General features: G+C 42.6%; 1 protein-coding gene across 2 annotated transcripts; it reads left to right on the forward strand.

Annotated features, from left to right (window-relative positions):
* The first annotated feature begins 1353 nt into the window (after positions 1–1353).
* LOC126302901 (ankyrin-1-like) lies at positions 1354–54372 on the forward strand. Of its 2 annotated transcripts, none has more exons than XM_049991755.1 (3): positions 1354–1453; positions 44559–45135; positions 53500–54372. In XM_049991755.1, exons 2-3 carry the CDS (start codon positions 44570–44572, stop codon positions 53978–53980), a joined length of 1047 nt encoding a protein of 348 aa, XP_049847712.1. In that variant the 5' UTR covers positions 1354–1453; positions 44559–44569; the 3' UTR covers positions 53981–54372. The 2 variants fall into 2 exon arrangements, with proteins under 2 accessions (XP_049847712.1, XP_049847713.1); XM_049991756.1 differs by lacking the exon at positions 1354–1453 and adding an exon at positions 20079–20158.
* Positions 54373–72089: the final 17717 nt, after the last annotated feature.

A 72089-nucleotide genomic window follows, 5' to 3' on the forward strand; every position in this document is an offset into this window, starting at 1 on the left:
CTTCCTCTCCCCCCCCTTCTCTCACACATTCTACCACTGTCTCCCTCTACTACCTATCTGTCTAATCATGCATCTGTCTCTTTTATACATACACACACAGGATTTCTCTTCTTGCTAGTGAGGACACCGCATGTTATTTTGGAAGGAGATGTATCAACAAATGTGGAAGTAGCTTCAGACACGCCTCAGGGATACGTGTTGGACGGACTGATGTTCAAGCCATTGGCTAGTGGCCCTGGAGGCAATGTTAACAGCAAGAGGTGATAGCATTACCTATAATTAAGCACTGCCCTAAATAAGCTGTGCCGGCCACTGTGGCCCAGCTGTTCTAGCCACTTCAGTCCAGAGCCGCACTGCTGCTATAGTCGCAAGTTCGAGTCCTGCCTTGGAGATGGATGTGTGTGGTGTCCTTAGGTTCGTTGCGTTTATATAGTTCTAAGTCTAGGAGACTGATGACCTCAGATGTTGTCCCATAGTGCTTTGAGCCATTTGAACCATTTTCAAAGAAGCTGCACAAATATTTACTCAGACCTTTATATGATTTCAAAGTGAAGCAGAGTTTAACAAATTCCTTTAAATCTGCAGATATCTAAAACAAATCGTCTATTTTACTGGAGGACCAGGAATTTATATGACTATATAATGGTTCGAATCCATTCGGATTTCAATGAATGACAACATATGTAGAGAAGCAGTTATTACTGACAACAGTCACACACAGAGAAAATATACACATTCGCCTTTCAGCATACAACTGCTAATCTCTCCATCGCCGTGATGAGTGTCCCTCTGTCACGCACTTGAGTCTTATTTGCACAATATTTACATAGAAAACTGTGCACCTAAAAAGACATAGAAACGTTATGTTCTAGGGTTATGGTATCATGAGTCACTTTTTGGAAACAGGGAACTCAGATAAAGATCTGGGTGTGGCAATATGTGGGGATATGAAATGGAAATATCACATAGACTCAGTTGTAGGTAAAGTAAGAGGCAGACTTTGGTCTGCAGGCGAGACATTGGAGCAATGCAGTCAGTCTACAAGGGAGACAGTTTACAAATCACTCGTGTGACCCATCCACATACATAGCTCGATTGGGTGGGACCCATTTCAAACAGATTAACAAGGAATATTGAATGTGTACACAGAAGGGCAGCGCAAACAGAAGAGGAGTGTTAGCCTGCTCACAGAAGTTCCTGCGCCAGTACTGAGTCAGCAGACCACACACAGCCCCCTGTGTGAGGCCCCCACATGCGGCTGCCGAGGCGGACTGCAGTTGGTACCTGTCGCCATCTCAGCTGTTGGCAGCACTGGCACCGCGGCCATTACCTGCGACTTCAGTTGTCTGTCGCATTTACAGTGAGCTGTTTCCAGTGTGAGGGTCTGTGTCTGGATTTCGTGCTGCAGCTTCCGCTCCGAAAATTCTTGTGCGACACGGATATCATTAATAAGGTAAGGATGACCATTTTCATTTTTCTCTGCTTTGTTGAGTTTTTTTTGTGATAGTAATTCTGTGGTCTCATTTATTTTTTATCGATTATTTCACTCGCAAATTGCTTTTTTTAAAGATCTTGGTATATTATAGTCATACCAAAATTCCCAGTAAGTCTGCTGTTCTAACGATTTTAGACCTGATTTCAAAGCATTTCAAACGCTCGGTCCCCTCAGAACGAGTTTCTTCTCTTATTCACGCTCTAATCTTTTTCCTTGTCGAATTATAGTGTTGTTTCGTATACATGTGATTTGTAAAAGGACTAACCTACTGTTACTGAGGAATGGTGAAAAATAGCTGCTGCAGTGGAACAAAACGTTTTCCTTCTGTTCTAAGGAGACACGATGTTAAGACAAAAATTAAATGACTGAGGAATGAAATAAGTTTCCATTGGCACATCGCTTAGACCTTGCTCAGTCTGTCCCCGTTATTTATCGCTCGACGTCAAAGCAAGTGGGACGAGTCTTAGCAATTTCTTAGTGGAGCACTGAATCACATGTTTTGGAATCTCTGAGCTCTATGAAAACTGCAGAGTACGAAACTTCGGCTACAAAAAGATTTATTCCAACTAATTTCTTGAGCTTGTTTCCACCACTACTGTATTAGCAGACCACGGCACATGGCGTCACATAAATATGTTGTAGTACATAACGCTTTTCCATGTAATTTCAGTATATCTTTTCTACAGTAACGTTTGTGGTGACAGACCAGTCTGTTGGGTAGGCAGTAACTTAGATGAGGTTATGCTGCATTTCATCTTTATTCTACCCCTGTAAATTCAGACATTAATAAACTGCTACATTGACATAAAACTGATAATTTTACTGCATACTTTTGAAGATGTCAAAATGTTCGCCGTTATACGTTTCGTCTTTGATCACTTCTGTTAATACGATCTCTATATATCCAGACAGTGACTGTAGCTTACACTGATCAAAAAACACTCGTTTTTTTCTCTAATAAGAAGGGTGTATGAATGAGGGAAACAGTACCGCACATAAAGGACCAGTACTGTAGAACTTGACAGTAAAACCAGTCGTCCTCAGTGTAATTTCTGATACGTCTTCATCAATGTTCAGAATGATGTCAAAATACACCGAATGACAATTACAGATCTTAGTGCAGAACACAACTACTACACATGTTCTTGATCGAACAGTCCACTATGAACCGGCATTCCACACTTGGGCTGTTCGATCAACAGATACGTTGGCAGAAACCGAAGATTGACATGCACATTTTTGTTAAACAAAACCACATAAGATTTTGAGTAACACTTTATCAGGATAAACAAAGGATTAATCAACTACTGCTGTGGTTTTGCTTAACAAGAAAGCACTCTTACAGCTGTACTTTCCCACAGCATAAAGTGTGTTGCTGTTGTATACAGAAAAAGCATACATAGTTTATATCACAGCAAGCGGATATCTTGATATTAGTACGCAAAAAGTAAATTCAGCGCTTTTTGTTGAAGTAAACGGAAAAATAGGAATGCTCATGGTTGAAGACGAACTTTCTAGAAGAAGGGTTGATACGATAGCGTCCTGCCCACCTCCCTGAAACCGTGTTTATGCAGACAGACTTATCTGTAGCATAGCACGAGTTCTAAGTTAGGTTGAAGTAAGGTGGTATCGGTGTGAGATGGGTAAGCCAATGAGTGTGAATGTGAAAGGAAGGGTGGGGCAGCGGATTCGTATGTAGCATAGTCTGATGTCCACATTTTCACTATGTTTAACGCATATATACATTACACCTTCTGAAGTACGACAAAACAAGTGTCCCACGAGTGTTTTACCGATGGCAGACAGGGGCTTTCACCTGTGTCGTAATTTGACAGAACATCCCGAGTGCATGGACAGAACACAACACTGACATTTATTTTCCTTCTACATTGTTTGCTTGCACGGCACGGTGTGGTGATACTTTTATGTAGCTTAGATTGAAAAGTGAGTTTGTGATTTGGCGAAGCGTACGAATATATAGTAATGGGAATAAATTAAATAGTTCTTTCTGCTAAAGGTATTTTACGTACATTTCATTTTGATGAGTGATTTATCCGGCATTTTCGTCAGCGGTCAAAGGAGATGTGTAGTAGTGTCAACAGGTGCCGCATTTTCGAACTGGTAGTGTGGGAACATCATGAAGGGCGCTGGTTTGTATTTTCATTCACAAAATCGGTACAGCAAGAATCGTCATGTGTGGCTATATGTGCATTTTTGCTTCAAGGTCGGGAAACAAGATCTTTACTGGACACTCCTCAAATCTTTCTGACTATATGATCTTCTGATGCAGATCTGTCAAGTGTTATATGGAGCCAAGAATTCAAATGACAGCCTTCAGTCACCAGTATGCAAATGAACGGACAGTAACAATTCGTGGAGATAGTTCCACCGATGCAACCAATTGAAGGCAGGAAAGTGCAAGTGATATATGCAATGTGTTGAATCAAATGTGCGTGAAAGAACACCGGAAATCGGCCAGCTGGAGTATGGAAATTAACGAATACATCTCCAGTACATGAGTAAACACCGCTGGAAATCGCCACTGAAGATGCTTTACAAATAAAAGAAGCGAAACGGATATGGTAATAAACAAAACTTCATTCAATTAGTTGCATAGACGGAACATACGTCCACGAATTTTAAAGCAACGAAAAACGGAAAACATAAAAATGAAGACAGTAGCATATTTGCCGTCAGGGCGGGAATTTCATTTTTAACTACATAATGCACAGGAAGGTGGACCCAGAATTTTCCCATAATTAACAAATGACGTGACGTCAGTGACGTTTCTCATGGCAACAGTTGCCTTCTGCTGTGATTGGTTGAAAGCAACACTCGGAGCAGAGGCTCAGTTTTCGCGAAAGTGGCACATTTTGGAGTGATTGTTTATTAAATTGCAAACTACGACACTGTTAAGTTCGTGGTAAATTTTATTGTACATAGATACTGAAGAACGAAATCAGCCTCGTATCCATGCAGTCCAGGCACACAGTAGGAGCAGTCGATAACGTTTCCAGTACCTGGAGCTGGAAAGACGATTCAGGACGCTTGGTCCGCTGTCTTGCTGTGAAGACAAAAACAATGGAGGAAGACATTATATGGGCCGTCAAGACTGGTTAGTAGAAGGCAAAAGTTAACTCTCACATTGTTGCTCTGTGAGTTCATGACGTATCTACGCGGCTAGTATATTTATGCATCACAAGAGAAATGTAGTTAAGTTTGTCACGATTACTACTTTTACTAAAACTTTTTTTTGTACAAATAAGCACACCAGTTGTCTTTAGATATTTTTTTATTTCTTCTACGTAACGTTTACACATATTTGACCATGAAAACATCTTTACACTATGGCGTCTACCCTTATTCTATGGGTGATATGCTGGATGCTAAAAACCGCAAAACCACTCTGTTCTTAGGTCAAAATCTGTATATGCACATTCATAAACACATTTTTGGCTATAAATGTGTTGTGGGGTGAAGGAAAATCTATGAAGTTTTAACAGTAGTTTTTTAATACATCATTTACGTATCTAAGAAGTTCACCAGTCTATGTAACTAATCTACTTGCTAAAAGTTGAAAACATTACAATTAATACATATTACGCATTTAACTTTAGTTAATACACTCTATAACCCATGGTGAAATATTAAATCAAAAACAAAGTAAAGATTTATAAACTTAGTTAATGTGATTTCTTTCTATTTTCTCGTCCACAGTCGACACAAAACGAATGAAAAAGTGTATAATCTTCATATAATCAAAAGTTACAATTTGCGCAATATAACCAATTATTTTGCAGATATAATTCTCCACACTTCTTACACGTACCTAGGAGTACTTTTCTTGATTTTTTTGTCATTATCCGTATCGTATGGATCTGATATGTTGTGCATGGTAAGCTATTTGAATAAAAATACAAACAAAACAGAAATGTTAGCAGTTATTAAAAACTGTTATTTTAACTGTGTGCGAGGTATCCCTAGAAAAAAAGTGTGGAGCATGTGTACCGGGTTTGTTGTAGTGTGTATCCCTCCCTGTCTATAGGGTAGAGACGCCATTCTGTACAAATTCAGGACCTTGATAGCCAAGATGGCCACACTAGAATCAAAACATGCCTAATAGAACGTACTGCTATACAATTACTGAAAGATTAGCAAATATTTGACCATTTTGTGTAACCAAGAACTAATCGTGACACTGAAAAATGTTTGGAAGTAATATTTATAGAGTTATCTCAGCCATTCTCCAGAGAGTTTGTGTAAAACTACCTCTAACGAAACGTAAACACTTCTATTATAGCCTGGGATGCACTGAGCAGCTGAAATGCCGATGCACACAACACTGCCGGCGTTTGCCGAAACTGCGAGGGTTGCGCAGTCCGTACCGCGTGCGGTGCCTCTGCCGGATTTACGCTGTCCGACAGTGAAGGCACTAAGCAACACCCAGTAACTTTACACACGTTCTTCCTTCAAACCTTCACGAAACTTTTTCTCGCTGAACCCCCTCCCTCCTCCCCACACACACAGACACTGTGAAGGAACAAAACCTTTTTGCTGTTCGATCAGTAAAACTTCAGCAGAAGGCATAATATAATTAATTTATTACTTGTTTACTACTGACGCTGTTCGCAACGCAGTTTGCAGGCAGCATCCAGATACACTACTGGACGTAGCTGCGAAATTACATCACTGTACCCTTATTGATCAGGAGATGCGATGTCAGAAACATTGAGATGCGTGAAAAACCCGCTGCCCCTTAAAGTAGAGCTCAAATTCCCTTGGATGTATCACCCGGTGTTTCGTAATGACAGAACGCAATGACCTCTGACAAACTTCGAGCTTAATTTCATATCTTTTCTAAACTTTTTGTTGTTTATATCTTTAACTCTGAATATTTAACGTATGAATTCACTTGTAACGTAATCAAGAGTTTGAAACTGTTGTACACATGGGAGCATAATTTCATATCTTTTCGGAACATTTTGTCGCTTACATTCTTAACGCAGAATATTTAACGTATTAATTCACTTATAATCAGGAGTTTGAAACTGTTTTACACATGGGAATTGCATTCCTTAAAGCAGTGTTTTTCAACCGTTTTGAATGCGCAACCCCTTTCCAAGTAAAAATATTCTGGTGCCCCCAGAACCACAATAAAAGTATGTCAGCGATTTCAAAGGCAACGTATTCAGTTTTCTTTCTGTTGATGCTATACTGATCGATAAATCTCTGCCCGCAGAGATATAATAAAATTCTTTTCCCGGTAGAGGCGGCGTGGGGGTGAGAAGGCATAGTCGCGCGCGTTTTCGGTCACTAGAATGAATTGTCCGGGTACGCCAGCAAGTACGGACATGGTTCCTGTCTTCGCACTTCGCTCTGAGGGGGCACAAAATGGACAAGTTCCTTTCCTCCTGCGACCGCGGCCCCCTGAGGAAGAAGGCTTTGCTACCCCCAAGGGGGTCGTGACCCGCAGGTTGAGAAACACTGCCTTAGAGAACCAACGGTTTGTTGGTTACACAAGAAATACTAAAAAAACTGGGATGAATTGGCTGATAACATACTTCTCTAACACGATCTCTCGGCTTTTCTCGGAGGGACTGATTAGTGGTGTGCTCCCGGTTGTTCTGTCGAGTTGTTTGCATTTTCAGCAACTGAGGACCATAGATGGCTCGATGGTTGCGGTTCTGTGTGTAAATTGTAAACAACTGGCCAGAACAACCGGAAGCAACAAGGACAGCAGAACGGAAACTGCAAACCCATATACTAAACACATATTTCATCAGTTCATCCAGTGTGATCAACACAATGGTAAACAATATGTTGACGGACGAAAGTTTTAACAAATGGTTCAAATGGCTCTGAGCACTATGGGACTTAACTGCTGAGGTCATCAGTCATCTAGAACTTGGAACTACTTAAACCCAACTAACCTAAGGACACCACACACATCCATGCCCGAGACAGGATTCGAACCTGCGACCGTAGCGGTTGCGTGGTTCCAGACTGTAGCGCCTAGAACCGTTCGGTCACAGTGGCCGGCAAACAACTACCGCGAGGATCGCCTTCGGAAACCAGAGCAGACCACATTTAAATTTGGTGAGACGTTTTGGACGTTGCTGTCGCAATCAATATGTGGCAGGAGATCGCAAAGAGAAAAATTCCATCTCTCAAAAGTTGTGACTGAATGAACAGCGTTGTCGTATGGCATTCTTACAATGATGATCGCATGGTGAATGGTCTGCCGGCTGCCAGTCGGTAATGCCACATTTTGTCCAAATTTCATGGGCCGGTTCTCTGAGCAATCAAAGCAAGATGTACTAATTTGTAGCTCACACAGGGATACTAGTAAGTAAAGCGTGATAGAAAGTAGCGGTGACGCCTCAAAATTTTGGTCACGTTTGGAGTGCTGTATTTCCGTGAATATTTCTGGTATATCTGTAAAACCTGGCATGATGGACTGTTCACACTGTGCACAACCTGTAACCTCGATTCACTGCTTTTGTTCGAAACGTACTTAAGATAAATTGCCGCTACCATATTTCCCCCGTGTAACTAGAATACTTAGTTCTCCTTTTCTGACCTTGGTATCTGCTGGCTTGGTTATAAACGGGGTTCACCGAGCTGACCGACTGGAAAACGCGTCCCCACCCCTCCAGCAGGGGGCGTGCGAAACCTGACTTCCTCAAGCGTGCTCACCATGTTCTGGAATGGCCTCCTGGCAGTGGCGACCAGAGCTGCTGTCCAGACGCCGGAGAGACCGACTGTCGGCCGTTCTCTCCTGGGCTGACGTCTGGGGTAGAGGGCCTGTGTGTCCGCAGAAGGCAGAACATCACACCCTGTATTATTTGTTTAGTCTGGTATTACGTATTTGAGGAAAAGTGTCATGATGATCATTGGTGAAAGATTCTGAACTAGTTCCCATTCGGATCCCTGGGAGGTGGCTACCAATGGCGAGGTAACATGAGAAAAAGATTCAATAACCAACGAAAGCATAGCATTCTACGTGTCGGGAAGTGGAATGTCAGAAGTTTGATCCTGGTACGGAAACTACAAAATACGAAAAGGGAACTAACAGGCTCAATCTGGATATAAGGAGGACAAGGATTTCTAGTCAGATGAGTACAGGATAATATCAACAACAGCAGAAAGTGGTATAATGGGAAAATTGGAAATTTTTGGTAAGGTCTTATGGGACCAGACTACTGAGGTCATCGGTACCTAAGCCTACACACTAGTTAAACTAAGTTTAACTTACGCTATGGACAACACACACACACCCATGCCCGAGGGAGGATTCGAACCTCCGACAGGGGGAGGGTATAATGGGAGTAGGATTTGTTATGAGTAGGAAGGTAGGGCAGTGGGTGAGGTAATGTGATGAGTTCCATGATAGGGTTCTTACCAGAATCGGAAGCACACGAAATCGACAACAATAGTTCAGATATACATGCCGACGCCGCAAGTTAAAGACCAAGAGACAGAGGATATTGAACAAGGAATTCAGTACATAAAGGAAGATGAAAATCTAATAGGGATTCGAATGCGGTTGTATGGAAAGGAGTAGAAAAAAAGGGGTACAGGACAATATGCCCTTGCTTCTAGGAGTGAGAGAAGGGAAAGACTCATCGAGTTCACCAAAAGACCATTCTTGAGAAACATTGCTCAACTCCGTGTTATATGAACCTGCCCAAAAAACGTGGTAAGCGTACAGTTTGTTTCTTGATGGTTTCTCTGCGCAGTATTCGTTCAGAACGTGATTACCCACGGCGAGCCATGACCTTCGCAGGCGATAATACGCCGCGATTAAGCACGCGGAGAGATTACGACGCTGTGGCCGTGTGCCAAGGCAGGATGACGTGGTTCGGCTGCAGCTGAGCTCAGGGCCAGCGGAGGCCGGGCTCTGGCGCCGTGGAGGGGAGGGAGAGGGAGGGAGGGGGGAGAGAGCAGCGTCCACCGCAAACACCTGCATGCCGTTAGGTTCACATTACTTGTCCGACTGGAACTCAGAAACTCCCTTTTCTTGTGAAGTGGATAAAAAGAAAACTGAGCGGTCTCTACGGCGTAGCAGGTACATGTAGAAGCGAAGAACACGTCGCGAATACGAGATGCCCTCAGAAGTTCCTGGTTCAGTATTCAGGGAAACCTTCCGGCTAAAACGCCGGTTCAGGGAGATTCAGTTGGTGAGGCATGAGAGGGGAACCAAGCAACGTGTCGGAGGCTGCAAAATTACACTTATACACTGAAGTGCAAAAGAAATACAGAGATATGCAAACAGACAGAATACGGCCCTTCAACACCGACAATCGACTGTTGACTGAAACATGTTGCCTGGTCGGACGAGTTGTAAGTAGGCTGTTTAGGTTTTTATGTTGGTAACGCCACGTAGCACTCTGTATAAAAATCACTGGCTGTGTTGTGTGCACTCTGTGGCTGGTTGGCATTGTTGGAATATTCGCTCCTGGAGTGTTGGGCAGTTGGATGGGAACAGCATGTAGCATTGCGCAGTTGGAAGTGAGCCTCCAGCAGTTGTGGATGTGGAGAGAGAGATGCCAGAGTTCTGAGAAGTTACTATAAGCAAACGATCTGGACGAGTGTCCACCAGAAAAAGGAAATTTGTAAAGATGGATGTCATGAATTGATATATAATCACTTGAACACTATTAAGGTAAATACATTGTTTGTTCTCTATCAAAATCTTTCATTTGCTAACTATGCCTATCAGTAGTTAGTGACTTCAGTAGTAAAAATCTTTTATTTAGCTGGCAGTATAGGCGCTCGCTACATTGTAGTAGTTCGAGTAACGAAGATTTTTGTGAGGTAAGTGATTCATGAAAGGTATAGGTTTTTCTTAGTCAGAGCCATTCTTTTGTAGGGATTATTGAAAGTCAGACTGCGTTGTGCCAAAAAATATTGTGTGTCAGAATAGGTAAAGAGAAAACTGTTTGAGTACGTTGAGGTTAGCTCAGCGGTTTGAAAAGCAAATAACGTAGAAGTTTACCAGTGCCGTCATTCATAATTTTTCAAAGGGGACGTTTCAGAGTCTCATTTCAAATTATATCGAGCGGATGGACATGTACGGGTATGGTGACAGCCTCATGGATCCATTGACCCTGACAGGCGACACGTACGTAAGCATCCTGTTTGATCACCTGCATCCATTCATCTCCACTGTGCATTCCGACAGACGTGGGCAAATCCAGAAGGGCAATGCGACAACCCACACGTCCAGAATTGCTACAGAGTGAATCCGGGAACACTCTTCTGAGTTTTTACACTTCCACTGGCCACCAAACTCCCCAGACATGAACATTATTGACCATATCTGGGATACCTTGCAACATGCTGTTCAGACGAGATCTGCACCCCCTTTTACTCATATATACAGCCCCGCAGGAGCCATGGTATCAATTCCCTCCAGAAATATTTCAGACATTACTCCAGTCCATGCCACGTTCTGTTGCGGCACTTCTACATGCCCGTGAGGGCCCTACACGATGTTAGGCAGGTATTAGGCAGGTGTACCAGTTTCTTTGTCTCTTCAGTATATGTTTTCAATTCTAGCACATATTTATAACATTGAGAGAAATTTTTCATTAATGGAGCTCAATGGACTGAGGACCGGAATAGTCTGGGTGTATCAACTGAGAGCAGCTGGCAGTGTACTTACAACTAAAGGCTGTCAGAATAGCCGAGAAGTACGAGTGGTCCATAAAATAACCCGTGTAAAAGTTGTGTACGTAACTCATGTTATACTTTGTTCTTTTCAAATATATGCAGCAGATATATGCATACAAGTATTATGGTCAGTGTTGACACGTACGTTACTTTTTCTAGGCTTATGAAATCTCTCCTCACTGTCATCTATAACTGGATTTCTGTAGATTTTGTCGCGATTTTAGGACCAACATTTATGGGAATCGAGGCTATGACGGCCTTTATGGCCACTGATGCTCACAAGTCGGTTCTGTTACCATCTGCTCAGAATATTTTTCGAATAAGACTTTCAGATCTCATACGTATACCTATCTCTAACAACAGCTTCAACGGCATGACTCTCCGTTCTGTACCTGGCAAACTGAAACCCTCCGCAGCTTAGTTTGGCCAAGAAACGTACGTGCGACGCTCTACTAGTTTTTTCTGAAGCGCTCTACCACTGTGGTTCCCACCCTTGGGTGCAACATATTTAATATGTCTTTTCAAAGGTCGTTTTATTTTTTTTCCCATGGTCGGTTGTGAAACGCAGAAACAAGTTTCCTGCAAAACCTAGATTTGTATGTAGCTGATAGGAGGACTGCTTAGTGTTCAGGAAAATGAGAGGAACGATTATTCGAAGCAAAAGTCCAAAATACATGGGCTCTAAAATGCACATCTTAGGCTGGTATTATACTATCAAATTTCTTTGTCAAAGCTGATATGTCAAATATTTATGTCAAAGAAGTTTGGTGGTGTAACAGGGCACTTTGTCGAATCAGGTCTGTCGTCAAATAAATTTGATCAAATCTTGCGCCTCGCTGTAGATTTGAACATAAAAGTCGCTTGTCTTCTGTTCAGTGCAATGTGATATGTTAGCACGTGGGGCGCTAGCATCACTGCAGTGTGTTCATAAACAACACCGGTAAATACAATTGGTGTGTACCGTCAACTACAAAATAAATAGAGATGTATGAAGCTGATGAGGCGCTTTACAACGTGAGGCACCGGGAATACAAAAATAGATTAAGAGGATTGTAGAGCTATAAAAATATTGCGAGATACGGACTGGTTGCACAGCAGCAGACATTAAGAAGAAAATTAATGTCCCCTGCACAAGCTACTCCCACGAGAAAGCAAAAGTACGTATCAACATACATATATTTCTTTTTATTTATGCAAGTAAAGTTGCCTCAGGATGCCTCACGTTGTAAAACCCCTCATTAGCTTCATACATTTCTATTAATTTCGTAGTTTTCGGACACAGAATGTAATTGATTTGTCTATAAAGAAAATAGTTCTTAATGCACATTAAGTGTGTTGAACATTTATTTACCTTCAGACATTGGTCCTTTAGTGCTTTATATATTGCTGCAAACGTTTCTGGTATTATTTCCGTTAATGTAAGCTAGAAGAGAAATTTGTTAACATCGAGTATAGATTTACGTGTCAGGAAGTCATTTCTGAAAGTATTTGTATGGAGTGTAGCCATGTAAGGAAGTGAATCGTGGACGATAAATAGTTTGTACAAGAAGAGAATAGAAGCTTTCGAAATGTGGTGCTACAGAAGAATGCTGAAAATTAGATGGGCAGATCACATAACTAATGAGGAAGTATTGAATCGGATTGGGGAGAAGAGAAGTTTGTTGCACAACTTGACCAGAAGAAGGGATCGGTTGGTAAGACATGTTCTGAGGCATCAAGGGATCACCAATTTAGTATTGGAGGGCAGCGTGAAGAGTAAAAATCGTGGAGGGAGACCAAGAGATGACTACACTAAGCAGATTCAGAAGGATGTAGGTTGCAGTAGGTACTGGGAGATGAAGAAGCTTGCACAGGATAGAGTAGCATGGAGAGCTGCATCAAACCAGTCTCAGGACTGAAGACCACAACAACAACAACAACAACAATGTAACCTAGAGTAACTCTCTCCAGTAACAAGGAATTGGAGTGTTAAAAGTGAGCCTGTCATCGGCAGATACAGCATTTCGTAAGTGAGTATTGTGCTCTGTGATATGAGGATACACTTCACTGAGCACATACTGAAATGTATGCTCATCCATTCTTAAGTAATTTATGCACGACTTGGCGCCCTCCACTACAAGCTCACGTAAGAAGTTTTGTTGAATGGCCGGCCGGGGTGACCGATCGGTTCTAGGCGCTACAGTCTGGAACTGCGCGACCGCCACGGTAGCAGGTTCGAATCCTACCTCGGGCATGGATGTGCGTGATGTCCTTAGGTTAGTTAGGTTTCAATAGTTCTAAGTTCTAGGGGACTGATGACCTCAGAAGTTAAGTCCCATAGTGCTCCGAGCCATTTGATTTTTTTTTTTTTTTTTTTTGTTGAATACTTAATCGTCCCGTCGTAAAACTCACAGCTTCACCCAGGTACGTTTCCTTTTTTCCCCCGCTGCTCTCCCACATGTGCACACAATGCAGTTGTGGTACATGCAATTGCTGCGGTTAATAACAGGTTGTTATTGTCAGCCATCTTCAACTTTGACGAAAACTATGATTACAATGTAATACCCCTTTTTAGCGCCACGTCAAAGATCTTTGGCAAATAAATTTGACGAATATTTGATCATATCTTTGATCAAATCTTTGACAAAGACATTTGATAGTGTAATACCGGCCTCAAGAGATATGAGATGTTTCGCAGTATGGCAGACGAAGCAGTGCACATAGCTGTTGTGGCGTGTATTTTAGAGCACATGATTACTCGACTTTTTTTGCTCGGAGTCACTGTTTGTCATGTGCCTGAATTCTGGCCATCCTCCTGGTACACCCAGTATTAACATCGCCACACTACTTCACACGCAGAGTAAGTGAGCCAGGCTGAACTTTCAGACGGAGGAGTAAATTGTGTCGGCAGTGCTCCAAAAGATACTCAAGAAGCTGTTTTACTTGCGACAATGTTCGGCCAAACGGCACGCAACGCCACGCATTACTTGTAAAGGGGAGAGTCCACATCTTACGTCAGCTGACTCGAATGACGATCCAAGTGACCGACGCTACGACCAAATACTGCCTCAGCATCTGCGGAGAACCCTCTGGAGGCCTTGAAAACATGCAATGTGTTTACCAGTACTTGTTCTCACACTATTAAATGTAATACACGACATCTAAGAAACGGAATCGTGCACTTTTTATAACTTCTTACCAAACTTTGTTACTGTATTTAACAATAGCTGTTCTCGATCGAAATATATTTTTTAATTTCTTAGCTACTTGGCCCTATTTGTTTTTCAAATTCCAGACAATTGCACAGACTTTTCAACAGAAGTTGCAGAGAATTTAATTTTAGAAAAATGATGATAATAACTTTAGCCGAAACTGTATAAATATCAGATAATCCGCTTTTATTAATACCATAGCACACGTGAATTCATGTTAAACCGGAAAAAAGCGCCTAAAAACACTGTTTACATTATGTTCTTTCATTGAAATACACAGAAAACTAACTCGTTTCAAGGTTCGGAAACGACTGAAACAAGTCACTCACGCTTGCCAACAATGACATAAACGTTACTAAATTCTTAATGGAAAATAAACATATTTAATTGTATAATAGTCTTTGCTTCTGTGGGTGTTCTGAAAAATTACTGCAGATACACATCTGGGACATGTTTTATTAGATTCGCCAGACCAATAACAACAAAGTAAATGGAAATCGTTCCTTACTTTAACCTCGTACAGTTTTGCGATGGCTTCGTATCACCGAATTTGCTAACTGTCAGATAAAATCTTTTATTAGCCGTAACTCCGTAACTAAACATATGCGCACCTTTGTTTATATGAACTTTTTTCTTTAGTCTTACTTGTAGAATAACATACTAAAATATCTGCTTACTTTCTTGAATCGTCCTGTATGTAGCCGTCCATAACTGCTAAGGCGTTGCCGATGCAGTGTTCTGTGTACAAACTGACTGCTCGATTATGTACCATAAATGTTCAATGGGAGTCGTATCAGGCGATCCATGCGGCCAAATCATTCGCTCAAATTGCCCAGAATGTTGATGAAACTAGTCACAAACATTTTGGGCGGAGTAACATTTTCACCCATAGGAATTCCATCATTGTTTGGGGACACGAAGTCCATGAATGGCTGCACATGGTATGCAAGTAGGCGAACATAAACATTCCCAGTCAATGATCGGTTCTGTGGCACCAGAGGACAGATTCCATTCCATGTAAACACAGCCCACACCATTGTGGAGCCACCACCAGCATGCTTAGTGCCTTGTTGCCAAGTTTGGTCCGTTGCTTTGTGGGGCCTGCACCACACTGGAACATTGGTGTCAGCTATTAGCGGCTTAAATCGCGACTCATCTGACCAGGCCGCGGTTTTCCAGCAAATAAGGCCACGAGCCCAGAAGAGACGCTGAGGGCGATTGCGTGCTGTCAGCAAAGGCATTCGTGCCGGTCCTCTGCTGCCATAGCCCACTGGCGCGACATTTCGCCACCCTGTAGTAGTGGAGACGTTGTTCGTACGTGCCAAATTGAAATCTGCGGTTAATCATTCCACGCAATGCTGTTCGTCTGTTAGCCCTTCTAACAATACCACCACTTGCCAAGTAGGTTAGAAATCAGATTAATAATGTTGCTCATGCAGCATAAGTTCGCTTTATCGGGCAACAACAAAGTTATTGATTGTGGATGGTATCGTCAGAATGGAAATAATGAAGTCACTGTATAAAAGTCATTAATTTTGGCACTTATCTTGAATGTATTCCCACGTAGACTTCGTCGAAGTTATTATGGCTCATCATGTTGATTCTATGGTGATTCCACTTTGACTGCTAGAAGGTCCAGATCTGTATTTTAGCAATATTTGAAGACCTAACAACTGCGTTTTTCAGGAAATTCTTAATGATCAAACAATCCCAGATCAGAACAATGGTACGGTACAAATAATTATTGACTTGGTGTTCACAATCCACATTTTTATTAAACTTCTTGTAAATTCACATATACTTCTTCTAAATTCCCACATCATTAAGAAAACAGTTTTGTATGAATCTTCATATATTTAATTTTCTATTTTAACGAAACACAAGACTTGACTGTTTTTTTACAAAGCGAAATAACAACTTAACTTCTGTCAAAGTGAAACTTCTGCCAGAACGGTTACAAGTAAGTCAAAGATTATGACAGTCTCACAGAAATGAATACACACAAGAACCATATCACTGTAATATATCGATACATCGGTGTACCTATACATTAATAAAACCAAATGTGAATATTGTCACAAAAATATGTCTATCACTTCGCGAAAAATTAGTGCAATATTACTGGTATCGAGAACTGAGGTTGGAGTGCCGTAATGGTCACGTAAATAAAGCACCACAACACGCTGGCAACTCTACGTAAACGCCGCTGCTCTCGGTAGTTACGTGAGGGCCGCCGGCCGCTGCGTTACTCCGCAGTGAGAGGTAACGGCTGACATGTCGTGTTCTGGGTACACTCTTCAGACTGTGGATCTCGCAGTGCTGAACTGCCAAGTGGTTTCCGAAACGGAATGTCTCACGCGTGTACTTTCGACTACCATTCCACGTTGAAAATTATCAATTCCCGTCGTGCGGACATAATCACTTCTGGACGCTTTTCACTCGAATCACTTGAGTACAAGTCACAGCTCTCAGAACGCACTGTCCTTTTTAGCTTGTATACGCGTTACTACCACGCGCAAACCGCTGTCCCGTCACCTTGGTCATGCCAGTGTAATCGCATCACATACTTACAACGTATCTGTTTCTCTGTAAGCTTTAAATCAAAATAGCACCGCAAAAATATAAGAGGGTGTGCCCTTCGATTTAAAAGTACTTGTAATGCAGAAACTCAACGTGAAATCCTTGACACATTGTAAAACCGCGATATTACCTAAGATGGACGACAGCCATTCTGCCTCTCTGTGTGTGATGTTGGATAGGTAAATTCTGTATATAATAAAAGCGGGAGGGCGATTTTACGAGACATCATTTTTGCGTCGTCGAAGATAATGCAGGACGCAATGATTCACTCGACGTGCAGCATTCAGTCGCAGGATGAGTCCGGACTTGCGGGAAAAGAAAGTGCTCTGATGTCAGAATTGCACTATCATATTTCTTTGCAAAAGTTGATACGTGAAATACTTATGTCAAAGAAATTTAATGGTGTAACAGGAAATACTCTCAAATCTCGCCTGCCGTCAAACAAATATGATCAAATCTAGTGTCTCGCTGTAGATTTGATCACACAAGTTATTTGCCTTCTGTTCACTGCAATGTGAAATGTAACCGCATAGGGCGCTGTCGTCGCTGCAGCTATTTGACGTATCTGCAGAGTGTCTGTAAACATGGCTTCACAGTTAGCGTTATGCTTCGACTCTTAATTATAAACTTGCTTAGACTATGGTGGGGGTTTGAGAAAGGGGCACAGTGCATGCTATTAATTGTGTGTTGATGGGCAGCTGGAATATGCTGCACGCGACTCCATGTCCACAATCATAGCTAGAGCCATCCACGACTACATCTGGAAACATCCAGGCCGCTTTTCAAGCCGGCATAGAGGATGTGGTCACACTATAAAATAAAAAAAAAAAATCTTTCTTAGTTTTGCGTTTCTACTTTGGACTCCGGATACCACAAGTTAAAAAACGCTTCATCTATTTAGTACGTTTTATTAATTTTGTAAATGTGACTCTTTTAAGGTTTTCTGGTGGATATGTAGTGAATAGTCTACCTGGGTTTGCCGCCTGATCACGTTGTGCAAATTCCACAGTATTTCCTCGAAGCAACTGTTTAACCTTGCTGGTGGCATGGTACGATTGGCGGTATACGGACGTCGGCGCCCCGTTTCTAGAACACGCGCGCGAAGAATGCGCAGGCGCGGAAATCACGCGCGCGCAATGCTTTGTAGGTGGATGGTGGCACACTGCAGAGCCCTCTGCCGACAATGCTTTGTAGGTGGATGGTGGCACACTGCAGAGCCCTCTGCCGACAATGCTTTGTAGGTGGATGGTGGCACACTGCAGAGCCCTCTGCCGACAATGCTTTGTAGGTGGATGGTGGCACACTGCAGAGCCCTCTGCCGACAATGCTTTGTAGGTGGATGGTGGCACACTGCAGAGCCCTCTGCCGACAATGCTTTGTAGGTGGATGGTGGCACACTGCAGAGCCCTCTGCCGACAATGCTTTGTAGGTGGATGGTGGCACACTGCAGAGCCCTCTGCCGACAATGCTTTGTAGGTGGATGGTGGCACACTGCAGAGCCCTCTGCCGACAATGCTTTGTAGGTGGATGGTGGCACACTGCAGAGCCCTCTGCCGACAATGCTTTGTAGGTGGATGGTGGCACACTGCAGAGCCCTCTGCCGACAATGCTTTGTAGGTGGATGGTGGCACACTGCAGAGCCCTCTGCCGACAATGCTTTGTAGGTGGATGGTGGCACACTGCAGAGCCCTCTGCCGACAATGCTTTGTAGGTGGATGGTGGCACACTGCAGAGCCCTCTGCCGACAATGCTTTGTAGGTGGATGGTGGCACACTGCAGAGCCCTCTGCCGACAATGCTTTGTAGGTGGATGGTGGCACACTGCAGAGCCCTCTGCCGACAATGCTTTGTAGGTGGATGGTGGCACACTGCAGAGCCCTCTGCCGACAATGCTTTGTAGGTGGATGGTGGCACACTGCAGAGCCCTCTGCCGACAATGCTTTGTAGGTGGATGGTGGCACACTGCAGAGCCCTCTGCCGACAATGCTTTGTAGGTGGATGGTGGCACACTGCAGAGCCCTCTGCCGACAATGCTTTGTAGGTGGATGGTGGCACACTGCAGAGCCCTCTGCCGACAATGCTTTGTAGGTGGATGGTGGCACACTGCAGAGCCCTCTGCCGACAATGCTTTGTAGGTGGATGGTGGCACACTGCAGAGCCCTCTGCCGACAATGCTTTGTAGGTGGATGGTGGCACACTGCAGAGCCCTCTGCCGACAATCGCGGAGCTTCTCTCCTTCGTGTGCGGCCAGGCGTTACTCACCAAATACCGTACTAGACCAATATGACCACGGGTCTGTTATTGAAAAATCTTGATTTTCGCGTAGTGATTTCGTACTTGTTCGAACACTAATTCCAGTAATTAAATTATTAAAAAATAAAAATAGCTCGTATTGCCCATATAGTGTATTAAACATTTATTTGCCTTCACATATTCTCCCACCAGTCCTTTATAAATCGCTTCATACGCTTCTGGAACTATTTTGTTTAATGTGCAATTTGATATTCCAGTGCGTTGTTGTAAACTAGAGTAGCTCTGTCCTTTATCGAGAAATTCCAGTGTCAGAGTTTGCCTGTCTTCTGCACATACAGCTTTTCTCAAGAGATTATTCTGTTTTGTAATATGAGAAGCCAATGTGCTGAACAAATACTGAAACACACTCTCATCCATTCGTAAGTAATTTATATAGTAGCAGAGTTGACATCCTCCACTAGCAGCTCTCGTAACTGATTTTGCTGAATGGTTTTACTGTCACTACGGAATACCTATGACTTCATCCTTTTTCTTCCGCCGCTTTTCTTCCTAATACGCACACAGTGAAATTGCGGTACTAGCAACTGCAGCGCCTAATAATAAATTGTTGCTAAGCGTTATCTTGAAATTTAATGAAAAATATGAGGAGAGTGCAATATCCTTTTTCCGCGCGTTGTCATAGATCTTTGTCAAAGCAATTTGGCGAATACGTGATAATATTTCGTTTTCAAAGTGTAGTACAAGCCTAAGCGAAGGTCGCGCTTCGGGCGTTCGACCTTCTGCGGCAGCACTCTCCGCGGTCCGCGGTATGTGTGTGGGTGTTTGGGGGGGGGGGGGGGGGGGCAGATGACGTCAGACCAGCTGCCCCAGCAGCTCTGGAACACTCTCTCGCGAAGCGTGGCAGCGAGCGGCGTTTAGTTCGTTTCCTACAGCAGGAAGGACGAGAGTGTGTGCGGAAACAGCAGGTAGGGAAACGAGCCTAGTATTGTCTTCGTGTCGCAAACGTTTGGCGAACAATAATGGTAACGAACCTTCCTCCGAAACAAAAGTACTACTCCGCTGATTTCATAGAAATCTTATCATTGCAGTTTCTTAGCTCTTGTCACCCAGTTTTTTTCAGAAGAGAAGAGACGCAATGGAAATGAAACAATGACTTATTTTAGGTTAAACATTTTCGAGGTAGGATTTATTTATTTACTCGCAATGATAAAGTTGCACAGCGACCTCGTTTCGGCGTCTTTTCATTATGAACTGTACCTGTGAAGATGGTTTAATACGTATAAAATTGTACCTTACGTCTGTTTTAGTCAACGTCTACATATGCCACCTTATGGTGACGTCTTAGTTGGTATCACGTGGCCCTTACGGCTTCTTGCAGCGTAAATGTCGGTTGCATTTTTATGATCTGATCATATCATTTATATGTTTTCTTTCATTTACTTCATCCTCCAGCGATGCTATTTGTTTGAAAACGAATTTATATTTCTCGAAAAGCCTGTGATCACATTTGATTTTTCAGAGATACTATTATGAGGTATTTGCACCTAGAAGTATTGTTATTTTGTCTTTACCGCGATAATTTACCCTTTTTCCTTTATAGCAGAAATAAAATTTTTGAAATATTTTTTATATTTTCATTCTGTGATAGTTGGGGATGTACTCTGGATATTTTTGTGTATGAGTGTAAATTTACATTTTCTCCAAAATGTTCATAGGTTGTCATTAAGCTACTTTATGCAGAATTTTAAGGGGACATATTTTCTGGCTTATGTTCTTCGCTTTTTAAATACAAGTAGAATATCGAAGTACTGTTTCTTATCGTCTTTTAGCCTTGAAGTTATTAGTAAGAAATGCTGATTTTGTTTTGTTTCCTTTTCTGATATTTGCCCTACATATGATGTTGTAACACAGGTAGCATTAGTTTGTGATTTTCTTTCTTCTCATTTTAATGTTATTTCTTTACTCTTGCCATCTGCTTTATGGTTTTGCATGTTGTTCATGTAACTTTAGAACTATTTTGGGATTGAAGTCATCTCGTTGTTTCAAGTATTGCAGAGGTTTTTCTTTTGTATCTAGTTATCACCGAGAGCTAACTTTAACAGAACTTTAATCATTGTTTTGAAAGTTGGGTATTTATGCGAATTTGGGTGTCGGGAGTTTTCGTTTATGATAGTGTCAATCGTAGTAGGTTAGCTTCACTATATATTTGAAACTGGTGGTGACTGTTATTTCTCATTTTTAGATCTAAAAAGTTTTATGATTGTTTTTGTTCTGTTGGCATTGTAAATTTGGCGTTATCGTGCAAGTTGTTTAGTTAGTATTCCCAATATTTTTCAAGATAGAAAACGGTAAATGTTTTGCACAGTTTTCTTGAATAACCAGAAAACCATGGCCTCTAGCCAAAACTTGTCGCAGTACAAATAAATTTTACCATGTGAAAGTTCCTATTAATTTTCTCTTGTAATAGTTGGCTCAGTGAGACAGAGAGAATATTGACAATCTCACGTGAAGTCCATGCGCTGTAGTCTAGGTACTTCTTGTAGGTCAGTTTCGACTATTTCCTGCTTAATAGAAATGTTCTCCATGTCCAACTGCGCGTCTCGAATTCCTCTGCACTATTTTGGTTCTTTCAGAACACTCGCAATGCACTGAATAACACACGAGGTAACCAACAATGACCATTAAACGTTTCTATCTCAGGAACCATTCACAATAGGGTGTATGACGATATGAAGTTTCTTGTTCAGCATAAGCAATACTATCACTCCTCGAACCACATACCTTCCCCCCTGAGGCACCGTGTAGGAAACCGCTTCCGATTTCGGTGAACCTGCAGCGTGAATGTTACGTTTTTATTGTGGGGATGTCTATAACATTTGTCGCGCACCTAACAGTTTCGTTACTGGGAATAGTTGTTTCAACATAAGTTGTGACTCTTTCACTTTCACATAAGTATATTTGGTGTGAAGCTCAAGTCCATACTTTTCACCGTAATGGGGATTAATCTTGAACTTGACAGTGTAGTTTATGCAATTGTAAATCTTCCAGACACTATACATTTTTGAAGCATACGATACGTGAACTCTCGACGTCTATATGTGTTTCGGGCTGTGTCATAAGCCTTTCCACAAATAGCTCAGGTGGTGAAAACAGAGGGTCAGCGTTGAAGCCTCGTTCAGGACACAGACATCTGATAAGCCCGAAGTTCCTTTGGTGGACGCTATAGCAAGCACTTGCTGTGGAAGCTGTGGGGAAATACGTTGCCGTTGCGAAGCAGCGCTTTATCGGCAGCAGGCAGTGAAGGTAACTGCATCCATTGCGAGCAACACAGGGTCACTGGAGGCTGGGGCTTCCCCGAGCAGGTGACGCAGTGTGGCCACACTGGAGGAAAAGTACTGAGGGCAGAAGGGTGGGAAATAGCAGCAGTGAGGCTGACACGACGGCGGAGCTAACGATGGCCTTAGTGTCACAAGTACCCTCCGTCACACACTGTAGCGTAGCTGGTATTAGCTGTTTCCATTTTTTTATTTTTTTTTAATTTTTGCAACATGTTTCAGGTCAACAATAATTTTGTGCTACTACATCTTTCGGTTTCATTTTCACACAATATAGATGATCAGCAAGACTTTGATTCACTCACTTGAATTGCGATTTTTTGAATCGAAATGCGAAAATATGCTTATTAGAGTGCATTTCATATGAGTCGTATTGTTTGAAAATCATGTTTCACAATAATTAAGAGGGGGTCAAAAAGAGTTTACCCAAACAAATAAACGACAGAAATTTCATAATACCAATTTATTTTTCAATATAATACCTGTGTACACTAATACACTTGGCAACCATGCTCAGATAACTTCTGGAAACCATTAAAATAAAAGGTCTTCGATTTAGAGTCTAACCAAGCGTTCATAATATCAATCACTGCATCATTATTGTGAAATCGTCGCCCTTTGAGATCATTTATCATGTTTGGGAAAAGAAAAAAATGTCATGGAGCCAAATCTGGAGAATACGGTGGATGACGTAGCACTTCGAGCTGGCAGTTACGTAGAGTGTCCAGTGTTGCGAGGGCTTTGTGCGCTTGTCCGTTGTTCTGATGCAAAATGACTCCGCTCGCCAATTTTCCGCGCCTTCTTTTTATCTTTATCTCTTCTCTCAAACGGCGCAGGAGGGTGCGATAGTATGATTCATTGATAGTTAACGCCCTTTTGCAAGCAATCCTCCATATGTAACCCCTTCTGCATCCCAGAAGAGCAATACCTTCACCTTAACGTCTGGTATTTGCGCCAGTAATTTTTTTGAGGGTAGAGGGACGAAGTCTGTTTCCATTGTTGTGAGTGTTGTTTTGTCTCAGGATCAAAGTGATGTACCCACGTTTCGTCCGTTGACACATGCCATGCAAGAAACCTCTCTTCATCCGCTTCAAATTGGCGGACGATTTCTTCACAACACTGCACACGCTCCTGTTTCTGATTTGCATTCGTCTTTCGGGACCCACCGAGATGGAGCTTCCCGCATTCCCAAAACATTCGCAACAATGTCATGGGCACGCCCGTGGGAGGTTCCAGATGTGGTTTCAGGGTGCTGCGATGCTGCTCGACGATCCTACAACATCGCATCGTGAACTGCAGCCACTGTTTCATCAGTGGCGACGCTAACACGCCTCCCGCTCCTCGGCGCGCCTTCCACACTCGTTCATCCACGTCTGAAGTCGGACACCCAGTTTTTCACTGTCGCATAAGACAGAGCTCTCTCCTTAAGTGTATTCCGCATGTCCTGCTCAATTTTCTTGTGCGTCATTCGCTTCAAATGAAGATATTCAAACACAGCACGTTTCTTGAGTGTCTCGTAATCTGCCACTTAGCTTACGATACGGTATACAGCGTATCCTAGCGGCAAAACTAACGAAGCCGGAGCCGCGAAATTTGACTTGCACATCCACAAAAGGTCACCATAAAAGAAGGTCATGTTGTTTGTGCGAGACATTACGGTAACCTTCTCGGGCTAGAAACTCTTCGGACCGTCCCTCGTAGGAAAATACTGTGGCATGGGTGGTAAGGATGTATGCTACATGCAATTATCAGGTAGAATAATGTTTTCCTCATCTTTGACAAACGGTTGCTTATATTTTGGAATAGTTTGACTAGATAATTTTGTGAATTCTTGTCCGTGTATACTTCCAGTAAAAGTCATGGACAGTCAGCTCTGTTGGCGGCGGGGGAAAGGGGAGGGGCGAAATCTCAACAGATGTTGGTGGGAAGTTAGTCTCGCCTGCGTATGATGAAAGTATGCCGTTTCAAGGCAACAGCACATCAAAGATTTGTAAAAAAAAAGTCATTTTTGGTACGATTTGTTATAAATAAACGAGTTGTAATGACGTGTGGGCAGGTAAAGTCTTCATTACATTTAAGTTACGGTACACAGGCTGCGCTTGCAGTAGTTCATTGTGATGTAGGGGTTATAAGCGTTGGGTTAAAGAGCAGAGGGTAAATGTGGAAATGATTCGCGACCTGCCATGTCCAAAATTTTGTACTCGTCCCCACCTTTGTGAAAAGGTTCTCGGACTTCTTCATTAGACTGATAGAAGTATATTCTGTAATGTTCGATGTTGTGTACGTCTATAAATGTTCTCTCTCTCTCGCTCTCTTTCTGTTTCAGGTGTGAGTCGTCAATACTTTACAAATTGCTCCTGAAACTTATTGCAAATGCGAATAAATATTCACTCGTTAATCCTCTGGTAAGCCAAATTACCATTCAATTTAAAAAAATTATAGAAACGTAAAGTGTATTAAAGACAATTTACGGGCTAGTTAATTTGGATCACTTTTCCCCGAAACAGACGTCTTCAATTAAAGAACATCTTTAACCTTCAGTATTAGGCTTTTCATCATTTTATTGCAATAAATTTTACCTCTATCGACCGTTTTCGAGACATCCTCAGTGTCTTATTGTTTGGAGACAACGTTTGCTCACTGGTCGTCTGGTACATGAGCTGTCGCTTTTCCTCGCCTGCTGGAATGGCTGCCCGCCCTGTATGACTCCAGACCAACTCTTGACACTAGTTCTCAGAATTTTTTAAAATAAGTATATTTTGTTGAGACTCTTTAGTGAACACTGTCGAATACACACATTAATGGATTCAGTGCGGGGCGGCTTCAACTTTCTTTTGCTCGTAAATCCGTAAGTCTTCTCATTTTCGGGGTTGACAAAGGCGTATAGAAAAAAATAGTACAACGTTTTTCAGTAAGTTCCGCGCTAATTCTTGACCACACTTTAACTCTCTCCTACCCACAGTCCAGTATACGTGGATGCATAATCTTACACATTTATGAACGAAGTAACTTCCAATTTAACATACCCTTCAGTAAAGAAAAAGCATAACTTCTAGGTAACATCAGTTGCGATGTTATATCGTTACTATTCCATCGCGTTCCACATAAAATTATTGATAACCTCTACGAACTCTTTCTTGAAGAGCTAAAGAAACTGGTACACCTGTCCAATATACTATAGGGCCCCCACGAGCACGCAATGTGCCGCAACACAACGTGGCATGGACTCCGACTAATGTCTGAAGTAGTGGTGGAGGCAAATGACACCATGAATCCTGCAGGGCTGTCCATAAATCCGTAAGAGTAGGAGGGTGTGGAGAACAGCGTTGCAAGACATCCCAGATATGCTCAATAATGTTCATGTCTAGGGAATTTGGTGGGCAGCGGAAGTGTTTAAACTCAGAAGAGTGTTCCCGGATTCACTTCGTAGCAGTTCTGGACGTGTGGCTTGTCGCATTGTCGTGCTGAAATTGCCCAAGTCCGTCGGAATGCTCAAAGGATGTAAATGGATGCAGTTGATCAGACAGGATGCTTATGCACACATGTCACAGTCGTATCTAGACGTATCAGGGGTCGCATATCACTCCAACTCCACATGCCTCACACCATCACAGAGCCTCCACCAGGTTGAACAGTCCCCTGCTGACATGCAGGAGCTATGGATCATTGTCTGCATACCCGTACACTTCCATCCGCTGGATACAATTTGAAACGAGACTCGTCGAAGCTGGCAACAACATGTTTCCAGTCGTCAACAGACCAATGTCAGTGTTGACGGGCCCAGGCGAGTCGCAAAGCTTTTTGTCCTGCAGTCATCTTCCTTAGTTTCTTTTCTTTATTATTCTTTGTTATTGTTTCGGGAGTTTTTTCAGCTTCAGCGACAAATTGCCTGTCCGTTCATTGAGTCGACTCACTATTTGATGCCTAGTCCATTCATGCTATTTAATCCGCTTGTTAGTTCATTATTAAAAAAAATTATAACATACATCAGACTATCATGAAGAGCAGACTAACCAAAAAAAAAATAGGAATGCATTCCCAAATTGCAGCTATTGAAGCTTTCATTCAGTTTCTGTGTTTTGCCATGTAAACATTTTTCCAGGAGTTTAGAATCTGAAAGATCTCTGTATTTTGGCATTAGTTCCACAGTAACAGTTTCTGGCATGAGGTTTGCATGTGCCTGTTTTTGTTCATTTTATTCCGACCTGTTGTACTTGCACTATGACGCGTTTCCATTTGGGCAGAGGACGTGCTTTGGATGCTCATCAGTGGATATTCCATGATACGGAGTTGTTCAAGTTGCTTTTCTCATCTCACTGACATTATCGCTGTTTCTCCTGATGAACAGGCCATAATACTGTGTAAGGTTTTCTATCTCCGATTTGTTGAGTCAGCCTAGTCCACCAACAGCTGTGCCAATAGAAAAGTTTTTTCTATCATGTTCCTCTCTTTTGCACATACACTACACATTCCATTTTTTAAATTTCAGTTTCGGCATATGGCTTAGCAGTCACAACAAAGTCACAGTTTCCACAGTAGTGAATGTATTGCACAATGCATCTAGCAACTGACTTACGAAAAATAGAGACTACCTCCCTACATTTCATACCATCACTGAAACCTTCAAAGTTTCTGTCACATTTGTGTTAGTTAGCCTTACTGACTGAATCTTGGCAATGTTTTGTCAGACATTCGTAGTTCAGCACGTTGCTCATATCTACAGAGATAAGTGTGATAACTTCAGTCAGCAATGTGTGGCGTCACTTCTGCCGCCGGCCGCGGCGGTCTCGCGGTTCTAGGCGCGCAGTCCGGAACCGTGCTACTGCTACGGTAGCAAGTTCGAATCCTGCCTCGGGCATGGATGTGTGTGATGTCCTTAGGTTAGTTAGGTTTAAGTAGTTCTAAGTTCTAGGGGTCTGATGACCACAGGAATTGAGTCCCATAGTGCTCAGAGGCATTTGAACCATCACTTCTGCCAGGAACCGTCCAGTATACTGACTAATACCAGCAGTTTATTTCGCTGTCGTCACACAGAAATTTCACTTTGTTAGGCTATTGTACAAACACTTGTAATACCTCTCGGACCTGACAGGTCGCAGTGGGAGATCCATCATAGCACACAATATCTGTGATGCTTTCTTTCCTTCCGAATATACCTCATGTCACGTGCAAAGCGAATATTTACTAATATTTACTTCACTACATTTAATGCGTGCTACAGGAGATGCCATTCTACAGGGTGATTATAATTAAAGTTAACTTTAATTATAAACTTAAACTTTCAAAACGCCGTAGAAGTAACACCACTGGTCAGAATGACGTCAAATTGCACCGGAATATTAACGGGGAGAGGGAAAACGTATGGCAGAATAAAAAAAAAAAAAAAAAAAACAGATGGTGCACGACCCACTGAAGTTGGTATAAACATGCCGGTTACACGGCTTTTCCTCCTTTCGCGTCTGCGACGTTCGCCATGACTGTCTCAAAGCAGAATCGCGCTCTGCTTGTAAACCTGTATTACAAGAATGATGACTGTGCACACGTCGCTCTGCAGGAGTTCCGGACACTTAAGGGTTTGAAAAATGGCGTTGCTGCGATGACTGCCGTGGGTCTGGAGAAAATAATTTTGAATTTCGCAAAAGTCGGGTTCTTTTGGTGTTCAACCCGGTAGAGGGAGGAAACGAATTGGCTCGACGTCAGTGCAAGCAGTGGCCACAGAAGTGCAGGAGGAGGCGAGTGGTGGTGTGCAGTCGTGTAGTGCACGGAGAATTGCCCGAACACTGGACATGCCCGTGATCACGGCGGGTAAAATCCTACCAAACATCCTTCTTTACTAGCCCTTCAAAATTATCCATGAGCAGTAGTTGTTTCCACACGCAAATTAACCAGTACCATTCATGCTTAAAGGGTCACTGTCTGGTGCGGGTTGTGGTTGTTGTTGTGGTTTTCAGTCCTGAGACTGGTTTGATGCAGCTCTCCATGCTACTCTATCCTGTGCAAGCTTCTTCATCTCCCAGTACTTACTGCAACCTACATCCTTCTGAATCTGCTTAGTGTATTCATCTCTTGGTCTCCCTCTACGATTTTTACTCTCCACGCTGCCCTCCAATACTAAATTGGTGAACCCTTGATGCCTCAGAACATGTCCTACCAACCAATCCCTTCTTCTGGTCAAGTTGTGCCACAAACTTCTCTTCTTCCCAATCCTATTCAATACCTCCTCATTAGTTATGCGATCTACCCATCTAATCTTCAGCATTCTTCTGTAGCACCACATTTCAAAAGCTTCTATTCTCTTCTTGTACAAACTATTTATCGTCCATGTTTCACTTCCATACATGGCTACACTCCATACAAATACTTTCAGAAAATACTTCCTGACACTTAAATCTATACTCGATGTTATTAAATATCTTTTCTTCAGATACGCTTTCCTTGCCATTGCCAGTCTACATTTTATATCTTCTCTACTTCGACCATCATCACTTATTTTGCTCCCCAAATAGCAAAACTCCTTTGCTACTTTAAGTGTCTCATTTCCTAATCTAATTCCCTCAGCATCACCCGACTTAATTCGACTACATTCCAATATCCTCGTTTTGCTTTTGTTGATGTTCGTGTTATATACTCCTCTCAGGACACTGTCCATTCCATTCAACTACTCTTCCAAGTGCTTTGCTGTCTCTGACAGAATTACAATGTCATCGGCGAACCTCAAAGTTTTTATTTCTTCTCCATGAATTTTAATACCTACTCCGAATTTTTCTTTTGTTTCCTTTACTGCTTGCTCAATATGCAGATTGAATAACATCGGTGAGTGGCTACAACCCTGTCTTACTCCCTTCCCAACCACTGTTTCCCTTTCATGTCCGTCGACTCTTATAACTGCCATCTGGTTTCTGTACAAATCGTAAATAGCCTTTCGCTCCCTGTATTTTACCCCTGCCGCCTTTAGACTTTGAAAGAGAGTATTCCAATCAGCATTGTCAAAAGCTTTCTCTAAGTCTACAAATTCTAGAAATGCAGGTTTGCCTTTCCTTAATCTTTCTTCTAAGATAATTTGTAAGGTCAGTATTGCCTCACGTGTTCCAGTATTTCTACGGAATCCAAACTGACCTTCCCCGAGGTCGGCTTCTACTAGTTTTTCCATTCGTCAGTAAAGAATTCGTGTTAGTTTTTCGCAGCTGTGGCTTATTAAACTGATAGTTCGGTAATTTTCGCATCTGTCGGGTTTTTGTCATCATTTATCGTAGGGCCATAATTTTTTCGAAGACACATGTGCTTTCGGCCCTGTTGCCCATACTTGGTAAGCGCTACGAGTATCTTTGGCGCAACAACGTCATTCCAACACTCCAACAGCCTGGATGTGTGGATGGGATCATTTTTATGCAAGATGGCGCTCCTCCGCGCATTGTAAATCCCACTACAGTTCTGCTGGGTAGACCTCGTGCTTACTTACGTCTTCATTAAATGTGAGGAATTTTTCACTGGTACAGTATTTTGATTAGCAACAGACAAATGCAACTGTGAATGCATGCACTTACTAATATAATAGTAACCGTTGCTTTCACTTTTGAAAACATCAACATCTTGTTTATTCTCTATAAGATGTTTCAACTTGTTTCTTGAAGTACCGCCTGCCGAACTTTTAGGCCTAAACTCACTTTGCCGTAGCGTAACAGTTCCTTCATTTTTACAGTGTCCATCAAAATGTTTGTACTGATTACAGTAAAACTTACGTCTGTAATTAAACGTATTCGTTTTTGGTTCTTTATGATGTCTAATCGTTGAAATATGCTGTCACAAGTACAACACGAACGCACAAGAAAAACGTAAGTAAGTCAAGTAATCTACTTGCATTAACAGAAAGATCGATTGCAATAAATCCCTGTTCATATTACTGTCGATATGTTCTTTAATGATATTAGACAAAGGACTTGCTATGGAAATAGCGGCGCCAAAATTAAGTAACAAGACACTTTAGGCAAGATATTGTGTTTGACGGTAGTGTGACAGGCATTCACGAGCTACATATGCTTTACAATGACATTTAAAGACCTCAATAATGAAGTAATATACGCAAAGCATAAATTTTGTAGAATAAGAAAGAATTGCATAATTTTATTAAATAAAAAATCAATTTTCTGGGCGCTCATGACACCAGCTCCCTTTACACTTAATTGATTTGTGGTCCGTAAGCTTCCTGACATCCCTCTGTAACATGCATTTTGGTAGGAGTAAATCTTGTGTCGCTTGCAAAAATGTGAAATTGGGCACTGATGGCTAACTTTATAGACGGTGTACTCTAGATGAAGCCACACATCTGGCAGAGCGGTTCTAGGCGCTTCAGTCCGGCACAGCGCGACTGCTACAGTCGCAGGTTTGAATCCTGCCTGGGGCATGTATATGTGTGATGTTCTTAGGTTAGTTAGGTTTAATTAGTTTTAAGTTCTAGGGGACTGGTGACCTCAGATGTTAAGTTCCATAGTGCTCAGAGCCATTTCAACCATTTGATTTGAAACCACACAACGTTGCGTCAGACATTTTTTTACCAGGAGAATAGATCAACTTGCTCGTATTATAAAGATTCCTTAGAATTCCTGGAGAGAAGGCGACGTTTCATTGGAGACAATATAGAGGTCGATGATGTAAATTATGTGTAAGTCCCATAAAGACAAGAGAAAATCTAGGGCTCATAAGTGACATACAACATAGACCCTCAATTTCTGAGTGTCATGACGTACCATCTACTATGCAGCACAAAGTGCCCTATGGAGTAGATGTGTTCTAGAAGGTTAGAAGAGTCGTAATGATCAGGATCAATAACGATACAGCGACCCAGGGCTCGGACCAGCATTAAAAGGAAAACGAAGACGTGTTCACGATTAGCAAACATTTGTCTGCTTCTCGGTTCAGTGTGATTGTTCTTCGCACATATGCATATGTAAACCCTGATCAGGTTTCCCATCTCTGCAGTAAAATAGACTTCCGTGATAGTCGCAAGAAATTTCTCACGAAAAGTTATACCTAACATCTGTTAACACAACCTGATAATGTTCGGATACTGATGATCAAGTTTCATATCGTGATGTCTCTTGTAATATTGTGGCATTAATTTAGTCTGAATGCTGTGCTGATAGACAATAAGAGCGGTTTAAAAGCTGCGAGCTATCTGAGGAAGTTAACCTTGCATTACTGCGCAACTGTCTCACCAGGTACCCTGTCTAGCTTACCAAATTCGCAACCAGACTGACTTTAATTATAATCTTTTACTAGTCATAAGAGAACCGGTGATATATATAAAAAAGAGAATTTAAATAAAAAGAAATAAATCAGTTTATATTTGGAAATTTATTTTAACATTGATCATTGAAATTTCAGCATATTAAACTTGAGTCATAACTAAGCTGTTGCCTTATTTAGGATTGTGAAAATGTGAGTTTGTAATCTTACGGAACACATCAAATATAGAGCCAAGATTGGGAGACTGCATACAACACTGCATTCATAAATTAACACACGAAGAACGTTGAAACGTATGCGAGAGGAAATTAACCACAACCAACCGATTCAATTTTCACCCAAAGAAGTTACGTTCGTAGCGCAATCCTGTCCGTCATGTAATTACCACACACTGGTATACTAAATTCATACTAACTCTCTGTGAAATCTTCCCGAAAAGTATAGCTCTGGGCTACTTTGATGATTACACCGCATGTTTCACGTGGTCAACTTGGTTTACACAAATAGTGTAACTCCACAATAATTTTGATAATTAAAATAAATTAGATCGAAAAGCAATTTACAAAAGAAAAACCTCGAACTGTTTACTATCGTCTTACTATTAACCTGATGGATCAAACAACTGTATAAGCATAAATACATATACATAAAGAAAAGCTGCTATATAGAAAAATATTGTTAAGACGAGACGTTATAATCTCACGCATATTCGCATTTAAGATTGATGATCTTAGTTAGAGTTACTGATCAACACGTGGTTCCACTTTACTCACAAAGTAGTGACAAAGCAACTACTGGAAAATATTCTGAAGTTCACACTCGAAATACACTGCGTTGCAATTTAAAATAACATTAGATATTGTAGAGCTAAACCTTAAATAAAGGTGATTAAATTTTCAGTTAGGCTGAACTTAAGAAATCCGTTGTTCTACGAACTTAGCAGACACGCGCTTAGCCAGAGATCTTACCACTTCAGACGCTCGCCACGGACAGACTGACCTGCGCTACTACAAAGGGTGCTTCCGTTTACAATACGGAAGTGACCAGAGGGGCAGCTTCCTATACCAACATGACAAGGTACGGACAGAACCATACTAAGGATAGAAACCTGTTTGCTTTTAGAAAGCGTAGCTACCTGTTCCGACGTTGGTCCTACTGTTCTCTAGCAGACAGCCTGCAACTAGAAATACATTTGCTCATTCATCCTCTCACACAGAAGGAAAGGCGGATGACAGTATCTTATCATATACAGTATATAAAAGAAAGCGGATGTAGGTTCCGTATGAGACTGTGTGACATGAATTACATATAAACTGTGTTTTAAAGTGTAGTAGTGTGACAGATCGTTCTTGTTTATGTGTAAAAGTTACACGTTCCACTGCTCAATCTCCTCCCAGATAGTCAGAAACACCACAGTTAATTTAGAAGAGCAATTTATGCCGTAAATGGCAACAGATTTAAGAAATTAACATGAAAGGAATCCGACAGAGACCTTTCACTCTTTCAGGTAACACACTAAGAAAAATCGAAATCATTTCCAGAAACATGTAATGCAAATAATAAACAATTATAGATCAGACCTATCATGACGTGTGTTGTGAGTATTTTACGACTGCATATTGATATTAGGATGTTGCTGTTGTTGTTGTTGCTGTGGTCTTCAGTCCTGAGACTGGTTTGATGCAGCTCCCCGTGCTACTCTATCCTGTGCAAGCTTCTTCATCTCCCAGTACCTACTGCAACCTACATCCTTTTGAATCTGTTTGGTGTATTCATCTCTTGGTCTCCCTCTACGATTTTTACCCTCCACGATTTTATCGTCCATGTTTCACATACATACATGACTGCACTCCATAGAAATACTTTCAGAAATGACTTCCTGACACTTAAATCTATACTCGATGTTAACAAATTTCTCTTCTTCAGAAACGCTTTCCTTGCCATTGCCCGTCTACATTTTATATCCTCTCTACTTCGACCATCATCAGTTATTTTGCTCCTCAAATAGCAAAACTCCTTCACTGCTTCAAGTGTCCCATTTCCTAATGTAATTTCCTCAGCATCACCCGACTTAATTCGACTACATTCCATTATCCTCGTTTTGCTTTTGTTGATGTTCATCTTATATCCTCCTTTCAAGACACTGCCCTGTCTGTTCAACTGCTCTTCCCAAGGCCTTTGCTGTCTCTGACAGATTTACAATGTCATCAGCAAACCTCGAAGTTTTTATTTCTTCTCCATGGATTTTAATACCTACTTAGAATTTTTCTTTTGTTTCCTTTACTGCTTACTCAATATACAGATTGAATAACATCGGTGAGTGGCTACAACCCTGTCTTACTCCCTTCCCAACCACTGTTTCCCTTTCATGTCCGTCGACTCTTATAACTGCCATCTGGTTTCTGTACAAATCGTAAATAGCCTTTCGCTCCCTGTAGTTTATCCCTGCCACCTTTAGAATTTGAGAGTATTCTAGTCAACATTGTCAAAAGCTTTCTCTAAGTCTACAAATGCTAGAAACGTAGGTTTGCCTTTCCTTAATCTTTGTTCTAAGATAATTCGTAAGGTCAGTATTACCTCACGTGTTCCAGTATTTCTACAGAATCCAAACTGATCTTTCCTGCGGTTGGCTTCTACTATTTTTTCCATTCGTCTGTAATGAATTCGCGTTAGTATTTTGCAGATGTGGCTTATTAAACTGATAGTTCGGTAATTTTCACATCTGTCAACACCTGCTTTCTTTGGGATTGGAATTATTATATTCTTCTTGAAGTCGGTATTTCGCCTGTTTCATACAACTTGCTCACCAGATGGTAGAGTTTTGTCAGGACTGGCTCTCCCAAGGCCGTCAGTAGTTCCAATGGAATGTTGTCTACTCTGGGGGCCTTGTTTCGACTCAGGTCTTTCAGTGCTCTGTCAAACTCTTCACCCAGTATCGTATCTCCCATTTCATCTTCATCTACATCCTCTTCCATTTCCATAATATTGTCCTCAAGTACATCGCCCTTGTATAGACCCTCCATGTACTCCTTCCACCTTTCTGCTTTCCCTTCTTTGCTTGGAACTGGATTTCCATCGGAGCGTTCATACAAGTGGTTCTCTTATCTCCAAAGGCCTCTTTAATTTTCCTGTAGGCAGTATCTATCTTACCCCTAGTGAGATCATCATTTAATCATACAGTAAAGCTGCATGCTCTCGGGAAAAAGTACGGCCGTAGTTTCCCCTTGCTTTCAGCCGTTCGCACTACCAGCACAGCATAGCAAGGCCGTTTTGATTATTGTTACAAGGCCAAATCAGTCAGTCATCCAGGCTCTTGCCCTTGCAACTACTGAAAAGGCTGCTGCCCCTCTTCAGGATATCGTGATGAAACTGTAACACATGGCCACTTCAAATGTTTTGTGTTGTACTGTTAGGACACCTAACACAAATCGAGAAAATTACTAACCGACTAATCACAGTAGTGCCAACATTTATTCTAATTTTGGAACTCATGATCACGTGAAGAACTTAAAGAGTCTTATATCTTCGCAGTAGACAACTGGCAGAACTGCATATTGACTTTGAAGAGGCAAAGTTACTGGTACACCTGCCTAATATCGTGTAGGGCCCCCGCGAGCACGCAGAAGTGCCGCAGGACGATGTGGCATGGACTCGGCTAATGTCTGAAGTAATGCTGGAGGGAACTGACAAGGTGAATCCTGCAGGGCTGTCCATAAATCCGTAAGAGTACGAGACGCTGAAGACCTCTTCTCAACGGCACGTTCCAAAGCATCCCCGATACGTACAATAGCGTTCAGCCGGCGGAAGTGTTTAGTCTCAGAAGAGTGTTCCTGGAGCCACTCTGTAGCAATTCTGGGCGTCGGTGGTGTTGCATTGTCCTGCTGGAATTGCCCAAGTCCGTAGGAATGCACAATGGGCTTGAATGGATGCACCTGATCACTCAGGATACTTACGTATATGTCACCTGTCAGAGTCGTATCTAGATGCATCAGGGTTCCCATATCACTCCAACTGCACACGCAAAACACCATTAAACATCCTCCACCACCTTGAACACTCCCCTGCTGACATGCAGGGCCCATGGAATCACGACGTTGTCTCCACACCCGTGCACGTCAATTCGCTCGATACAATTTCAGACGAGACCCGTGCACCCAGACAACATATTCCCAACCATCAACATGCCAATGCCGGTGTCGATGGGCCCAGGCGAGGTGTAAAGCATTGTGTCGTGCAGTCATCAAGGGTACAGTAGTGGGCCCTCGATTCCGAAAGCCCGTATCGGTAACGTTTCGCTGAACAGTTCGTACGCTGACACTTGTTCGTGGCCCAGCATTGAAATCTGCAGCAATCTCCGGCAGAGTTGCACTTCCGTCACGTTGGACGATTCTCTTCAGTCGTCGTTGGTCCCGATCTTGCAGGTCTTTTTCCGGCCGCAGCGATGTTGGAGATCTGATGTTTTGCCGGATTCCTATTACTCACGGTACCCTCGTGAAATGGTCGTCCGGGCAAATCCCCACTTCATCGCTACCTCGGAGACGCTGTGGCCGATGACCCGTGCGCCGTCTATAACTCCACGTTCAAACTCGCTTAAATCTTGATAACCTGTTGTTGTAGCACCAGTAGCCGATCGAACAAAAGCGCCAGACACTTGTTGTCTTATACAGGCGTTGCCGACTGCTGCGCCATATTCTGTCAGTTTACGTATCTCTGTATTTGAATACACATGCCTGTACCAGTTACTTTCTCGCTGCAGTGTATAATTTAACAAGTAATGGCTTAAGTGTCACTGACAGATTGAATCCTTTAGGTATCTACATTTATGCCAGCAAGACGGTCAGGTAACTCCTTGCTTAGAAGAGACGTGTAGCTGTTCTTTGCATTTTCAGATTTAGCCTCATTGAGACAATGAGTCTCACAGAGTTTTTAATGTTCTTAACACTAGCAAAATCCTCTGGGACGGTGGTGCTTTTGCTCGCCATACTTGCGAGTGCGTAACTTCAAACGATAACATATTCCCTAGTATCATTATCATCAACTTTGTTCCATAGCAATTGTCAGACCTAAGTAACTTCGCTGACGAATAGATTTCCGTGTAGCAAATAGCCAGTCACCCATTCCGTCCTACCATCGACAAATGTTCCGTTGAAACTACAGCAGATGCATTCCGTACTGCATTTTAAATGTAATTTTCTTACGAAGACTAGACAGCCACCCATCTACATCTACATCTACATGTATACTCCGCAAGCCACCTGACGGTGTGTGGCGGAGGGTACACTGAGTACCTCTATCGGTTCTCCCTTCTATTCCAGTCTCGTATTGTTCGTGAAAAGGATTGTCGGTATGCTTCTGTGTGGTCTCTAATCTCTCTGATTTTATCCTCATGGTCTCTTCGCGAGATGTACGTAGCCTAGCAACATAGAATTTCACCAAGATACAGTCTGGAATACAACAGTCGGTATCGTTGTTTGGTACTTTGTGTGACTGATTTTCATGTTAAATATCTATCCACTCCCGTTATCTGAGTGCTCAGCGTGACTGAATGCCACACCAAGTTGCCCGGGTTCGATTCCCGGCTGCGTCAGGAGATTTTTCTCCGCTCACGGACTGGGTGTTGTGTTGTCATCCCCTTCTCCGACGCACAAGTCGCCCAATGTAGTACTTGTGCTCGGCGGCCGAACTTCCCCGAATGGGGTACTCCCGGCCCACAATGCCGTACGCTCATTTCTATGTTAAATAATGCGCCTACAGAGCACAGTGTTGCATCCAGGACAACTGGGAAACGCGGGAATTTTTAAAATTCTCATAATTTTTGATGTTGCAGTTTTCAATTAAATTTTTGTAATTTTTGATGTTGCAGTTTTCAATTAAATTTTTGTAAATTTGCTTTATACCGCTAGCACAGAATAATACTGTAGCAATAAACCATAAACAACACAGGAAGACCCAAATAACTCTCAATTTGCAAACAAAATGCGCCGTTTACAACAACAAAACAAAGTACACACACAAGCATCTGCCTACAGCAAAACGTGTCGAAGATTTAGTGCGAAGACTGCATTATTTCGTAACAACAAACTGCTTTCGCCTTCGACGAGCGTGACGTCACAACTCTTCACGTTTGTAACAGATTGCGGGAAAATATTGTGAATGGTGGTTTGAGAAGCGTTACTTTCAAAGTATGTTTCCTTTCACGCAAGATGGATTATGTTATATGTGAGAACGTGTGATGAATTTGTAAAATTTCGAAGCGTTTGATTCTCATTCAAAACTAGGGTTTGAGAAGCAACCATTTCGAAAACTTACGGAGCCCGAAGACCAGTCATTTATACCATTATTTAAACTTTTGCTGACACATTTGTGTTTGATATATCGTAAAGGGCAAGACACGCTAAAACGGAGCAACGTTATATGAGAAATCATAGCTTGTCTTGTAGTTGTATGTGCATTAGTTAAAGCATAAACTTTTCTTATTTCTGTGTTCATGGATCTGAAGTGATACGTGGGCAAATTTATGTATTGCCTAAACATCTCATTCTGTTTTAGACTTATAATGTGAACTGGGAATAACATACCGCTTCCTCGCGGACGCAGAACTAGTGGGATGTGGAAGTTGACACAATATCTCTCTAGAATGCAGTCTTTCTTCCTAAGTTTATGTGTGACGTAATGCCTCTGTTATTAGCATATAGTGCTTATGCCTCGAATGTCGAATACTCCCTCTGTATGAATAAAGGTATCCTGTATTACCATTTAGGGTCTGAATTTTTCTATATTTTCCAAATTTTTAGTCTTTTAAGTATTTCTCCAGTCTATGTAAACGTATGAAAATGTATATACTTATCAGCCAGAACATTACGACCACCTACCTAACAGCTGGTATGTCCAACATTACCACAGATAACAGTCATGATGTGTCATGGCATGGAAGTAATGAGGTCTTGGTAGGTCTCTGGAGGGAGTTGGCACCACATCTGTACACAAGTCACCCAATTCCTGTGAATTCCGGGGACGTTACGTAGAACAACATCCCAGATGTGTTCGATCAGCTTCAGATCTGGCGAGCTGGAGGCCGTCACATCAATTAGCACTCGCCACTGTGTTCCTCGAACCACTCCATCGCACTCTCGGCCTTGTGATGTGTCACATTATCTTGTTGAAAAATGTCTCATCCGACAGAAACATGATTGTTATGATGGGGTGTATGTGGTCTGCAACCAGTGTATGATACTCTTCGGCAGTCGGGGTGCTTTGCACAGGCTCCACTGGATACACGGATGCCCATGTGAATTTTCTGCAGAGCATAATGGATCCGCCTCCAGCTTGTCCCTGTCCCGCAGTACAGGTGTCGAGGAGTGGTTCCCCTGGAAGATGACAGATTCGCACCCTCCCGTCAGCATGATGAAGAAGGTGTAGGAATTCATCAGACTGTGCTGTGCTCTGCCACTGTGCCATGTCCAGTGCCAGTGGTTACATGCCCATTTCAGTTGTAGGTGCTGAAGTCGTTGGTGTTAACATTGGCACGTGCATCGGTCATCGGCTGCGGAGGACAATCGTTAGGAGTGTTCAGTGCACTGTGTTCTCTGACACACTTTGTACTCTGCCCAGGGGTAAAGTCCGGTGTTAGTTCTGCCACAGTTCGCTGACTGATCTATTTTACCAGTCTGCAAAGCCTACGACGTACAACACATCGAATGAGGAATGGCCAACCAACGCACGACGTCTGGACTTGGTTTCACCTTGGTTTCGCCATGTGCTGAAGACACTCATCACAGCACTCGTAGAATACAAGTCGTGCAGTTTCCGAAATACTCGCATTGAGCCACCAAGCCATCGCAGTGAACCCTTGGTCTAACTCAGATAGATCGTGCACATTCTTCATTCTATACATGGACAACGCATTCACTCATACTACATGCACCATGTGTGTATCTGACTATCAATCGTTTCTCGCCAGGTGACGCTGGTATATCCTGGACCGGTTTATATCGATAGTAGGTCGATGGTCATAATGTTCTGGCTGATCAGTGTATGTTCTTATTGCTTACCTCCCTAGGTTTCCAAACCCAGCCAGAGTGGGAACTTGAGTGCAGAGTTTAGCCTTATCTTGAGTACAGCTATCTGTCCACAGATTATTACAAAATACACTACTGGCCATTAAAATTGCTACAGCAAGAAGAAATGCAGATGATAAATGGGTATTCATTGGACAAATATATTATACTAGAACTGACATGTGAATACATTTTCACACAATTTGGGTTCATAGATCCTGGTAAATCAGTACCCAGAACAACCACCTCTGGCCGTTATAACGGCGATACGCCTGGGCATTGAGTCAAACAGAGCTTGCATGGCGTGTACCGGTGCAGCTGCCCATGCAGCTTCAACACAGTACCACAGTTCATCAAGATTAGTGACTGTCATATTGTGACGAGCCAGTTGCTCGGCCACCATTGAACAGACGTTTTCAATTGGTGCGAGATCTGGCCAGGGCAGCAGTCGACATTTTCTATGTACAGAAAGGTCCGTACAGGACCTGCAACACGCGCTCGTGCATTATCCTGCTGAAATGTCGGATTTCGCAGGGATCGAACGAAGGGTAGAGCCACAGGTCGTAACACATCTGAAATGTAACGTTCACTGTTCAAAGTGCCATCAACGCGAACAAGAGGTGAGCGAGACGTGTAACCAATGGAGCCCCATACCATCACGCCGGATAATACGCCAGTATGGCGATGACGAATAGAAGCTTCCAATGTGCGTTCACCGCGATGTCGCCAAACACGGATGCGACCATCATGATGCTGTAAACAAAACCTGGATTCATTCGGAAAAATGACGTTTGCTATTCGTGCACCCAGGTTCGTCCGTTGAGTACACCATCGCAGGCACTCCTGTCTGTGATGCAGCGTCAAGGGTAACCGCAGCCATGGTCTCCGAGGTGATAGTCCATGCTGCTGCGAACGTCGTCGAACTGATCGTGCAGATGGTTGTTGTCTTGCAAACGTCCCCATCTGTTGACTCAGGGGTCGAGACGTGGATGCACGATCTGTTACAGCCATGTGGATAAGACGTCTGTCATCTCGAAAAATGGTTCAAATGGCTCTGAGCACTATGCGACTTAACTTCTGAGGTCATCAGTCGCCTAGAACTTAGAACTAATTAAACCTAACTAACCTGAGGACATCGCACACATCCATGCCCGAGGCGGAATTCGAACCTGAGACCGTAGCAGTCGCTCGGCTCCAGACTGTAGCAACTAGAACCGCTCGGCCACCACGTCCGGCTGTCATCTTGGCTGCTAGTGATACGAGGCCATTGAGATCCAGCACGGCGTTGCGTATTCCCCCCCCCCCCCCCCCCCCTGAACCCACCGATTCCATATTTTGCTAACAGTCATTGGATCTCGACCAACGGGAGCAGCAATGTCGGCATACGATAAATCGCAATCGCGATAGGCTACAATCCGATCTTTATCAAAGTCGGAAACGTGATGGTACGCATTTGTCCTCCTTACACGAGGCATCACAACATCGTTTCACCGGCAACGCCGGTCAACTGCTGTTTGTGTATGAGAAATCGATTGGAAAATTTACTCATATCAGCACGTTGTAGGTGTGACCACCGGCGCCAACCTCGTGTGAATTCTCTAAAAAGCTAATCATTTGCATATCACAGCATCTTCTTCCTGTCGGTTAAATTTCGCGTCTGTAGCATGTCATATTCGTGGTGCAGCAATTTTAATGGCCAGTAGTGTATTACTCCATGACCACATAACGATAACATTTGTTTATATTTTCTTGTAAGTTAATAACTCCAAATACAATCCAACTAGGACTGACAGAATTTAAGATAATATACACTCTAATGATACAAGATGGAAATAGTCTTCGAAATTCTGATCAACTGCAGCTGTCACAGCTTAGATCCGAGATGGGTGTACGTATGTAAGCAACATATGGAAATAATGTTCGAGGAACTGAGTTAATACTGTTATAAACACAGATACAGAGCTCTCATTTGCTATTTTCGTGCGTCGCGGTTCCTCGCTCTCGGCTTCTGCTCCCAACATCCCCAGACCAACACTGGGTGGAAACATTTCTGGTCACTAGTGCAGACATAACTCGTATGTACATCCTGCATCCAATCTGATGCAGTTGATTCGATCTCTGTCAGATGAGAACACAGCATTGCACGAGCGGTCGATGAGTGGTGCACAAAAATGCAGTATACGGGGAGTTGCCCCAACGTTGGCCACGCCTGCGACGCAATGCTCAAAATCCTGCGAAACATCCTGCACTGCTAGTCGTACAAAATTACCTATGTTCAGCAGCTGCTTCTTGCTGACTTGCCAGCAAGACTAATTTTCGCTCTGGAATTTTTTGCTCACATGGATGTGGAAAATGAGTGGCTATGGAACAGTCTGTGGACAGACGAAGCCCATTTCCATCTCCAAGAACATATGAATACGCAGAATATGGGCAACAGAAAATCTGGACGGCCGTCAAACGATATCTCTTCATTCTGCAAAGGTGACTGTGTGGAATCGGTGGACGGCATCGTTTATCACAAGGCCGTATATTCCCGAGGTTGATGATGTGAGAGTCTTTCGCGCACCAACGCCATTCCAACCCTTCAATAGCACGTGTGTGTGGATAGGATCATTTTTGTGCAAGATGGCATTCTTTCACACATAGCACAGCGAGTGAAGCAGTTGCTCAGAGCCAGTTCGGAAATGGCTGAATTATCATCCTGGTCATCCAGATCACGTGATCTTGATCCGTGTGACTTCTGGCTGTGAGGTTATCTGAAAGATGACACGCTCAGTGCTTCAGTTACTCTACAGGCACACATGCACGATGTAATGTCAGCGTGACCCCCGAGACACTTCCATCTGTCATGGAACACTCTGTTTCTCAGTTTCAACTTGTGGCACAAAGTGGTGGGCATATTACTGTACGTGCCTCGCGGCAGTCTCACGACAGTTAGAAACAGATGTCACGTTGCGTTTTATGTGGGTTTCGGCCCCACCACAATTAAAAACCGATTTTTCCCCTCCAATGTGCTATGATCTCGGCGCGGTGGATGGGCTTGCCTAAGTAACACTGCCACATCTGTTAAGACTGCCAAACTTATGCAGTTGCGCACATTGAACAGTACAGCTAGTGTAATGTGCAACCTAAACCGCAGCCTTCGTATTGCAGTTGACCTGTGTTTTGAAACCGAACCCATTTTAATTTAAGAGCTTTACACCATCATCTATTGGCAAAATGTTCTTTAGCCTTTTTTTTTGTTCCATCATGTGTTCCCCTGTGTCAATAATATGATGTTCAAATCTGACGCCATTCTGGAAATTTAATCATGGACATCCTCTATATGGGAGGAGCATCACACACACACACACACACACACACACACTCACACACGCGCGCGCGCGCGAGCGCGCTGGAGAATGCTTTGTACCGAGGGAGTAATCGGAATATATCTGCGTCTTCAGGGTAACGACAAGATATAGGAAAGGGGATAACTCTACACTTGCGTATGTGTGTTTTCATTACCTCTATGTTCGCGAGAAAAGGGTAGTGTTTAAGAAAACTCGAATAATGGAATCAATGCGTTCTCACTAAGAGGATCCTATATTGAATGCAAACAAGTTTACCAGAAAAGTTGTGATGATTATTCGGAAAGTGAGATAGTTCACAGATCCCAATTAAACACGCCTTCTGTCGTCTGATAGGTAAGAACTGAAATGAAATCCAAGAAGATCCTAATTCCCAAAAGTTTGTTTTAAAATAAAATTCAGAGAGATCAAGAGATTATGTTTAGCGTTTCTCATATACAGCTGCGGTGAGTTGCAACTGAATATTAGATCTGTTAATCTGTTATGCTTGACCTTATATTCATTTTCTATGACATGATTGTGATACAAATTTTTGTTTAAGAATTCCGTGTATCTGGTCGTTTGTTTGGAGTGGGGGAGCATGAATCAGTTCTCAGCAATCGCCAGTGACTGTCCAGATCAATTAGTAGTGGGTCATATAGATTAAATGTTGGTATATCACTCACTGGGTAGTTCACCACAAAGTTTATGCTGACACTAATTGCATTGAACGTGAGCATGAGCAGAGAAAAGCTTTGGATGTTTGAAACAAAATAAATTCATAATGGAGGAGTAACGTCAATGAAAACTATCCTTTTATCAGTACTATCTCCAGTGCTGTGATAAGGAGAGATCAATTCCAAAACGATAACACATACGATAGTGGGATCGCTGATGTGTTCTATATTTCTGGCTCAACATCTTTTCCTATTCGTGGTTGGGTGTCGTCCTCTTGGAATGTGTCAAGTGCGTTGATGAGTCACAGTCGGACTGGTTAAGTGACTGTGTGATCCAAGTCATGCAAGAGAACGTAAGAGCAGTGTAAACAGATTCCTTAATACGAGGAGCGATTAGTAAGATACATCGTTTACTGTAGCTATTTATGACGTTCTTAGTAGTTTGCTAGACATCGATTTTGGTGACTATGTGGTAGCTACAAATTTATGAAGCTACATCTCCAGTCTATCTGAGAACACATTGTGGAAAATCTTCTAAATTGGTGTGAATATTTGCAGCTGTTCACCTGTGTAGTTTGACATACCAATGTTAACTTGGTGCTGTAATTCATCTGTTATGGGTAGCTTTTACGAACTGTTTCTTGACACAGGCCTCTGTACCCTATACATGTGCTGAGGGTTCTGTTGTAAGGACAAAGAGCTGTTCAGTGGCGACGTGTTTCAGAACCAACCACCATGTTGGCCACCAAGAAAGTTCAGGAGACCGCAGCTGTGGATCTGGGTGCTCTTCTCGATGAGAGTGACGGCGCCATAGTGAGTCTGGTGGCAGGGCAGACGCGTCTGGTGGCACACAGGGCAGTCCTGGCCGCCAGGAGCCCCGTGTTCGCGGCCATGTTCCAGCACGACACACTGGAGGCCAGAACAGGTGAAGTCAGCATCACGGATATGGAGGGCCCAGTTTTGCGCCAGCTGCTGTCATACATGTACACCCTCCAGGCCCCCCAGGTGTCCAGCATGGCCCCACAAATGCTGGCAGCTGCTGATAAGTACGGCTTGTCGGCCCTGAAGGCTGCGTGTGAGCAGCAGCTGGCCACTCAGCTGACTGTGGAGAACGCGGCAGCCACAGCTGTCCTGGCAGTGAGGCATTGCTGCCCAAGCCTGACTCCGGCTTCAGTCGCCTTCATAAAAGACCACAACTTCCGGGTAATGGCTACACAGGGCTGGGCAGACATGATGCGTAGCTACACTGACGATTTGATTGAAGTGAGTCGCCTGCTTGCTGACCCACCAGAAGAAATCAGGTAAATATGAGAATATGTGCTTATCTGTGTTGCCCAGTGCTCTCTCTCTCTCCCTCTCTCTCTCTCTCTCTCTCTCTCTCTCTCTGTGTGTGTGTGTGTGTGTGTGTGTGTGTGTGTGTGTGTGTTTTCAAGTTTACAATGTTTGCCATTGAATTTCCTTACATGTGTCCACACTGTGAAATACATCTCTGTTGACAGCTACAAAAGCCACTGGCTGATAGCTCACAAAGCATTCATTGTATTCTCATGACTGGTTCACCGGATCTCTGGATGGAACTGTGTTTATTAGTAGATAAGTTAGCTACCAAAAATCAGGGATGAGCCAAATTTTTGATAGCTTCAAAAATTGTTTCCATCTTTAACATGTTCCATTTTTTGCAGTACTTATTTTGTTACATTGTGTATGTACAACACATAGTTTGTTAGATGGTGGCATCTGGTTTCCAAACAAAGATTATGTTAACCTTGCACCCAACAGGTGACATTCTTGCTGTGGTCACAAGGATGTGCTGCTCACTACAGTAACAGACATGACTGTGTTAGGCAGGAGCGTGTTTGGAATTTGTTTTGCATGACCTACAGGTCACCATAACCTGTTTACAGTGAGAATACTTCAGGTGTTTCGTGTAACTGTAGCTGCTGGTGATAGAGGCAATAAGATCGCTATAAATGACATACTGCTGGATAAAGGGAAGTTGAAGATAGAAAGTAAGTCAATCTATACCAGCACCAAGAACATGATAGTATGTTGAACTTGAATCAACGAGGGCAGTAACATATTGACAGTTTGCATTTCTTGTGTTACCATGCTGTAAGCGCTTACCTGTCGAAGCTTTTTGGTGCAGGGAAGTATACCACTGTTACCTCAGTCCTAAATAAACGTCTCTCACAATGCATTCAGCGACGAAGACGACACCTTAGAGCTGACAAGTAGACTAAATAGTGTTACATACCAGTCAGTGTAATCAACGGCTGGCATTGGCTATGAAGTTTTTCATGACAGTCTTTGCATGAAAAGTTCTCGGTTGCCACATCAGATTCGAATAAAACTCAAACTTACGATTGTATTCTCCACCAGTGTCCTCCCTGGTGGTGATGATGGAGGAGTTCTTACACTGGTGCTCCTCTCACACTACCACGGCATGTGTCTGCCACAGTAGAGGGCAATACCATAGGTGTGTGTGTTGCGTTATTCGCTTCCACTTCCTTAGTACATGTATGCAATATGCCAACAGTTTTGGTAGCAAATTATTGTATTAACTGCCAGCAATATAACTTTTAATGCACATCAAATGAAATAGATCAGGCACTAAGGAAAATGGTATGGTTCCCAGTCTGGTTGTGTGTGCAAGCCATCTAGTACAGAAGGTGCTGCAAGCACAGAGGCAGTAGGGTGTAGCAGTTTATTCCTTGTGTACACATAAGACATCAGAACAGCCCGCACAACAGTAACACAGCAACTTTGTGTGGGCCACACATTTCCCTCTCCTCTCTGTTTGTCGGTGTCTAAGAATGTGTGCTACACTTTGTTGCTATTTCTTAGTTCTTACATGAGCTGCATGTATTGTACAGTGTGTTCAGGAAGCTAAGGTTCGGTTATATGAATACATGTAATATGTACACAAGTGCTTGAATTGTTAATTTACTGTGAGGCTATAGGTCTTTCTTATGTAATATTTAGACATGGCCCCCACAATAATCTATTTCAAATAGTGTGAGTGCATGTGCACATGGTTGTGTGTGAGTGTGTGTGTAATGGACTTAATATCATTGTTATATCTGTAATATCTTGGATATTCGGGAATCCAGCCGGATGTTCGCGTCGTTCTCGCACGATATTTCATCAGCGTGCCTCGCTGTCTTCTTCAGGTGCTACCTGAGACTAGTCTTTGCGTCGATAGAGTCCAGTATTTATGCCTGGGAGGAGCTGGGCGTTCCGTAATCGGTCCGCGCCGCGTCGAGTGTTCCATCTGTGGTCCGCGCCCGCCAGACGCGGCTACATTGTCCGTCTCTGGTCGCCGGCGACGACCACTGCCGCCCGATCTTCCGCCAGTCAGCGTCATGGGCAGCCCCGTCCCATGGAGCAAGACTGGCCGCTACCTGGGTGTCACATTGGACCACAAGCTGACATGGAAGCCGCACATCGAGGACGTCAGGGGCAGAGCAACAGGGCGCCTACGCGTCCTGTACAATCTGCTCAATCCCTCGTCTGCGCTGCCGCCTCACCACGGCATCACGCTCTAACTGGCGCTGGTACGTCCAGTGCTGGAATACGCGGCTGTGGTGTGGGGCAACGCGGCCGAAACACACATCAGCAAGCTGCAGATGGTGCAGAACAGGGCGCTCAAGCTCGCTCTGCGCCTGCCGAGGCTATACTCGACCGCTCGGCTACACGAGCAGACCGGAATACCCCTCTTCCGCGACCGCTTCAAGCAATCGGCGCAGCCTTCTATGAGCGGGCCGAACGGTCCGACAACCGGCTCATCAGGGATCTGTGCCATCCTGCACACCACAGGCCAACAACACGCTGGCCTGACCTGCTGCGGGAGTGAAAACTTCCGCAATAGAGACAGGACATCCCCATCCAGAAAGAAACAAACCAGAGGCCAATCCACGAAGAGAGGTAGTCCCTCCGAAATGTAAGGCTTACACAGGAATAGCAGTCGACTGCTTAGCCTGCTCCTGCACGGGTCAGGGCAGACCTGTAAGGTAGAACAGTGAGTGAGTGAGTCTGGTCGCTGGTGTTCCCTCCACCGTCCGCGCCCGGCCTGGCCGTCTTCTGAAGTCGAGTACATGATCTGGGGTGTGTCAGATCTGGTCTCTAATGTCTGACACCTTGTCTCGCGGCTGCTGTCTCGGTCTCCACATCTATTTCTTGTAGAATCCCGGAGTGTCTTGCGTTGAGTTTTCACAAGCTCAAGCGCTGGATTCGAGGTAGTGCTGATTTGGTATCCTGAGTCACGGTTGATTAGATTGTCTGTGACCTTAATCTCAATGGCTTCTTTAATGACACTGTCCCAAAATCTTGAGGTCTGTGTCAAAATCTTGGTGTCATTCTAATCCATTCAATGACCAAGTTCCAGACATGCTCTGCTATGGCTGATTTAGTTGCCTGCCTGAGTCTGGTATGTCTCTGGTGTTCTTTACACCTGATGTCCACAGTTCTGGTGGTCTGGCCAATGTATGACATCCCACACTGGTATGGTATATTGTAAATACCTGGCTTGCGTAGCCCCAGGTCATCTTTTACATTCCCCAGCATAGCCCCAATTTTGGTGAGTGGACAAAATATGCCCTTGATGTCATATTTCTGGAGAATCCTGCTGATCTTGGCAGAGATAGGTCCGGCATATGGCATATGGCATGTGGCATAGGTCACAGACAATCTAATCAACCGTGACTCAGGATACCAAATCAGCACTGCCTGGAATCCAGCGCTTTCCGGGATTCTACAAGCAATAGAAGTGGGGACCGAGAGAACAGCCGCGAGACAAGGTGTTGGACATTAGAGACCAGATCTGACACACCCCAGATCATGTACTCGACTTCAGAATACGGCCAGGCCGGGCGCGGACGGCGGAGGGAACACCGGCGACCAGAGACGGACAATGTAGCCGCGTCTGGCGGGCGCGGACCACAGATGGAACACTCGACTCGGCGCGGACCGATTAAGGAGCGCCCAGCTCCTCCCATACATAAATACTGGACTCGATCGACCTAAGAAACAAGACCTATTAAAAACCCAAGTCGCGGTACGAACATGGCCGACCACCATCAGCTAAATCTCCTCTTCGCCAATGCGAGAGGAGTTACAGACAGGAGAACCTTGCTTATGCATACACTATTGCGCAACAACATACACGTGACCGGCATCGCCGAAACGTGGCTGTGTGATGGGAAGCAGTGTAATATACCGAAGTTCAACTGCTTCCGCAAGGTCAGAGACGGCAGAGGCGGCGTCGCGCTATACGTGCGCAATACAATTGCGGCAATGGAAATCCCTGCCCCCACACAGCTTGGGGACGTAGAAATCGTCATGGTCAAACTAAAGGGCCACAACGCAAGGACTGTGACAATTGCGTGTTTATACAATCCTCCAAATAACCCTCTCCCGATCCACACGATACGACACCTTATGACGAAAGAGAGATTCATATTACTAGCTGACCTAAATGCGCGACACGAGAGACTTAGTGACCACAGCACAAATCTCAACGGACAAATCCTCTTCGATCTTCTGACGACCGAACCTGTAGACCGTCTCCCCATCTACCAACCCACTTTTATAGGCCACCGAGGAACATCAGCGCCCGATCACATCCTGTACAGCCCTACCATGAGCGACACAATAGCCAATGCGGAAGTCGGCAACTCCATAACGAGTGACCACCTTCCCATCCTCTTCTCCACAAACGCCATAGCCCCACCGAATCCTCCACCAATCAGACGAACTAACCGGCAGCACTCAAACGTCGACTGGAACAAGTACAAAGACGTACTCGGACAAAAACTATCCACCCCCATGACCGTGACACACCCCCACGACCTTGAACTCGCTACGGCGAAAATAGAATCAGCCTTTAAACGCGCAATAGAGGAAGCCATACGGCAAATTACCATAGACAACTGGAAACCTACTATCCCCCGAGAAGCTCTCGACCTAATACAAAGGAAAAAACGACTACAAAGAGAGATCAGACGAACCAACAACCCGAACTTACGACAAACCTGGAACAGACTGAACAATCGCGTCAAACAAATCATCTCGACACATCGACAAAGGCAATGGGAAGAAACATGCGAGAGACTTAACTACAGAAACGGAAGACAATTTTGGAAACGATTTAAAACACTGACTGGACAAAGAGCAACAACTACGAACACACTAATTACAAACAACGAGCCCACGACAGACCCACAACAACAAGCCGACATCTATAAAGACGTGTTAGAAGTATACTCCTTGCCACATGACAACAACTTCGACGAAGTCTTCAGACGAACAGTAGAGCTCCAACTCTCACGACTACTTAACACACACACAGTAGAGACAGAAAACGAAAACTCCCTAACTAAACCTATAACTGACAAGGAAATAATGGACGCAATACTGACGGGATGGAACGACATACGACGAATTCACCTACAAAAGGCCCCCCTCCTTACACTCATCCCTATCCTCTCTCTCATATTCAACTATTGCATCAGCACAGAGACCATCCCAACTGCCTGGAAAACAAGCAAGACAATCATGATCCCTAAACCAGACAAACTAAGAACAGACCCACGATCCTACAGAACCATCTCTCTTTTAGATGTACTGGGAAAAACCTATGAAAGAATCATCACAGACAGACTCAAGACATACGTAGAACAGAAAGAACTCCTTCCCATGATCCAAGCTGGCTTCCGCAGCAGCCACTCCACGAATGATCCACTGTTCAAACTTGTGAACGGAATCACACAGGGCTTTAACAATGGACGGTACACCCTCGCAGTATTCGTGCATATTGAGAGGGCGTTTAACAAGCTATGGCATGACGGACTCCTGTACAAGCTGTGCGAGATAGGGATCTCTATCAAAATGGTCCGGCTCGTAGAAGCATACCTCACCGACCGAGTATGCAACATACTTGTATACAACGCCTCCTCCCAACCTTTCACCCCACAAGCAGGAGTGCCACAGGGCGGCATCCTGTCCCCACTGCTGTACACAGCAGATATACCGACCACCCAAGCCCCAGATGAAACGTTAGCCCTTAACGCAGACGACACAGCTTATTGGTGTGCATCACTCAGGACGTCAACTATACAAAGAAAGACGGACGTATACCTAAAACGACTCGAAGACTGGATGAAAAAGTGGAGAATCAGACCAAACCCAGCAAAGACACAAACTGTACTCTTTCGACACAGAAACTTGACCAAAAAGAGACAACAAAACGACAACGACATACAATTAACACTCTGGAACACGCCACTCAGACTTGTCAACACGGCCAGGTACCTTGGCGTGTTCCTAGACAAACACATGAACTGGCTGACTCACCTGAACTACCTCCTCGACAAGACCAGAAAACGCCAAAGACTGATACGACAAGTACAAGGACGCCTCCGTGACTGCAGCATGGAAACAGCTGTACACACATACAAAACCTGTATCAGACCTGTCCTTGAATACGCCATCCCACACACGGTAGCAGACAGACTATACAGCACAGAACGACGACTGCTCCGCAACCTCGCGAGACTCCCGGCAAGGACGCCCAGCAATGACGTATACGAAATAGTTAATATGGAACCACTCCAGACATGACTGACAAAACTGCGCGCGAACTACGGACAACGAATACTAACGCAAAGACCTACATGGAAAACCTAATTACAAGAAGACCTCATACTCAACGACTCCCCAAACACAAATATATCTGCCCAGCGCGTACAGTAGCACAAATCATATCAACCCACTTCCCAGATTTAGCCCCTACTATGAAACCGCTGGTAACTCATACCACTACCCCTCCCCACCTAGACGTCAGACAGTAAAACATGACAGACACATAACACGGAAACCAACACCCAACCACCAATCACATCACATCACTCTCTCTCTCTCTCTCTCTCTCTCTCTCTCTCTCACACACACACACACACACACAGACACACACACACACACACACACACACACACTCACACATTCCCACACACAACACACATACACACACACACACACACACAAAACAACAAGACGACTACACTCGCACATTTAAACAAGCTGGCACACTCTTCAACTACTCAGTCCTGATCTGCCACTGACAAATATGACAAATATGAAAATAGAAAATAGCCATAATCGTACAACAAAAACTAGTAACAATAGTAACATCATTATACATTACCCATAGACTAACTTTCTGATCTGCCACTGACAAATACGACAAATATGAAAATAGAAAATAGCCACAATCGTACAACAAAAACTAGTAACAATAGTAACATCATTATACGTTACCCATAGACTAACTTCAAAAACCTCTTCTCATTTGCTCTGCTCCATAACCGAACACAGACGTAAATCAAGAAATATTACACACAAATCACACGCAGAAACACTATACATCCACACACTCTACTGTACATATATCAATAAAATAAGACATATCCCATGTAAATTCCGCACAGCAACACAATACACAACAATGAGAACAATCATAGTCTTATATTACCTTATGACAATACTTACATCTTTATCTACTGCCATCCCCCCAAACCTCTCCCTTACCATCTCCCCTTCTAAATTCTATTACTATTCTATTATTATAAACATTGTTAGCTCTAGTAAAATATACATTGAGAAACTAAAATATAACTCTTAATTATGTCTCATTGTTAAAACCTAGCACTATATACTTTGTTAAACTGAAATATAACCTTGTTAAATATATATACTTGTTAATGATGTATTGTTATTCAAAATGTATACTCATAATGACCACAACAAAGTGCAAAAAAAAACCTGTAAAGCACCTTTCTGCAAGCACTTCAGTTGTAATTAAAAGAAAATAAAATTGTAAATCACGCCTATGGCTAAAAAGTGCAATGCAAGCACGAGAATAGCCCGCCCTCCCTGAAGAAGACAGCGAGGCACGCTGTTGAAATATTGTCCGAGAACGATGCGAACATCTGGCTGGATTCCCGAACATCCAAGATGTCAACAGATCGCCAGGAAAGCATAAAAGAATTACATATCTGTAATATGTCAACAAACTGTTTTCTGCAAAGCTGTAATTTTCTCTAATTGGTGATGGCATGGACAGAATTTGGCTAACTGGAGTGATATTTTATGCTGCCATTTGAAGACATTGCCATCAAATTCCTAGAGATGTGATTAGTTTTGTGTTTTCTCTTTAAAGTGTCAGAAGATATTGCTGTTCAGAGATCCAATTCCTAGAGATGTGATTAGTTTTGTGTTTTCCCCTTAAAGTATCAGAATATATTGCTGTCCAGAGATCCAGTGTTAGCTGTAGTAAGTATATGTTTCTACAGAGGTCAAAAAGTGGTTAACAGTAACATCCTGATTTGTGTCTAGAATGAATTATTGTAAAATGTAATGACTCACTCATGAGTTGAATTGTAGTAAGTTGTAATGGTACATGAATGACAACTTTGATGAGAGCATGCTGATATACATACATATCTTTTACATTGACTTTCAGACTATTCCACATTGCAGATTGGATGCTGCTACTTTTTTAATTTTTCACTGGACAGATGCATATTCGCGCAGTTTCATTGCTATGAGAATTACCTTCATTTGATTTATGTGTTTATAGTAGAGTGTAAGAACTTCAATTTTCTCTACAGGAGTCTTTCGGGCGAGGAGAAAGGCAGGAGGCTGATCCAGGCAGCTGAGGAGGGGGCAGTGGAGGAGATACGGACTCTGCTTGCCGCAGGTGCTAACTTAGGAGTGAGGGACAAGTACATGGGGACCGCCCTACATTGTGCAGCGAGGGAGGCACACGTGGATGCAGTGAAGTATCTGGTGGAGTGTGGTGCAAGCCTGGAAGACAGGAACAGGAAGCAGAGCACACCTCTGCACTTAGCTGCATGGAAAGGCGACGCAGCTGTCGTGCGGCTGCTGTTGGCTTATTCTGCGGACCCCAACTCCAAGGGTGACTGTGGGTGGACGCCACTGCACTTTGCGGCACGCTATGGTCACACAGAAGTGGTAGCTGCGCTGCTGGAGGCGGGATCTGACAGGGGCGCAAGGAGTGACAGAGGGGCCACACCACTGGACCTTGCTAGAAATAACAATCACCAGCCAGTCGTAGGGATTCTAACGTGAAGTTTACAAGGCAACAAAAATCAGGAGGAAAACAAACAAAGCATCACGTCATGACTTAACATTATCTTTAAATAAAGTATTAATCCTGTGTACAATGTTTGCACCCTTCACTGTCTAGTGCATGTTCTACTCCAGTAACAACTCAGCAATAGGTACAACATGGATAGTAACATAAGTAATATAACTATTCTTTCTCATTAGGAAAAGATCTGAAAAACGTTAGTTGAGCAACCATTTTAATTCTCGAGCGGTCATGTCAGTTTTGTAACATCTGTAGTCGCCAACCAGCCTTCATGTTCTTTAGGGGCACGAAAAATAGTGCCTCAATATGTTTGGTATTGATAGAAAACTTTACTTTGCTTTTTACATAAATAAACATATATTTCAGTGTTTGAATTTTATTTAATCTTCATAGAAGAAGTACCCCACTCTTTGATTTAACCACAAATTTCTAACGCACAGACTAATCTCACATCACATTTGGTCGACATGTATTTTACAGTGTATATTACTTCTATACCACTAATTGTATCATACTCAGGTTATCTATTAATCGTGTTGTTACTTATACACAAAAATATACTCTTCCTGTTCCACCACTTCATCCAAAGTGCCACATGTACAGTTTCCACAGACAATGGAAGAATGATTTTTGCACATAAACATCTTAGACTGACTACAACACATTTTGGTAATAACATTCCTTTTTCCTGCATACATAAAGCAGCGACTCTTCACTGTGTTTGCACGCTCTTCCAGTTGTCAAGGTTATTCCTATTTATAAGGTGCGAAAAACATTTTGGGATCATTTGTAAGGGTAAAAATGTGGAATGCTGTAACTAATGAGCTTCCTGTAAGTTGTTGAGACAACTGTTTCAAACATATCCTTGTTGGTTTTCTTGGGTTTCCTACATTGGACTGCAACAATGTTTGAGCCTTTTTATTTTCAAAGTGCCAATGTAAGTGATGTGTTTCTGCAAAAGTGAAACTCCTATTGGAAAACTAGTACACCAATTACCAAAAGTATTATTTCATTTGGATCCATCCACATTTTCTACCAGTCAAAGCATAATGTTATATACTTTATTTGGCACCTTGTAAGGGCATCTGATTCTGTTCCACCAACTGATGATGTGTAGAATGATGTGGCCTTGCAAATAGCAAAAAATTTCAAGCCATACTTGGCTGGTTTGTTTGTTATGTACTGAATGAACAATAACACAGGCCAACGAAAAATGTTTTTTGAAAAAACATTTTTTACTTTGGTAGCTGATATTTATATATTTTTATGAGCTGAATCCAAATCTAGCCCAAGTTTTTTTCTATTGTCCATGGTTTTCGAGCATTATGCTTACAGTATAAAAATTATACAGTATAAAAATCCTATGCTATATGATAAATGGAGACATTAATGAAATGCTTTGTTACAAAATAAGCATGGTTTGTATTTACAGTTGTTTTTACTTAATAGAGTTTTCACTTTTCAGCTGGAATAGGTTTGTATTTTCTTTCTCTTTTTCCTTCAAGCTTCTTGAGTAGCTTTTTCTATGATGAGTTTCTTGCTCAACTTATTGGTAAAGTGACCAACAGTGGTCTCCCATCATGTTGGTGTACCAGCGGCCTTGGTAGCGTTTTTCCATCACTTTAATGTCCTGGTGAAATCATTCTCCATGCTACTCACTAACATCTCCCATATTGTGAGGGAAGTAATCAAGGCGCTTGTTCAAAAAGTGAACTTTCAGGCTCATTAAACATCCTAAAGTTTTAAACTTCTTTAACACTGTAGCTTTAATAGAAACATATTCTGGGTCTTTTTCATGTCCTAAGAACTTTCTAATGAGTTGCTTGAATGATAACCATCATTCTTTCTCATTTAAGGTCATTGTGGATTCAGGTCTGACAATGATGCTTTCTTTTAGTTTAGCTTCTGAAAGGTATGGAAACTTTTGGCAGAGATACTTAAAACATGGTCCATGTTTAGGCAAAGTCTTTACAAACTGTTTCATTAGGCCTAACTTTATATGTAGAGGTGGTAGGAGTATGTTTTATTGGATCTACAAGGTTTCTGCATAGAATGTTCTCATCAGGTTTTAAAGACTTCCTCACAGGGCAGCTCTTTCTGCACCAGTGTTGATCCCTAGCACTACTGTCCCATTCATGTAAGAATCATAGAAATTTGGTACAGCCACCTTGCCGACCAAGCACCATTCATGTTACTTTTAGATCGCCACATAACATCTAACCATGAGCAGAATAGCCTATTTCATTTAACACTATTTCCAGGTTTTCATAGATTTCTTTCATTTGTACAGAATGTCCAACAGGTATAGATTCATACATGTTACCATTTTGTAATAAAACAGCCTTTAAACTAGTTTTGGATGAATCAATAAACAGCCTCCAGTCGTCCTTTTTGTATTCAGTACCAAACTCATTCATAAGATTGGGAATGTCTGAGCAGTACACTAAATCACCTTCTTGTTGAAAAAGCTTGGAAAATTGCTCCTCTCTCTTTCTATACATATATATGCTGGTTCCAACTGCTAATAAGTTTTATTTTAATCTAGAGCCAAACAATTTAGCTTTTTCTTTCGTTAAGCCCAGATCCATAACGAAATTGTTAAGTTCAGTCTGAGTAAACAATTTGGGCTGTAGACTTTCTGTACTACAATGGAATTCATCAATATTTGGTTCATGTAAATCAGATTGCACATCAGAAAATATTTCTGTTGGATAGAATTTAAATCATCTGGTAGTTCAGGAGCCAGCAATTCTACACCATGCCCTACAAGTCGGATGGTGGACAGAAGGTTAGGGTAGCTTATTACCTTCTTGTTTTTCTAATTATGACCAGTAATATCAACACTACAAAAGTAGCAATCATTGGAATGATTTCTTGTCTCCCTCCATATCATTAGGACCATTTTCTCAGATCGTTAACTCAAATAACATACCTTATGCAGCGCCCAAGATTAATGTTGATAACCAAGTTTAGATCCAAAGTATGATAGATAAACCTTTTTCACAAAGTCTGTAATGTTTCTTTGGTGTTTTTTAATCACAATGCACCACAGATGTAACAAAAACTGTAAGCAGAGTTTTTACAACCACTATTAGACATTGTACTGAGCACCATGTACAGGAAATGGGAAAGTGAGGTTAGGTTGACAGTAAACAAAACACGATCTATTATCACAAAAATAGAAACGACATTTTCTTGCCAGCAAATGTTTTTCAGAACTGCTACCAACATCATCTACATTCATTACACCTGCTTTTAAAATAATTTGACCTATATAAAAGCTGTTACATTCTTTAAGAAGTCACGTAATTTAATAAAATGAAGAAATGGTGGGTGTTACAGATTTTTAATTCTCATATTTGAATTTCCCCTCTAAAAGACATAAGAATAAGGTATTTACAGCAAAAATGTTTTTCCATCATTGGCCTGTGTAATCTCTCTCTAAAAGCTGTCAGCATCTCGTATATGATTGCACACTCACCAAAATTGTTGCTTTCCTTACAGTTTGTAACAAATTTATCCTAATATGACCTGATCACTGCTGCTTTATCTTTCTCATGCCTTTGTGTTCTTGTCACTTCATAATCAAACCTCATTCTTCTGCGGAGAAATGAGAACCATCTGTATGATCTACATGGTCTGAGAACTACACTGAAGAGCCAAAGAAACTCGTACACCTGCCTAATATCGTGCAGAGACCCTGCAAGCACACAGAAGTGCCGCAACATGACGTGGCATGGACTCGACTAATGTCTGAAGTAGTGCTGGAGGGAACTGACACCAAGAATCCTCTAGGTCTATCCATAAATCCGTAAGACTATGGGGGGGGGGGGGGGGGTGGAGATCTCATCTGAACAGCATGTTGCAAGACATACACCCCAGATTTGCTCAATAATGTTTATCTCTAGGGAGTTGGGTGGCCACCAGAAGTATTTAAACTCAGAAGAGTGTTCCTGAAACCACTGTGTAACAATTCTGGACGTGTGGGATGTCGCATTGCCCTGCTCGAATTTCCCAAGTCTGTCGGAATGGGCAAAGGACATGTATGGATGCAAGTGCTTAGGTAGGATATTTACGTACATATCACCTGTCAGAGTAGTATGTAGATGCACCAAGGGACCCATATCACTCCAACTGCACATGCCCCACACCATTACAGGCCTCCACCAGCTTGAACGGTTCCCTGCTGACATTCAGGATCCATGGATTCATGAGATTGTTTCCATACCTGTACACATCCATCCACTTGATACAATTTGAAGCGAGGCTCGTTTGACCAGGCAACTTCTTTCCAGTCATAAACATTTTTATGTCGGTGTTATTAGGCCCTGGTGAGGCGTAAAGCTTTTCGTAGTGCAGTGTCAAGGGCACATGAGTGGGATTTTCATTCCAAAAACCCATATCAATGATGTTTCGTTGAAGTTTTCGATCACTGACACTTGTTGATGCCCCAGCACTGAAATCTGCAGCAATTTGCGGAAGAATTGCATCTCTGCCACGTTCAACGATTCTCTTCAGTCATTTATGGTCCTGTTCTTGCAGCATATTTTTCTGGTCAAAGCGATGTCGGATATTTGATGCTTTATCATATTCCTGACATTCACAGTACACTCAGGAAATGATCCTACAGGAAAATCGCCACTTCATTGGTGCCTCGCGGATGCTGCATCCAATTGCTCGTGGGCTGTTTACAACGCCAAATTCAAACTCACTTAAATCTTGATAACCTGCCATTGTAGCAACAATAACCGATCTAACAACTATGAAATATACTTATATAGGCGTTGCCAACTGCAGTGGTGTATTCTGTCTGTTTACATGTCTCATTATTTGAATATGCCCCCTCCCTCCCCATACAAGTCCCTTTGGCGGTTCAGTGTGTGATACCAGTGCCATCATTACTTGAAAGTTCTTCAACTTTTATTTCTGCCCTTGAAGCTGATCAAAATAAGTGTTCCAGTAAGAGCACAGAACTCTTACCTTGAAGTCTTCTTTACACTCTCACTCTAGAATAGTTGTTTTGTGACATCGGGTTTATAATATTTAAGTTGGTGTATTTGCACCAGTGACTCAGTCATTTCCTCACCAGTCATCCAGTAATCTGTAATACCTTTAGTAGGCCTGTCTGGAACAGGAAACGTTTTATTATGTTTTTTGAGGGCGTCTTTGCTGTTTTGACTGCAAAGCTTTGCTTAGACCACGTGGTTTTATCATTTTTACCAACAAAAGACTCACAAATAAAATCAAAATTGTCATCACCAGCATCTTATTCATGACTCTGAATTTGAATTGAAAGCTTTTCAAATTTTCTTCTGACAACCCTTGTTTGAAACGAGCCCTAAAGATACAAACAGAAATGAAACTTATTTGATAATGAAATATTTTAACTTATTAAAGCGATGGTACAAATAATTAATATAAAAATGTTCCTTACATTACCCATTATGTGGTTCACTGCACACCAAACACAGCATGGACAAAAATAATCATCAATTACAACTCCAGCAACAATGTAGATGACTAAATGAGGATCAGCTCGAAGATAGGTGGAACTGCCAGCAGTTCAGCAATGAGTAATTAGAATTTACAGCAAAACAGTAAATTCAGGTTGACTTAGTAAACCAAGGCAGCCGCTTGAGGGTTAAAAATCAACAACAGTTGAAAAATACTTCCTTCGTAGCCATTACACAACAGTTCTGTCTGAAAGTGAGATTTTCTCAGCGTAAAAAAATTTCGAATAACGTAAGGGAAAGCAGCCGGGTGGCGCCTTCAACAACCACAAATACTTCAACAGGTGAACTCCTGATCATTTTCAAGGTACAAACAGAGAAATATTGGTGGTTGTCGAAGACAACGCTTGTCTTTGGTCCTTGTAAACTGTTTTAGTCAACCTCTACGTTATTTTGTTACTTTAAAGTACTTTGTACAAACAAGTATGATGCTATGTTCAAGTCCTGTAAACTACACCCATATCTAGATTATGCCGTGTAAACGGTATAATTCATCTTCAGTTCTGATCCCAGGCTGAACTGACTTTTATCTTTGCGGTACAGATGGTGTAATATGAGGAGGATCCCAAAAATGATTGGAATTTCTTTGCAGAAAGCATTTGCTTTATTACTTTTCAAATATGGATTTAATCTGCTTCAAAGTATTCTGCGTTGACTTTAATACACTTGTCCAAATGTTAATTCCAATGTTGGAAGTATTCTCTAAATTCGTCCTCTTTGATACCAGCTAGCACCTTCATGACACTGTGTTTTACGTCTTCTTCATGGAAGAAACGCTTCTCTTTCAAGTCTAATTATCCTTGGGAACAGAGAGAAGTCAGAGGGTGCTAAATATGGGGAATATGGTGCGTGAATCAATGTATTGGTCTTTGTTGAGGGGAAAAACTGTCTCCTGGAGATTGCTGATTGCCGTTATCTCAGATACAATGCACATAACGAGGTTGTGATTATGACAAGAGTTTAAATTCAGGCCTAAAAAACCCATCATATGCTGCAGTTCAGTCGTTGGTCACTTAAAATCAGCTGTCGAAAGAGAATCTCACATGTCTGTTATATCTCGCGATGGCTGCTTCCAACATTGCTGTGTGTTACAAATTAATAGTATTTCTGAAGAGACACACGATGTTAGTATGTAGGCTACAGCTGGGTGGCAGCTGGCAGCCAATGTGGCAACACTCTAGCGTCAAGTGACAGATGTCAACTATCAAGTAATTTTAATCAGACTATAGTGATTCATCATCAGATACTACCTATTCATTGCATATCTGCAGCATTGTGTGGCTTGTGTGGTTCTTGTTTATTTCAGGAGCAGGTAACTCGGATTTCGTATCTACAATATGGAGCTGGTGTGTCATTAGGATGGCATTGGGCACTTACGGGCTTGGTTGCTTTACGTGATACAGGCCCTACAAATAAATAAAGCAGGATAGCAAACGTAGATCTGACATACATTAATGCAACCGCTGGATGAGGATCCTTAGCCGAATGAACTCCTCCGTGCCAACCAGTGGGAATTTTGAAAACTCCGCTCAAGTGAAATCCATGAGACGTGAAATCCGTGGATCAAGGCAGTCAAGTGGACGTGGTATTTCTTGTGTCTCGTTGCCATAGCACACAGCAATGTTTATTAACGGAAGTCTGATCATATGTGGTAACAGGATTGTCACAACTGAGCCTGTTCCACAAGGATAAAGCATCACCTCATGTGGGGTGGAGAGTCATTAACAGATGCATGATGAACTTCAGGTGTACGCTTGTAAATGTGTTGCTCATCCCTTTATAAGGTTTGAAAATGGGACGAAATGGCAGCCTGCTTTAAATTCTCAGAAATATAATACTGCGTGCTTCACAAAACGCTAAAACATACTATCATATGAATTCCATATCAGCAAGTCACAGCTGGAATTACTCAACGCACACAAGTAGCTGGATGTAACAGTCTGTTGACATATGAAAAGAATTGATGACATGGACTCAGTTGTTGCTAAAGCAAAAGCAGGTAGCAGACTTCTCTTCACTGGACGTGTAAATACTTACGAAACAGCTATTTTGTATATTTTTTCAACATTTCTCCAGTGTGTTACATACCAAACACAAACTAAAACGAAATATTAAATGTATAGTAAGGAGGACAGGTTTGTTTCATCCACGAGAGAACTTCACAGAAATTCTGAACAACCTGAAGAGTCAGATGTCTTAAGACACATGCCAACTGTCCTGCGAAATAACTGTACAGGATGGGCATACGGGCAGATGGTGGGCGTTATGAAATGAATAGGAGAAAATTTTGACAGAGGCCATTTATTGGCGAAAGCATGTTAAAAAGGGGTCACATGGGCCTAGGCAGGTGAGGGTGAGCCAGAGCGTAGAGTTTGGCGAAACGCAGTTCGCGAAGCTACCGAAAGTTGTTGTCTGCCAAAACTAAGTCCACAGTGCCGCAGCACCGGGAGAAGCGGGAGATGTTCACTGCCACAGGACGCGCGTCCGACTCGCGGGTGAGCAAGAATACAAGAGAGCGGGCCCGGCGACGGGCGGCCGGGTATATTCGACGCACCACGTGGCTTTCTCCTCCCTGATTGGTCAGGACCAAGCAAACCGTGACGGTGGCATAGAACATTCCAGAGCGTTGCCTGCTAAGCGACGCCTGAGGCTACATTACCTTATAAGCACATGAGAGAGATGTGTGATCAAGGTGCCCTGCCTCAGTGTTGACTTCCTGTTGCTGAACTGTGGGAATTTACAGGCAGCTAACACTTTCGTCCGTGGCTTGGCCGTAATGGAAAAATGAAGTTACCGTTTGAAAGCTGATATAATAAAGTAAAATCCCCTACAGTCTGGCTCATCCTTTGCATAACTGTTAAAAGCTTCGAAAACTGGTACTACTTGAGGAATACAGGAATATACCACAACCCTCTATGTAAGTAACAGCGAAAACAATATCAGACTAATAACAGCACTTACAGAGCCAATAATGCAGTCAGCTTTCCCTCACTCCATACATTAATGGAATGGGGAGAGAGCTTACTGTGTGTTTCCATGGAAAGCACCCTGTGCTATGCACTTCAGTCGCCTGCAGAGTATGGGGGTTGACGCAGAAATCTTCAGAAACCGACCTGTGTAATGTAGAGCAAATGGCAGAGCGTTTTCTATACCAGTACTGATATATTCCTTTCATACTGGATCAGGGAAAAGTATTGTCTGCATTGACTCCCCATGTGACATAATGTCCCTCTTACTATTCTAAAGCCTCTGTGCAGATGAACGAAACAGTCAGCAAAACCACTGTAGGTTTTAGGCTCGGTACCAGTTTCCTGCTGTACATGGGCAGCGAGAGGGAAGAAGGTGGTTGGATTATGCTTGCGACGACAATGCACAGGAAATAGACCAGTGAGGACTTGTGAGTGAGCATCCACGACTGCCGTTAAGTGATTAGGTAATTAGGTAAAATAAAGAGAATGTATTTCAATATAGGGAATAGAAAGGGCGCGCCCAGGGTTGGAAGTTACCAGGTGTAGGCCAGTCTAGGAGGATGAACAACTAAATGGGCAGTGGATTGGGATGTGGTTCATGTTAACTTAAGCTGGTGGCCAGTCAAGGAGTGTAGAGCCAGAGGCACTGCCTGCTAAGAAAGACATGTGTTCTGCTCGAGGTCTCGATAATAAGAGAGAGAACCAACTGTGTTCTGCACTTCAGAACACTCCAGCATCCACACATGTAACCCGTATCCAATAACCTGTATCCCCTAAATTATTCCTCAACTAGCTGCCACCCTGTACATTCCTTCCCTTTCCAGAGGTGTGGTGACTCACATTGTTTACAAAAGGGTGTCAGGCACTCTGGGGAAAGATGGTTTGCCCGAGCAGGGGCCTTAATGCAATGGGAGGGATCTGTTACAATATTTCATTTACTGTAAATGGGAAGCGACTTACATATAATCAAGTCTATCAGATTTCACAAGTTAAGAAAATACTAAAATATGAATTGTTCAGATTTTGTGCAGAAATGCAATAGCTCCTGTAATAATTGAAACCTACGTCCAGATAGACAGTTCTTAAACGAAACAAAATTAAAATCACGCTAGAAAGCAACACAAAAGAGGAATGAACTATTACGATTGCTCTTAGGTTCAGGGGAAGAAATGTGTTATTAATCTGTTGTTGGAGTACTGAACTCATTGCCATAGAAAGTAGATGGTGGCCAAACTGAATCAGCACTGATCTTTTAATGGTTTACAGGCGTTGTTTGTATTGTCTGCCAAATATTAATCTTGTTGCTGCCTGGTGGCACTAATACCAAAATATAAAATGCATCAACAACTTCACAGATTACTTAATCCTGTGATAATCACAGTATTTGGATAAATAAACATAATAAACCAACTCGTTGCAATCGTTAATCCCTTACGTGTGTAAGAACTGGATGAAGTACATTTAAAAAGAGTGATAACAAATGTAAAATCTTAGTACATCCGCTGAGTATTAGTTATGGTAATGGTTATATGAAGTTCCTCAGGCTACAACACGTTAAGGCAATTTCAGTAAAATGTAGAATGCAGTTAGCAAGTGGAAGAGATGATATTCCATAAACCACATGAAAACTTTTACCCACATTAAGTCATGTTAAAATACAAAGTACAAAACCTTTTCTTATGCCGATAAAATACTGAAATTATAGATCAAATCAGGGGATAGCAAAGGCTACACATCAAAACCCTTCAATTCCTAGTATTAACATTTTACCTAGTCAATTTAAAATACCATATATTGTCTTGTAGAGAAACAGTCCTTCAAAACATTGTGCACTATGGCACACTTAAGAGCATACAGTAAGAGAAAGAGAGAGTGGAATATTACACCTAGAATCAGATTTTCACTCTGCATCTGAGTGTGCTCTGTTATGAAACATTGCTGGCAGATTAAAACTGTGTGCCAGCCCGAAACTCGAACTCGGTACCTTTGCCTTTCACGGGCAAGTGCTCTACCAGCTGAGCTACCCAAGCACTGGCCTGTGAAAGGCAATGGTCCAGAGTTCGAGTCTGTCTGGCACACAGTTTCAATCTGCCTGTAATTTTTAATATTGCACCTAGTTGAAAATAACTCAGTAGTTTCAGTCGGAACTGAGTAGCTATAATCGATATTTCTGGTGATTTAGTGCTCCAGATCCAACACAATACCGTCCAGTTGCCAAATGAGTATCTGGCATGACCTCAAATATTTGTAGGGTGAATGCAACTAGTCAGGGGTTCCCAGTCAGAATAAAGTTTTGACTTAACACTCATCAATTGTAGAAAACACATACCATTTAATGCTTACCCAATTCCCAGAACCACAAAATAAAATAATCTACCTGAATATGCTTATTTCATCACAGCTATCAAAAGAACATGAAGCAAAAGTACTTGAGGGAACAGGTCTATGCGAACTCGTTAATATCCATTATCTTACGCAAGAATATTGCTCATTAACTCATCCAAACCATGGTACCACTCTTAAGTCTCTTTATCAGAAAAAAAAATCACATTAATCTAAGGAAGTACAACGTGAAAATACGCCAAGAGTTTAAGATCTCACCTCAGTGCACTGTGTATTCGTACAAGACCGGGTGCTCAGGAAAACACACACTGTTTCCAAATAGCGTCACTTAATCATTATGGTCTGCAAACATGGTACTATAATTAAAAACAAACTGTCATCTATAACTGAAATTACAACTAAAAATTCATAAGGACAAGACCAGAGACAGCACTTGATGGATTATCGATTGAAAATTAGGAATTGTTACAACCTTATATTTTCCTCGAAAACGGCAAAGTTAAAGAGTTTACAGTTTCCACATTATCAGGAGACCTTCATCGGCATAACATAAGCTTGTAAAACAAGGTTGTGGGCATGGAGAAAAAAGGCAAAACTCTAGAAAAAATAGTTAAAATGTGTGTCCACAGTGACTAAACAGCTAACTATACCCTCTCCCTGTTCATATATCTTCATATAAAGGAAGGGAAATAATGCAGTGAGTTTATAATCAGTTCATAAAATACAAAAAGACTGACAGCTAGAATGTGGTTCTGCAGGACAGAAGAACATGCACTGTTTGTACACAGACCGAAAACTCTGATTTGAAGTCGTAACTACAGTGTGTTTACCTCCTGTCCCTTCCTGTCTGGTTTGTTTATGTACATGTTGCCAACCTGCAGAATTATATGCTGAAACCTAATGTTTGTTTATTTTTGCTCTCCTTGTATCTGCATGTGTGTGTGGCTAGCCAGTGATCGTTATAGAAAGTTTTAAGTGAATCCAGTAGTTGTCAGACAGTGGTTGAAAGATTTGGTGTTCAGCTGATTTCAGTTTTGGTTTAAATGTTTTGTGGAGGAGTGCTTGGAAGAGTAAATTCACTGCTTACATTAATAGATAAAATAGTAGAATAGTATTTCAACAGATGTTTATTATCAGAATACTATCACCAAACCCCTTTATCCTCACTCTTTGGCGCCCCATAATACGTCCTGTCAACTGACCCCTATTATTGTCAAAGTTGTGCCATAATTTCCTCTTCCTCCTCTATTTCATTCCGTACCTCTTCTTTAGTCACACGATCCTCGTATCTAATCTTCAGCATTCTTATTGATCACCACGTTTTGAAAGCGTCCATTGTATTCTTGACACAACTGTTCATCGTCCACGTTTCACTTACATACAAGGCTTCACTCCACACAAATACCTTTGTAAAATAGTATCCAAGCATTAGAATTTATATTCGGTGTGAACAAAGTTTTCAGAACGCTTTGCTTGGTATTGACAGTCTTCAGTCAGGTTTGCGTCTGCACTAGGAAACGCCTTAAAATTTAAAACCTGGTTACGAAAACTCTGTTCCAAATATGTACTATTCTTTCGTGATTCTTAAGCAAGGTGCTGGCGATGACTACATTATGCTCTGCGGGAAATTCTATCAGGTGGCTTCCACTTTCCACCTACCCTTTGCGTTCTTGCTGTTTTCGTGTACCTGCTACCGTATCACATTTTAAATTTTTGTCTCGCTTAACTATCTGAATAATCTCTTTTATCGTACATTGTTTCAGTGTGTTAGGAGATAGTGAACAATCATAAACGGTGGTCATGAAATCTGTTTATGTTGAAATGAGAAAACATGAATAGTGAAATATGTGAAAGAGTACATTGTACAGAAAATGAAAAATTGGTGTGTCTTCACCCAACTTCGTCTTTCCTTCATGCAGGTGTAAGATATAGTTATTCAAACACATCGGGCGTTTCAGTGGGTCCCTCCCCGTACCTCAGTGGCTGTCCGTCATTGGCTACCACTAGCGTCTGCCGATTCCAGATGGGAACGCCAATTCCGCGAGCCGCCGCGTCAAAGCGGAAAACACTTGCCGCTGCCGCACGCCGCGCTCTGGTGGGAACCGGCCTTAACGCAGATGGCAGCAGCGAGCTGACCGGCGGAGAACGTGGGGCGGCGCCTCTGGGAGGCGCGGTGGCAGGTGGGCCGCACAGCTGGGCGGCAGTAGCTGATGTATGTATACAGGGTGGTCCACTGATCGTGGCCGGGCCAAATATCTCACGAAATAAGCGTCAAACGAAAACACTACAAAGGACGAAACTCGTCTACATTGAAGGGGGAAACCAGATGCCGCTATGGTTGGCCCGCTAGATGGCGCTGCCACAGGTCAAACGGATATCAACGGCGCTTTTTTTTTAAATAGGAACCCCCATTTTTTATTACGTATTAGCGTAGTACGTAAAGAAATATGAATGTTTTAGTTGGAACACTTATTTCGCTTTGTGATAGATGGCGCAGCAATAGTCACAAGCGCGTAAGTACGTGGTATCACGTAACATTCCGCCAGTGCGGACGGTATTTGCTTCGTGATACATCACCCGTGTTAAAATGGACCGTTCACCAATGGCGGAAAAGGTCGATATCGTGTTGATGTATGGCTATTGTGATCAAAATGAACAACGGGCGTGAGCTATGTATGCTGCTCGGTATCCTGGACGGCATCATCCAAATGTCCGGACCGTTCGCCGGATAGTTACGTTATTTAAGGAAACAGGGAGTGTTCAGCCACATGTGAAACGTCAGCCACGACCTCCAACAAATTATAACGCCCAAGTAGGTGTTTTAGCTGCTGTCGCGGCTAATTCGCACATCAGTAACAGATAAATTGCGCGAGAATCGGGAATCTCAAAAACGTCGGTGTTGAGAATGCTACATCAACATCGATTGCACCTGTATTATATTTCTATATCTCAAAAACGTCGGTGTTGAGAATGCTACATCAACATCGATTGCACCGGTATTATATTTCTGTCCACCAGGAATTGCATGGCGACGACTTTGAACGTCGTGTACAGTTCTGCCACTGGGCACAAGAGAAATTATGGGACGATGACAGATTTCTATTTAGCGACGAAGCGTCATTCACCAACAGCGGTAACGTAAACCGGCATAATATGCACTATTGGGCAACGGAAAATACACGATGGCTGCGACAAGTGGAACATCAGCGACCTTGGTGGGTTAATGTATGTTGCGGTATTATGGGACGAAGGATAATTGGCTCCCATTTTATCGATGGCAATCTAAATGGTGCAACGTACTCTGATTTCCTGCGTAATGTTCTACCGATGTTACTACAAGATGTTTCACTGCATGGCAGAATGGCGATGTACTTCCAACATGATGGATGTCTGTCACATAGCTCGCGTGCAGTTGAAGCGGTGCTGAATAGCATATTTCATGACAGGTGGATTGGTCATCGAAGCACCATACCATGCCGTGCACCTTCACCGAATCTGACGTCCCCGGACTTTTTTCTGTGGGGAAAGTTGAACGATATTTGTTATCGTGTTCCACCGACAACGCCTGACAACGTGAGTCAGCGCATTATCAATGCATGTGCGAACATTACGGAAGGCGAACTACTAGCTGTTGAGAGGCATGTCGTTACACGTATTGCCAAATGCATTCAGGTTGACGGATATGATTTTGAGCATTTATTGCATTAATGTGGTATTTACAGGTAACAGGATGCGTTCTCAGAAATTATAAGTTCACAAAGGTACATGTATCACATTGGAACAACCGAAATAAAATGTTCAAACGTACCTACGTCCTGTATTTTAATTTAAAAAACCTACCTGTTACCAAATGTTCGTCTAAAATTGTGAGCCATATCTTTGTGACTATTACAGCGCCATCTATCACAAAGCGAAGACAGTGGTCCAACTAAAACTTTCATATTTCTTTTTGCACTACACGAATATGTAATAAAAATGGGGGTACCTATTTTTAAAAAACGCAGTTGATATCCTTTTGACCTATGGCAGCGCCATCTAGCGGGCCAACCATAGCGCCATCTGGTTTCCCCCTTCAAGCTAGACGAGTTTTGTTCTTTGTAGTGTCTTCGTTTGACGCTTATTTCGTGAGATATTTGGCCCGCCCACGATCAATGGACCACCCTGTATATCAATCAAAAACCACACTAACTACATTTTCAAATGATGATATGAGTATGTCAATGTCATAACCTGCCTTTCACGTAGGCGTATAATTTGGTGCAGAAAATTGATTGTAAACCACAGATTGAAGTTTGATGATGAAATAACGATCATATACCGTCACTTGACATTTGGCACATTTTAGTCTTAAGAATCAGCAGTCCTTATGTAGAGCTTATATTGCTAAAAGAAGTAAACATGAAGGGGTTTTTGGTGGCAGCATCTTCAGCATAACATCTTTGGAAAACTTGCATCTACAAGGGTATGATCTCTATGTCCTGACAAGGAATCACACAGCAGTAACCTGTTTTCACTCGTTGCATGCTTGGCAATGATTGAAGCTACTTTCATGGGTTATTTGGTCACTTACCCACTTTTTCTTGCCTCCACATGAATGTTTTGGGACAGATTGTTTAAAGTTCGCTTAAAATATTTGGGCCGGAAGGGCCTTGTGCCTCTTGAAAGGAGATGTACAAGTAGTTTGCTAGTCTGCCTGTCATTGACAAAAACACGTCATTTGTTTAGCTGTGGGTAGAGATATGAACAGACCGCAACACACTAGCTGTAATTTTCTCTCCTCTGTGAGACAGTGCTGATGATGTAGACATTTCATTCTGAAATTGGCGCTGATCACTGTTTAAAACATTTCCTTTTTACGTATCCTGCTTTGCCGCAAACATGTTCGCTTCCTCCACAAACTTTTGTGCCTTCTGACTTTTATCGTATCTATCGTATTCTATGTAATATGCCTGCATGAAAATCGTGCATGAAACGCCATATTTAGACTTAAGATCGTCGGTCAAAGAAATCGAAGCTTTGAAACTGTCGAAGTCAACATATTTTAGACATTGTTAGTGCCCAAATTTCCAGATGCCAATGTGAACTGTAGAGCCATAAGACCTTGCTCTATCAAACTGCAATATTGGATGCTCTTTTAGAATTTGTTCAAATGGCTCTGAGCACTATGGGACTTAATTTCTGTGGTCATCAGTCCCCTAGAACTCAGAAATACTTAAACCTATCTAACCTAATGAGATCACATACACTCATGCCCGAGGCAGGATTCCAACCTGCGACCGTAGCGGTCGCTCGGTTCCAGACTGTAGCGCTTAGAACTGCACGGCCACTCCGGCCGGCTCTTTTACAATTTGTAATTGCGGCACTCTGTTTCCTTTGAAACGAACTGCTGCTTGCTTTTTGCTAGACACAAAATTTAGAATCTGACCTACCTTTAATACACTTATTGCCTCATTAATTTGCTATAGGAATTGAAACCACGATTGTGATAGTCTCCATGAATATTCTCTAGTATGCTGTCTTCAGTATCCTCTGATACACTGGGTCTCGACTGTTTGTGTGGAGGTAATCTACATCTACATCCATACTCCGCAAGCCCCCTGACGGTGTGTGGCAGGGGGTACTTTGAGTACCTCTATCAGTTCTCCCCTCTGTTCCAGTCTCGTATTGTTCGTGGAAAACTAGATTGTCGGTATGACTCTGAGTTGGCTCTAATCTCTCTGGTTTTATCCTCATGGTCTCTTAGCGAGATATACGTAGGAGGGAGCAATATACTGCTTGACTCTTCGGTGAAAGGTATGTTCTCGAAACTTTAACAAAAGCCCGTAGCGAGCTACTGAGCGTCTCTCGTGCAGAGTCTTCCACTGGAGTTTATCTATCATTTCCGTAACGCTTTCGCGATTACTAAATGATCCTGTAACGAAGCGCGCTGCTCTCCGTTGGATCTTCTCTATCTCCTCTATCAACCCCACCTTGTACGGATCCCACACTGCTGAGCAGTATTCAAGCAGTGGGCGAACAAGCGTATTGTAACCTACTTCCTTTGTTTTTGGATTGCATTTCCTTAGGATTCTTCCAATGAATCTCAGTCTGGCATCTGCTTTACCGATGATCAACCTTATGTGATCATTCCATTTTAAATCACTCCTAATGCCTACTACCATATAATTTATGGAATTAACTGCTTCCAGTTTCTGACCTGCTATATTGTAGCTAAATGATAAAGGATCTTTCTTTCTATTTATTCGCAGCACATTACACATATCTACATTGAGATTCAATTGCGATATCCTGCACCATGTGTCAATTTGCTGCAGATCCTCCTGCATTTCAGTACAATTTTCCATTGTTACAACCTCTCGATATACTACAGCATCATGCGCAAAAAGCCTAATTGAACTTCCGATGTTATCGACAAGGTAATTTATGTATATTGTGAATAGCAACGGTCCTACGACACCCCCCTGCGGCACACCTAAAATCACTCTTACTTCGGAAGACTTCTCTCCATTGATAATGACATGCTGCGTTATGTTATCTACGAACTCTTCAATCCAATCACACAATTGGTCTGATAGTCCATATGCTCTTACTTTGTTCGTTAAACGACTGTGTCGAACTGTATCGAACGCCTTGCGGAAATCAAGAAACACGGCATCTACCTGTGAACCCGTGTCTATGGCCCTCTGAGTCTCGTGGACGAATAGGGCGAGCTGGGTTTCACACGATCGTCTTTTTCGAAACTTGTGCTGATTCCTACAGAGTACATTTCTAGTCATTGTACTCGAACATAATACGTGTTCCAAAATTCTACAACTGATCGATGTTTGAGATACCTTACCCATCTGAACTACACTCTTCCTCTTGCTCTCAAGATGAACGTCGCGTACTGCGTCAACAGCGAGCCTCAGGTTCAGGTTCTGCCTGTCATTCTAAATATGTATATCTGTCCGGAGGAACGTCATGTATTTTTGTCTACTCTCCTTGTATTTCTGAATTATTACGTTGTATATAACGGAACTCTCTATCCTCACTCTGATATCATCTCCATATTCAGCACCTCGCAACTTTGCCCCTAATATTTTGACCACGTTCTTAAGATTAATTCTCTTCGTGATATCACTCTAGACAGCCTACACAGCAACCAGGATGTGAATACTCCAGGAGACACATTCGTACTCCTATTACGCCATTCACTCAGCTTCTTAGTGCGGCTACAGCGTGGTGCTAGCAGACAAGTGCGGAGTTTTGCGTGGAAATGACAGAGA

Source organism: Schistocerca gregaria, unplaced genomic scaffold (assembly GCF_023897955.1).
Source record: "Schistocerca gregaria isolate iqSchGreg1 unplaced genomic scaffold, iqSchGreg1.2 ptg000180l, whole genome shotgun sequence".
Taxonomy (NCBI): Eukaryota; Metazoa; Arthropoda; class Insecta; order Orthoptera; family Acrididae; genus Schistocerca; species Schistocerca gregaria.

What these genes read in the sequence shown, in the direction of transcription:
- LOC126302901 (XM_049991755.1), top strand. Translation starts at nt 44,570, where the DNA reads ATGTTGGCCACCAAGAAAGTTCAGGAGACCGCAGCTGTGGATCTGGGT. An exon ending in GACCCACCAGAAGAAATCAG is followed by an intron (nt 45,136 to 53,499) that starts GTAAATATGAGA and finishes TTTTCTCTACAG; the next exon opens with GAGTCTTTCGGGCGAGGAGA.